Source organism: Somniosus microcephalus, chromosome 6, assembly GCF_052327205.1.
Source record: "Somniosus microcephalus isolate GS21.2 chromosome 6, FLI_Smic_1.0, whole genome shotgun sequence".
Taxonomy (NCBI): domain Eukaryota; kingdom Metazoa; phylum Chordata; class Chondrichthyes; order Squaliformes; family Somniosidae; genus Somniosus; species Somniosus microcephalus.
Window position 1 is genome coordinate 225,720,425 of NC_140992.1, and position 72,089 is coordinate 225,792,513.

Genomic DNA, 72,089 nt, shown 5'->3' on the forward strand with positions numbered 1-72,089 from the left:
CCACAGGGAGAGGTCCAGGCTGTGATTGTGGCCTGGATCCTCAAAAATGGAAAGAATTAATTTTAACATAAATGTTGTACCTGCATCTCCTGTGTATGGTCATCTGGGGGAGATTTTCTCTGTTCCCTGGAGAGGGAGCCCTAATACCCCCTCCAGATCTGACAGAGAGGCCGGATTTCCCAACAGCTTCAAACAGCAAGCACTCTAGTGGCACAGGTAGCTACTGGCCCCTTGCGAATGAGATATTCTCCCCTGACCCTGCACAGTCTGGTGGAGTTGGTGCTGGAAGACACCAGCCGATGGATCCTGGTGTAAGTGTTGGGATCGTGGCTCATGCAAATGCTGCCCATAATTTTTTTTTGAGGCTGTGCTGCTTATTATGAGCCTCATACCAAAACTTTGATACCATGATTTTGAAGAGGTTTCCTCTCCCATGGCAGTGGTCACCCATATAAAATGGCACATGACTATTTCAGCAGTTTAGGAGTTGGCTTCTTTAAGGTTTGTTCAACTGTTTGGAGATGGTTTGAATTTTCTTTAGGCTTGTTACCTAGCTGTATCTACATTTTCTTTGGTGCATTAATTTCGTTGCTTTTAAGGGCTGATATTTTTGCATCTCATGACTTTTATTTATAACTCCTTTTCAAACAAAATGGGAAGGATGGGAATTTCTTTGGGCATTCCAAGAGTGCTCCTAGATTTGGAGGAGGAAGAGTAGTTCATAAGGGAACAAGACAAATAGGTAAGACAACACACCAGGTGTTATGCACACACCCATTGTTAGCTCAGGAACAGATTTACAGCCCCAGACAGTCATTCCTTGATATGTCATAGGAGATCAATCTTTGGTGTTTGTGTGTCACAAGGAGGCTGTCACCGAGCTATGCCATCTCTTGGACGCCAACCTACATACAACTTCTATCATGGGAACAACTCTCCCTGTTAGTGGAAAGGGCACTACTGCAATAAACTTGGTGCTACTGGATCCTTCCAAGCCACCACCAGTACCATACGCCAAATAGTCAGCTGTCTACAGATGCATCAAGCAAGTGACTGAGGCTTTGTTTGCAACAGGCAACACATTATTAACTTTCCCTGTTAGCTCCACCAGACACAGAACATTTACTGAGTGGCACCAACTCCACTAACTGAAAGGGCTTCCATTCTATTGATGTTCAGCTGGTCTTAAACTACAGGAACCTCATCATGTTAGTCAATGCCAGATATTCTGAAAGTGGCCATGATGCCTTCATTCTGAGATGGTCTATCATTTCAAGATGTAAAGTTGTTGCAGCATGCATAATTGGTGCAAGACTAATATTTTCCAAAATATGGGTGGTCTTTACTTGGCACTTTCCCTAACACCAGAAAATGTCTTTTATATTTGCTCCCATGGAAAACGGTGTTCACGCTTTATCCCACCACTATCCAGGCAATTTTACACTATCCCTGATAGGAGGGAGTCTTTCCGTTCCAAATATCTGCACTCTTCTTTATTGCATCTCCTGTAGCAGGACCTCCAAGGAATCATTATAAGAACATAAGAACATAAGAAGTAGCAGCAGGAGTAGGCCATACGGCCCCTCGGGCCTGCTCCGCCATTCAATAGGATCATGGCTGATCCGAATCTAGACTCACGTCCACTTCCCTGCCCTCTCCCCGTAACCCCTAATTCCCTTATCTGCTAGGAAACTGTCTATCTCCATTTTAAATTTATTTAATGTTGCAGCTTCCACAGCTCTCTGGGGTAGCAAATTCTATAGATTTACTACCCTCTGAGTGAAGAAGTTTCTCCTCATCTCAGTTTTGAAAGCGCAGCCCCTTATTCTTAGATTATGCCCCCTAGTTCTAGTCTCACCCATCAGTGGAAACATCCTCCCCGCATCCACCCGATCAACCCCCATCACAATCTTATATGTTTCGATAAGATCGCCTCTCATTCTTCTGAACTCCAATGAGTAGAGTCCCAACCTACTCAACCTTTCCTCATACGTCAACCCCCTCATCTCCGGAATCAACCGAGTGAACCTTCTCTGAACCGCCTCGAGAGCAAGTATATCTTTTCTTAAATATGGAAACCAAAACTGCACGCAGTATTCCAGGTGTGGCCTCACCAATACCCTGTATAACTGCACCAAGACTTCCCTGTTTTTATACTCCATCCCCCTTGCAATAAAAGCCAAGATTCCATTGGCCTTCCTGATCACCTGCTGCACCTGCATACTAACTTTTTGTATTTCATGCACCAGGACCCCCAGATCCCTTTGTACTGTAGCACTTTGCAGTTTCTCTCCATTTAGATAATAACTTGCTCTTTGATTTTTTTCTGCCAAAGTGCATAACCTCACACTTTCCAACATTATATTGCATCTGCCAAATCTCTGCCCACTCACTTAGCCTGCCTATGTCCTTTTGCAGGTTTTTTATGTCCTCCTCACTCATTGCTTTCCCTCCCATCTTTGTATCGTCGGCAAACTTGGATATGTTGCACTCGGTCCCTTCCTCCAAATCGTTAATATAGATTGTAAAGAATTGGGGTCTCAGCACTGACCCCTGCGGAACACCACTAGTTACTGATTGCCAGCCCGAGAATGAACCATTTATCCCAACTCTTTGTTTTCTGTTAGATAGCCAATCTTCCACCCATGCCAGTATATTACCCCCAATCCCGTGATTTCTTATCTTGATCAGTAATCTTTTGTGTGGAACCTTGTCAAATGCCTTTTGGAAGTCCAAATACACTACATCCACTGGTTCCCCTTTATCCACCCTGTATGTTACATCCTCAAAGAATTCGAGCAAATTTGTCAAACATGACTTCCCCTTCATAAAACCATGCTGACTCTGTCCTATTAAATTATGTTTATCCAAATGCTCTGTTACTGTTTCCTTAATAATGGACTCCAACATTTTGCCAACCACAGATGTTAGGCTAACTGGTCTATAGTTTCCAGCTTTTTGTCTACTTCCCTTCTTAAATAAGGGTGTTACATTAGAAGTTTTCCAATCTGCCGGGACCTTTCCTGAGTCCAGGGAGTTCTGGAAAATAATCACCAATGCATCCACAATCCCTACCGCCACTTCTCTCAAGACCCTAGGATGTAGGCCATCAGGTCCGGGGGATTTATCCGCCTTAAGTCCCATTATTTTACTGAGTACCATCTCCTTAGTGATTTTAATCATCTTTAGCTCCTCCCCCCCCCCCATTGCCCCCTGTTTGTCCAGTGTTGGGATATTTTTAGTGTCCTCTACTGTAAAGACTGATACAAAATATTTGTTCAGCGTCTTTGCCATCTCCATGTTCCTCTAAGGGACCAACATTCACTTTAGCCACCCTTTTTCTTTTTATATAGCTGTAGAAACTCTTGCTATCTGTTTTTATATTTTTTGCTAGTTTACTTTCATAATCTATCTTCCCTTTCTTAATTAATCTTTTAGTTATTGTTTGCTGGCTTTTAAATGCTTCCCAATCTTCTATCCTCCCACTAGATTTGGTTACTTTATATGCCCTTGTTTTCAGTCGGATACTATCCTTTATTACTTTACTAAGCCACGGATGGCTGTCTTTTATTTTACTCCCCTTTTTCCTCAGTGGAATATATTTATCTTGAAAGATGTGAAATATCTCCTTGAATGTAGACCACTGCTCTTGTACCGTCTTACACTTTAATCTGTTTTCCCAGTCCACTTTAGTCAATTCTACTCTCATACCTTCATAGTCTCCTTTATTTAAGCTCAGTATGCTGGTTTGAGATCCATCTCTCTCACCCTCAAACTGAATTTGGAATTCAACCATATTATGGTCACTCATTCCAAGGGGATCCTTTACTAGGACATTTTTTATTAATCCTCTTTCATTACACAGGACCAGATCTAAGATTGCCTGCCCCCTGGTTGGTTCAGTTACATACTGCTCAAGGAACCCGTCCCTAATGCACTCTATGAACTCTTCCTCAAGGCTGCCATGCCCAATTTGATTAGTCCAGTCAATATGAAAGTTAAAATCCCCCATGATTATAGCTGTTCCCTTATTACAAGCCCCAACTATTTCCTGATTTATACTCCGACCAACAGAGTTGCAACTGTTAGGAGGCCTATAGACTATGCCCACTAATGACTTTTTCCCCTTCTTATTCCTTATCTCCACCCAAACTATTTCACTATCCTGATCCTTTGACCCAATATCATTTCTGACTATTGCAGTGATTCCATCCTTGGTTAACATAGCAACCCAACCTCCCTTTCCTTCCTGTCTGTCCTTCCTAATTGCCAAATACCCTTGTATGTTTAGTTCCCAGTCATGATTATCTTGCAGCCATGTTTCCGTAATGGCCACCAGATCATACCCATGTGTAGTTATTTGTACCGTCAACTCGTCAATTTTGTTACGAATGCTGCGTGCATTCAGATAAAGAACTTTCAAATATGTTTTCTGACAATTTATTCCTGCTTTTACCCCTTTTACTACTTTACCTTTATCATTATACATTCTGTCCCTTCCTGACACGCTCTGGTTTTTAATTCCCCCACTGCTACCTTGCTCTATTGCCTTCTCCACTGTCATTTTTATTTTTCGCTCTCTTAAAACCTGCCCCCCACTAACTAGTTTAAAGCCCTCTCTACAGCCCTAGTTATTCGATTCGCCAGGACTCTAGTCCCAGCACTGGCCAAGTGAAATTCGTCCCAACGGAACAGCTCTCTCCCGTCCCAGTACTAATGCCAGTGTCCCAGGAAGCAAAACCCGTTTCTCCCACACCAGGCTTTGAGCCACGTATTTAACTCTCTAATTTTATTTACCCTAGCCAAATTTGCACGTGGCTCAGGTAGTAATCCAGAGATTATTACCCTTGTGGTTCTGCTTTTTAATTTGGCCCCAAGCTGCTCAAACTCCCTCAGCAGAACCTCCTTCCTTGTCCTATCTATGTCGTTGGTACCAACATGGACCACGACAACTGGATCCTCCCCCTCCCACTCCAAGTTGCTCTCCAGCCCAGAGGAGATGTCCTTAACCCTGGCACCGGGCAGGCAACACAGCCTTCGGGACTCTCGCTCTCGGCTGCAAAGAACTCTATCTATCCCCCTAACGATACTATCCCCTACCACTACAACATTTCTTTTATCTCCCCCCACTTGAATGGCCCTCCGCTCCACGGTGCTGTGGCCGGGTTGCTCATCCTCCCCGCAGTCCCCGTTCCCATCCTCACAGGGAGTAAGAGCCTCAAACCTATTGGACAAGAGCAAGGGCTGCGGCTCCTCCAACACTCCAACAGTCCAAAGATGTGCGGGTTAGGTTGATTGGCTATGATAAATTGACCCTTAGTGTTAGGGGGATTAAATACGTGGGGTTACAGGGATAGGGTGGGATATGTGTTGGTGTAGGGGTTACGGGGATTGGGTGGGATATGTGTTGGTGCAGGCTCGATGGGCCGAAATGGCCTCTATCTGCACTGTGGGGTTTCTGTGATTTCTGTGACTACCTCCTGGATCCCCGTACCTGCCTCACTTCTAGTCACACCATCCTGACCCTGGCCACGGACTACATCTGAATTAATTAATCTAATTGGTGTGACTACCTCCTGATACACAGAGTCCAGGTAACTCTCTCCCTCCCTGATGTGTCTCAGTGTTTGAAGCTCGGACTCCAGCTCTTCAACATGGAGCCGGAATTCCTCGAGCAGCCAACACTTACTGCAAATGTGATCACCGTGAGCATCAATGGTGTCCACCAGCTCCCACATATTGCAGCAGCAACACATCACCTGTTCTCCCATTCTATGTAATTAATTAAATTTATTAATATTATTCTTAAATACCCTCTACCCCGATTCTAGATGATGAATATCGCACCTTAGAAACTATAAACCACAGAGTTTAAGCTTCAAAAGAGAGAAATACTCATCAACCAATCACTTACCCGCTTTCTGGTGACATCACACTTGGATTACTTTTTACCTCTCTCCTTCCCTCTGAGGTCCGAGACTGGTGATTGGTAGGCCTTACCTGGGTCTCTGAAGCCTTTTCAAGCTTCCCGCTTGCGCCTCCCGCCGACACCCGCGGTCTGAGGCCTTACCTGGGTCGCTGAAGCCTTTTCAAGCTTCCCAATCGCGCCTCCCACCGACACCCACGGTCTGAGGCCTTACCTGGTTCTCTGAAGCCTTTTTAAGCTTCCCGCTCGCGCCTCCCACCGACACCCGCGGTCTGAGGCCTTACCTGGGTCTCTGAAGCCTTTTCAAGCTTCCCGCTCGCGCCTCCCGCCGACACCCACGGTCTGAGGCCTTACCTGGGTCTCTGAAGCCTTTTCAAGCTTCCCGCCCGTGCCTCCCGCCGACACCCACGGTCTGAGGCCTTACCTGGATCTCTGAAGCCTTTTCAAGCTTCCCGCTCGCGCCTCCCGCCGACACCCGCGGTCTGAGGCCTTACCTGGGTCTCTGAAGCCTTTTCAAGCTTCCCACTCGCGCCTCCCACCGACACCCGCGGTCTGAGGCCTTACCTGGTTCGCTGAAGCCTTTTGAAGCTTCCCGCTCGCGCCTCCCACCGACACCCGCGGTCTGAGGCCTTACCTGGGTCTCTGAAGCCTTTTCAAGCTTCCCGCTCGCGCCTCCCGCCGACACCTGCGGTCTGAGGCCTTACCTGGATCTCTGAAGCCTTTTCAAGCTTCCCGCTCGTGCCTCCCGCCGACACCCACGGTCTGAGGCCTTACCTGGGTCTCTGAAGCCTTTTCAAGCTTCCCGCTCATGCCTCCCGCCGACACCCGCAGTTATCAAAGGGGAACGTTGTTACCAGGTTTCTGCTGCTCCCAATTTCCATTCACTGCTATGCTTTCAATTTCTCTCCTTTCATTGCAAGCGGTAGCCTCACTGAATTACCTGCCCCATGTAAACCAGTGCACTTCCTGTACTCTAGGAAATGACACAGAGAGCGTGCTAACATTAGCATAATGAGCTGTACTCACATTATCCAGGGAGGCCAGCTATCCCACTATTGGGAAGTGCATCCAACAGCATTTCCACCATAAATGTGAAATCAGCCCGTTACTGTCAGACGATCAGACTTTTGATGAATAAACTAGCTGATCATGTGGGATTTGAAACCTTCATTAATTCTTAAAGCTCATTTTATTCTTTGAAATACAACTTCAGCCACTTTCTCTTACTAATGATTTTACATTGGACGTGGAAACCGGTTCTGCAAACAGCAATCCAATTTCACCTGCCAAAGCCCAAGGACCGTGGTTTGGGAATGAAAGCAAACAGGAGCCTTCCCGGAGTAGAGGAAGGGAAGTGTAGAATGAAGGGCCAAGGAATGCATCACTGGGCCTGGGAAGTAGTGCACAATAACCATGGGGATTAAGGTTCCCAATTGTCCCGCTTTGGGCGGGATTCTACCGGAATGGGCGACTGGTCTCCCGATCACTGCTGCTGGTGACTCAGGAGAAACTGTCCCTGGATGCACGGTTCACACATGTGCAGTACCCCGGCTGTCGTGGCTGTTATTTCATAAATAAATAGACGTTTTCATTATGAACAGCTAGCTTGAGCTAGTCATTTATTCAGCCATGTGGACTAGTATACAGGCATCCATCTTGACTACTGCCTTGTGGGTAGCCCCCTACTAAACATACAGCTCCACCTAGTGTAACATTCTAGAATGACATGTTACTGATCATTACATCCCCCTTCCTTAGAGGTTAAACAAAATCAATATCAATCAATATCAATCAATCATAACGACATAAACATCTTCACAACAGTCAACACATTTTCAAAGCTTTACTTTATGAACTCTAAGCTTTTCATTCTTTTATTATAGCTTTCTTTGTACTCAAAGATTAAGTCTATCAGGCTTTTTTACTTCACGTGTGGGTCTTCTCAGCACAGGTAAGCCTGATGTATTTTCATGAGAGCCTGTATGTGTGTTTGTGTTAGATTGTTCTGGTGGTGAGTGACAAGATTCAGTTGCGGCATTGTCATCGATTTGCTCTTGGATAGTTTCTTGTGTTTTGAGGATGGAACGGTGGTTCCTCCTGAGAATCTGTCCTTCCTCAGTTCTAACAGTGTATGACCTTGGTCCTACTTCCGCAAGAACTGTAGCTTTCCTGTTCCATGCATCTGGATCCTCAATCCTGACAACATCATCCCTTGTCAATGGTTTCAGAGTTTTGGATGACTTGTCATAGTGTGATTTCTATTTCAGCTTTAACAGTTGACATCTCTGTCTCAGTTCCTTACTCTGCTTTTCTTTTGCATAGCAGGGTAGCGTGGTGCGCAACTTGCGACCCATTAGGAGTTCAGCAGGTGAAGAACCAGAGTCTAAAGGGGAGGCTCGGTAGCTCAGCAGGGCGAGATAAGGATTAGACTTGCTTTCTGTTGCTTTCTTCAGTTGCTGTTTGAGAACTTGAACACCTTTCTCTGCCTTACCATTCAACTGAGCATACAGAGGACTGGATGTGATGTGTTAAAAGTCACAATGTGCTGCAAACTGTTGCCACTCCTTACAGTTGAAGCATGGACCATTGTCGCTAACGGCAATCCTGGGAATTCCATGTCTGGCGAAGATGGATTTAACATGCATTATGACACTCACTACTTGTTGATGTGCTTGAGAGCAGTGCCATCTCAGGATAGTTAGAATAGTAGTCAATCACTAATAGATAGTCTTTACCATTCAAATGAAAAAGGTCCATACCAACCTTTTGCCATGGTGCTGTTGGTACGTCAACTACTATCATTGGTTCCTTTGCTTCTTTGTTTTGGTGTTTCTGACATGTCTCACATTTGCCTATCATGTTCTCAATGTCCTTACTTATGCCAGGCCAATAAACAGTGTCTCTTGCTCTCCTTTTGCATTTTTCAATTCCGAGGTGTCCCTCATGAATCCTTTTGAGCATGTCTTGATGTAGAGCCTGTGGAATGACTATTCTGTTCTGTTTTAGTAATAGTCCACTTGCGACACTTAACTCTGACCTGATGTGATAGTACTTTGTACAGGAACCTTTTGGCCAACCATGATGAATGTTCTCTATTACTGTTTGTAACACTGTATCTTTTACTGTTTCTTCTGCTATTTGCTTTGATTTTGGTCTGACACGGGCAGCGCAGCAGTGACCATACTCACATGAACATCCACGTCTTCCTCAGTAGAGCTCACATGACTCATTGTGGGTGCTCAGGATAGTGCATCTGCTAACACTATGTGTTTGCCTGGTGTGTAGATCAGTTCAAAGTCATATCTTTGCAGCTTCATCATGAGTCATTGAATCCTTGGAGACATCTCATTCAAGTTCTTTTTTATGATGGCAACCAGTGGGCATTGGTCTGTCTCAACTGTGAAGGTGGGAAGTCCATATATGTAGCCATGGAACTTTTCTAGTCAAACTACCAAGCCTAGACATTCCTTTTCAATCTGGGCGTATCGACACTCAGAATCAGTCATAGACCTGGAGGCATAGGCAACAGGCTTCCAATCTTCACCCTCTGCTTGTAGCAAGACCGCGCCTAGGCCATCTTTTGATGCATCCATTGACACTTTGATTCTCTTTGTTGGGTCAAAGAAGGTGAGTACAGGTGTGGTTGTCAGCACTGTTTTGAGGTTCATCCACTCTTGTTCATGTCTTTCTGTCCATGCGAACTCATGTGTTTTATGTAGCAGGTCTCGTAGACAGGCTGTCTTGGCTGACAATTTAGAAATGAACTTTCCAATGAAGTTTTTCATCCCCATGATGCATAGCACTCCTTTTTTATCAGTGGGTCGGGGCATGTTGAGTATGGCATTTACTTTTTCCATATCTGGCTCTATCCCTTTACCAGGTAGATTATCCCCTAGGAAAGTGACTTCCTGGACACCAAACTGACACTTGGCTTTGTTGAGCTTCAGTCCATTCCGGCGTATGCTCTGTAGCACTTTAGTCAGTCTCTCATTGTGTTCTTTCAGTGTGGAGCCCCAGATGATGATGTCATCAACATAGACTCGAACTCCTTCCAGACCTTCAATTATGTGTTCCATTGCTCTATGTAAGATTTCAGATGCAGATATTATCCCGAAAGGCATTCTGAGGAAACAATACCTGCCAAATGGTGTGTTGAAGGTACAGTATTTAGTGCTCTCTTCATCCAGTTTTAGTTGCCAAAATCCTGGTGAGGCATCGAGCTTTGTGAAGTATCTGGCACCTGACATTTCACTGGTGATTTCTTCTCGCTTGGGAATCTGGTAGTGTTCATGTTTTATGTTTGCATTTAAGTCCTTTGGATCCATGCATACTCTTAGATCATTGTTCTTTTTCATTACACATACCATGGAGTTAACCCAGTCTGTTGGCTCTTCGACTTTCCTGATGACTCCTAGTGTGGTCATTCTGTCCAGTTCTTTCTTGAGCCGGTTACGCAGGGGTGCTGGAACTCTCCGTGGAGCATGTACCACTGGCTGAGCATCCTCCTTTAGCTGGATCTTGTAAGTGAATGGTAGAACTCCAAATCCTTTGAACACATCCTGGAAATTACTCACTACAGAATCCACTGAGTCATCTGGTCTGCTTATGGCACAGTTTATACGGTAGACTCTCTTGACCAGTTCTAAGTCCTCACAAGCTTTGTCACCTAGCAGTGAATCAAGTCCTTCAGCCACAACAGAAAACATGAGATGATGCACTTTGTCTTTGACTGTCACTTTAAGTCTGCATACACCTAAGCTATCTATTTTCTGTCCATTATAGTTCTTCAGTAGTACTGACTTTTTCTGTATTTTGGGCTTTTCTTTCATATTTTTTATATCACTCATACTGATTAAGTTTGCTTTTGCCCCAGTGTCTAGTTTCAATGTAACTAATGCTCCATTTACCTGCAGTGGCATTATCCATTTGTCCTCTTTTACTGCATTAACTTTATGTTCAGCATTGTCCATTCCTGAGGGCTGCACATTTTCTGTATCCTTTTCGATATTGTCACATGACACCATTCCTACAAAAAATGCCTCACTTAAATCAGTGTCCTCAATTACATTGACTTGTTGCCCTTTCTTTGTTTTTACTTTTGAAAAGCATTGTTTGGCAAAGTGATTCTTTCCATTACATTTTGTGCACATTTTCCCAAACGCTGGGCATTGTCTTTACTGGTGTTTGTAACCACAGCGTTTACAATTAAAAGTTCCATCCTCCGATTGCTTTGCATTTCTGTTCTGCCCATGTTTCTTCCCCTTGTAGGACACAGCATTGACAGCAGCACAGTCACTCATTACAGTTGCATTATTATTAATTTCACTGAAAGTCTTTGCATGCTGTTGAGCTAGCTCACTGGCATGGCATATTTTCACAGCATCTTCCAATGTTAGTTCGGTTTCTCTCAACAGACGTTCCCTGACCTTTTTATCATGAATACCAAACACAATCTGGGCACGAATCATGGATGATTTCAGTTCAGAGAAATTACATGTCTGTGCTTTCAGTTTCAGATCGGTCACAAAGCTATCAAAAGTCTCATTTTGCTGCTGTGTCCGTGAACGGAACACATACCTCGCATCGGTCTCGTTCTTTTTGGGAGAACAATGTGTATCAAACTTCTTTAGCACATCGTCCATTTTTTCTCTGTCCTCCTCTTGATCAAATACAAATGTATTAAATACCTCTATTGCCTGCGGGCCTGCAACCATGAGCAGTAACGCTCTTTTCCTTGCGTCTGGCTTCATACCGAACCCGATGGCAGCAATGTAGAGTTCGAAATGTTGTTTGAAAGTCCGCCAATTGCAGTCGACATTCCCCGTGAGTTTCCAACCCTCCGGTGGCTTCAAATTCTCCATGTCGCATTTCACAATATTCAGCAGATATTACCAATCCTGGTACCATGTTACGTTCATTAATAAATAGACATTTTCATTATGAACAGCTAGCTTGAGCTAGTCATTTATTCAGCCATGTGGACTAGTATACAGGCATCCATCTTGACTACTGCCTTGTGGGTAGCCCCCTACTAAACATACAGCTCCACCTAGTGTACCATTCTAGAATTACATGTTACTGATCATTACAGTGGCTTGCAACCGAAACGCATTGTTTGAGCCCTGCTGGTCTCCCCATAATTCAGAACTCAGCACTTCATTTCCAGTTGTCAGGGTGTCGGCATCGGGGCAAATGAAAATCCCCTGGGAACTGTGCGAGTCCTGAGAAAGCAACTGGGGGCAGGGAGAGAGAAACACAAACTGGGGGAAGGGAGGGAGAGAGAAACACAAACTGGAGGAAGGGAGGGAGAGAGAAACACAAACTTGGGGAGGGGGAGAGCGAGAAACACAAACTGGGGGAGGGAGAGAGAAACACAAACTGGAGGAGGGAGAGAGAAACAAACTGGGGGAGGGGGAGAGAAAAACAAACTGGGGAGGGAGAGAGAAACACAAACTGGGGGAGGGAGAGAGAAACACAAACTGGGGGAGGGAGAGAAACACAAACTGGGGAAGCGAGAGAGAAACACAAACAGGGGGCGGGGGAGAGAGAGAAACACAAACTGGGGGAGGGAAGGAGAAAGAAACACAAACTGGGGGAGGGAGAGAAACAAACTGGTGGAGGGAGAGAGAAACAAACTGGGGAGGGAGAGAGAAACAAACTGGGGGAGGGAGAGAGAAACAAACTGGGGGAGGGAGAGAAACAAACTGGTGGAGGGAGAGAGAAACACAAACTGGGGGAGGGAGAGAGAAACAAACTGGGGGAGGGAGAGAGAAACACAAACTGGGGGAGGGAGAGAGAAACAAACTGGGGGAGGGAGAGAGAAACACAAATGGGGAGGGAGAGAGAAACAGAAACTGTGGCAGGGCGAGAGAGAGAAATAAACTAGGTTTGGGCGAGAGAGAGAACACAAACGGGGAGGGAGGGAGAGAGAAACACAAACTGGGGGAGGGAGCGAGAGAAACAAACTGGGGAGGGAGAGAGAAACACAAACTGGGGGAGGGAGGGAGAGAGAAACACAAACTGGGGGAGGGAGAGAGAAACACAAACTGGGGGAGGAAGCGAGAGAAACAAACTGGGGGAGGGAGAGAGAAACACAAACTGGGGGAGGGAGGGAGAGAGAAACACAAACTGGGGGAGGGAGAGAAACACAAACTGGGGGAGGGAGGGAAAGAGAAACACAATCTGGGGGAGGGAGGGATGGTGAGAGAAACACAAACTGGGGGAGGGAGGGAGAGAGAAACACAAACTGGGGGAGGGAGGGAGAGAGAAACACAAACTGGGGGAGGGAGGGATGGTGAGAGAAACATAAACTGGGGGAGGGAGGGAGAGAGAAACACAAACTGGGGGAGGGAGGGATGGCGAGAGAAACATAAACTGGGGGAGGGAGGGAAAGAGAAACACAAACTGGGGGAGGGAGGGAGAGAGAAACACAAATGGGGGAGGGAGGGAGAGAGAAACAAACTGGGGGAGGGAGGGATGGAGAGAGAAACACAAACTGGGGAGGGAGGGAGAAAGAAAGACAAACTGGGGGAGGGAGGGAGAGAGAAACAAACTGGGGGAGGGAGGGATGGAGAGAGAAACACAAACTGGGGGAGGGAGGGATGGAGAGAGAAACACAAACTGGGGGAGGGAGGGAGAGAAAAACATAAACTGGGGGAGGGAGGGATGGAGAGGGAAACACAAACTGGGGGAGGGAGGGAGAGAAAAACATAAACTGGGGGAGGGAGGGAGAGAGAAACAAACTGGGGAGGGAGGGATGGAGAGAGAAACACAAACTGGGGGAGGGAGGGAGAGAGAAACAAACTGGGGGAAGGAGGGATGGAGAGAGAAACACAAACTGGGGGAGGGAGGGAGAGAGAAACACAAACTGGGGGAGGGGGAGAGAGAGAAACACAAACTGGGGAGGGAGGGAGAGAGAAACACAAACTGGTGGAGGGAGAGAGAAACACAAACTGGGGGAGGGGGAGAGAAACACAATTGGGAGGGGGAGAGAGAGAAACACAAACTGGGGGAGGGAGATGTAATGATATCAGCAAATAGTGATGTTATTTGCCTGTTTGATTATGATCCCTTATCAGCATGTTTGCAGGTATTGATTACTTATGCCTGACCAGCAGAGGTCATGTGACCGAGACAAGCAAGGCAGTTTAGTTTAGTTTCAGTTTCGTTCTAGATGCATCACTAGCTTGATGGACTCCTGTAAATGCTGGTAAAGAGTTGAACAGACTTTAGATTAAAAGACATTCTCTTTCATAAATGTCTCATCATTGAACCCACAAAGAAATCAATACATGGTGTCAGAAGTGGCTGAAAGAGATGAAGAGAAAATATCTGAAGTTAAATCAGCTCTCCACAGATTAGCAAGCCAAAAGAGAACATCGTTGCTTACCATTGGAGAATAGCTAACGAAGTGAAAAAATGGAAGGTTTACACCCACCGGTGACGCTTCAGTTGACAGGTAATGTGGCTGAAAATTGGAGGAGATTCAAACAATGTGTAGAGTTGTATTTATCAGCAATCGGAGCTGACGAGAAAAGTGATAATAAGAAATCGTCAGTGTTCTTACATGTCATGGGTGATGAAGCGCTGGAGGTGTATAATAACTTCACATTCGCTGCTAATGGAGACAAAATGAAGCTGGATAAAATAATGGAACAGTTTGAGGCCTACTGCATACCTAAACGTAACGTGACGTTTGAGAGGCACAGATTTTTCACATGTGTACAGAAAACGGGTGAGACTATTGATCAGTATGTGACTGAACTGAGAAACCGAAGCAAATCGTGTGAATTTGGGGGACTGACAGACTCGCTGATAAAAGACAGACTGGTGTGTGGTATTCCAGATAATGGTCTAAGGGAAAGACTGCTAAGAGAGCAAGATCTAGACCTGGGAAAAGCCATAGCACTGTGTAAGGCTACAGAGACTGTGAAGTTGCAGGCAAAGGAGCTGTTCAGTGACAATAGCTGCAACGTGGATGCAGTGAGAATGAACGGACACAAGCCGGTTAACAAAAAGAGCGCCAATGTGAAAAAAGAGGCGTGGCCAGCAAACAAAAATGAAAGGGACAATCAAAAGTCATGTAGTCGATGCGGTACACAGCATCCACCAAAAAAGTGTCCAGCATATGGTAAAAAATGCAATAGTTGCAACAAAAACAACCATTATGCCCGTTGCTGCAAGAACCAAGTGCAACAAAGCAAGGTCCATGCAGTAGATGAAAGCGACATAGAGGAGTTCTATGTTGATGTTGTGTCTGAAAACAAAAAAGAAGAAAGAGACTGGATGTTGACACTAAAAGTGAATGACATACATATTCCATTTAAATTGGATACTGGAGCACAAGTTAATGTGATATCAGAGACTGATTTTAAGAAAATTAGACCCAGACCAAAGATACATGGAATCAAAGTGAAAGTGACAGGATGCTCAGGTACTGAAATACCAGTGAAAGGAAGATGCATTGTCAAAGTGACACACAAGGACAGAGAGCACACGTTAGCATTAATCGTGGTGCCAAAGGAGGTGCAAGCCATACTAGGTTTAAAAGCCTGTGAGAGACTGAACCTGGTAAAGAGAGTCCTCGTTGTGGAAAGTGAAGGAGAGACAGTCTATGATGAACTCATGAAAGAGTACAAAGACCTATTTAAGGGTCTAGGCTGCATTCCAGGAGAACACACGATCAGAGTAGATAAAAGTATGACACCGGTCATACATCCATGCAGAAAAGTTCTGTTTGCTCTTCAAAAGCAACTGAAGGCAGAGTTGGACAGGATGGAAAGCCTGAACGTGATTCAAAAGATAGATGAGCCAACTGAGTGGGTGAGTTCCCTCGTCGTAGTGGACAAAAAGAATGGAAAGCTCAGAATTTGCCTGGATCCAAGAGATCTAAACAGAGCAATAAAGAGAGAGCACTTCAAGCTTCCTACACGTGAGGAAATCATGGCACAGTTTGCAAATGCAAAATATTTCAGCAAGTTAGATGTGTGGTAAACCACTGTTACCGTTCACAACCGTTCACTATTGTTACACTGTTGTTATCACTGTTTACACTGTTGTTATCGCTACACAAGGTTACCTCTTGCCACGCACACTGCTATACCTGGGCTTACCTCAGCTGACTCCGCCCATGGCTCCGCCTGCTTGCCCAGGTATAAAGGTGACCGCTTGGCTAGTATTCTCCCTTGTTGGAACCGATCGCCCACGAGGGTGGGCTCTGTTATTTAGCCAATAAAAACCTATAGTTACTATCTTAACTCGTCGCTTTTCATGGAATGAATTGATAGGTATATCAAGATGCATCATCAGGATTTTGGCAGATGAAGCTGGATGAAGCAAGTTCAAGACTGTGCACGTTCAACAGTCCATTTGGCAGATACAGATTCCTAAGGTTACCATTTGGCATTGCCTCAGCTCCTGAAGTGTATCACAAGACTATCCATATGATCTATGAGCACCTGGAGGGAGTTGATACATCAATGGATGACATCATAGTATGGGGAACCATGAGAACTGAGCATGACGAGAGACTGAAAAAAGTGCTGGAAGCAACAAGGAAAACAAACCTGAAGCTGAATAGTGAGAAATGCCAGCTCAGGTGACAGAACTGACATTTGTGGGAGATATCCTTAGCAGTGAGGGCATCAGACCAGATCCCAGAAAGGTGTCCGCCATTGAGAATATGCCAAAGCCACAATGCAAAAAGGATGTGCAGAGGTTTAATGGAATGATCAATTACATGGGGAAATTCATATCCAACCTCTCAGAAAAGATGGCGCCACTGAGAAGACTAACTGAAAAGAACATAGAATGGGAATGGAATCATGAGCATGAGAAGTCATGGAGCGATCTAAAGAAACTGCTCACAGAGGAACCAGTTCTGAGGTTTTATGACCCAGCGAGACCCATCAAGATATCATCAGATGCATCACAGAGTGGGCTCGGTGCCGTTCTTCTGCAACAATATGACTACTGGCAACCTATTGCATATGCATCGCGCTCAATGACAGACGCGGAGACGCGATATGCTCAAATAGAAAAGGAGCTGCTCAGCATCACATACGCCTGTGAAAGATTTCACCAGTTTGTGGCAGGACAAGCAATCAGTGTAGAGACTGACCATAAGCCCTTGATTGCATTGTTCCAAAAGCCACTAAATAGCTGTCCACTTAGAATACAAAGAATGATGATCAGGCTGCAACGCTATTCACTGAATGTTGCGTACACACCAGGTAAGCTGATGTATACAGCAGACACGTTGTCCAGAGCTGTAGACCCAAGTGAGCCCGCAAACACCACAATGGATGAAAAAGTGAACGCCTACGTGGACATGATCACAAGTGCACTGCCCATAGCAGATGCAAAAATGGAGCTCATAAAGACTGAGACAAACAAAGATGAAACAATGAGACGACTGAGGAAAAGCATCTTGGATGGATGGCCCAACATGAAGCAAGACTGCTCACCTGACATGGCAGAGTACTGGAACTGCAGGGCGGAACTATCAGTGGTCGAAGACATCATCTACAAAGGAAGTAAAATAGTTATCCCAAAGAGTCTGAGAAAAGAGATGCTAAAAAGGATCCATGGAGGACATCTGGGAATCGAAAAGTGTAAGAAAAGAGCACGAGAGGTGATGTACTGGGCACGAATCAACCAAGATGTGACAAATGAGGTGTCAAACTGCACAATATGCCTGAAATATCGAGCAAGCAATCCGGTAGAACCACTAAAGCCACACCCAGCACCAGACAGGCCTTACCAGAAGGTAGGCGCTGACCTATTCATATGTCAAGGGAAGGACTATCTTGTAGTCACAGACTATTACTCCCTGTATCCAGAGGTTTGTAGACTGCACACCACCACTGCAGATGCTGTGATAACATGTATGAAAGCCATATTCTCCAGACATGGCATGGCAAGCGAGGTCTTCACAGACAACGGACCTCAGTTTTACAATGCAAGTTTCCGACACTTTGCCAAAGAGTGGGACTTTGTCCACACAACGTCAAGTCCTCACTTTCCACAGTCCAATGGACTAGTGGAAAAATCGGTCCAGACAGTGAAAAGACTGATGTACAAGGCAAAAGACAGTGGAACTGACTTCTACCAGAGCATGCTTGTATACCGCACAACGCCGCTCGAGTGTGGTAAGTCACAAGCCCAACTCCTTATGGGACGTCGGCTAAGGTCAAACCTACCCATCCCGGAGAACCTCCTGAAAACAAAAGAGGGGGAGAAAGTGAGGAAGTTCAAAGAACAGAAAGAAAAGCAAAAGTACTACTATGACAGAGGAACACAAAACCTACCTGAACTCCACACTGGTGACCAAGTAAGGTTCAAAGACAAAGCTAACACATGGACTCAGAAGGGAAGTGTCCTGAGTGAAGTTCAACCAAGATCATACACCATTCAGACAGATGAGGGTGCTGTTCTGAGAAGAAATCGTCGAGATCTTCTCATGGGACCAGCCACAGCAGGTCAAGAGACTGATACTGTTGAACAACCTGATCACACAGCTGAGAACCAATCATCTGAGGCAACAACTCAGATTCAAGGACAATCAATCAGAAAATCCTCAAGACACGTGAAGCCTCCTGAGAGACTCATTGAGCAAATTTAAGGACTATTGTTATAGAAGGAAGTAATGTTATCTTATTCTTTCTTCAAGTTCTAGTGTATTTACATATTTCATGTGAACACACAAAGCAAGGTTAAAAAACCTTGATCATGATAATGATAATGTAAGTTCATTAAGTGTTACAGTTAAAATGCAGATTAATACAAAGAAAACATGTTGTTAGTTAAAAGTAAAATACTTTTGTTTTAAGAAAAGGAGATGTAATGATATCAGCAAATAGTGATGTCATTTGCCTGTTTGATTATGATGCCTTATCAGCATGTTTGCAGGTATTGATTACTTATGCCTGACTAGCAGAGGTCATGTGACCGAGACAAGCAAGGGAGTTTAGTTTAGTTTCAGTTTTGTTCTAGATGCATCACTAGCTTGATGGACTCCTGTAAATGCTGGTAAAGAGTTGAACAGACTTTAGATTAAAAGACATTCTCTTTCATAAATGTCTCATCATTGAACCCACAAAGAAATCAATACAGGAGAGAGAGAGAAACACAAACTGGTGGAGGGAGGGAGAGAGAAACACAAACTGGGGGAGGGGGAGAGAAACACAAACTGGGGGAGGGAGGGAGAGAGAAACACAAACTGGGGGAGGGGGAGAGAGAGAAACACAAACTGGGGGAGGGGGAGAGAGAGAAACACAAACTGGGGGAGGGGGAGAGAAACACAAACTGGGGGAGGGGGAGGGGGAGACAGAGAAACACAAACTGGGGGAGGGAGAGAGAAACACAAACTGGGGGAGGGAGAGAGAGAGAAACACAAACTGGGGGAGGGGGAGAGAGAGAAACACAAACTGGGGGAGGGGGAGAGAGAGAAACACAAACTGGGGGAGGGAGAGAGAGAGAAGCACAAACTGGGGGAGGGGGAGAGAGAGAAACACAAACTGGTGGAGGGGGAGAGAAACACAAACTGGGGGAGGGAGGGAGAGAGAAACACAAACTGGGGGAGGGGGAGAGAGAGAAACACAAACTGGGGGAGGGAGGGAGAGAGAGAGGGAGAGAAACACAAACTGGGGGAGAATTCATACCGGCCTGTGACGTGTGTTGTATAATGTGTCTTATTACGGAAGTCAGGCAGCTTTGGTGCTTCTCTCGAAGAACTGAGCTGCACCTCCCTGAAGCTGGGCTTCATTGATGGGCTGTGGGAGTCAGTAAATTGAAATAGGTTTGGTTTTGGTTTTATTCATTATTTTTATAACTTGCTATGTATTGTAAAAAGTTATAAAAATGTGTGAAAACTTTAGTTAGAAGTTACTTATATTGATGTTTTTGTTGGATCAGTGGTATTTACTTGATGTTTCTCGTTGCGGTCGATACTGTAGATCCATCACTGAAGTAGTTTTTTATTTAAACACTACCTACCCTTAACTCTTTATTTTGTGTTCTGTCTTTGATTTATAAATTGTTATTCATCACACTGGAAAAGAAAACGTCAAATTTTTGAGGCTTGGTGACACTTAGACACTCAACGAAGGTAAATACAGTAACATTTGCAAACAGTGGGGAAATGTCACATGATCAAATGTCATGTGATTAAGCATCACCTGAGTGGCATCATGTGATTGAATGCTATATGATCAAATCTCCAGGAATATATCAAATCAGAGTTGGCATCCCTAATGGGAATGGATGGCAACAGACAAAAGGCTTCCAAAAAGAGTTCAGACTGATGAATAATAGGACAGATGTTTTAAACAATTCTTCTCTCTCTCTCTCTCTTCCAGTAGTATATAGTCTATTCCATATTTTAACAGCTAACAGCAGAGAAGATGCTCTTTATAATGCTGGTAAATGATCTGATGCACCACTGGAGCGACACTTGAATGGTGTATATGGTCATAAGTACCCCTTGACTGTTGTTACCGCCTTTAAACGCAATGTCAAACAACTTTTAAAAATATGTAGAATATAAAGGTTTACATTTGTATATCACTTTATCACATCTCTCTCAAACACCTCAAAGAGCTTCACATAAAATAAACCAGTAAGTGATTTTATCTCGTGGAACATTAACTGTAGCTCCAGTAAGTTCCTGTTACTGCCAGTCAAGTAGGTGATCGTAACTGTGCTGTGCTCATATTAAGCTACAGTCCACTATGATTTTGTTTTCCTCAGAAAAAATTGATGAAAAATCATAAAAATAAGTTTACAAAAGCAAAATATTGCGGATGCAAGAAATCTGAAATAAAAACAGAAAATGCTGGAAATACTCAGCAGGTCAGGCAGCATCTGTGCAGAGAGAAACAGAGTTAACGTTTCAGGTCGTTGACCAAGAGTCCTGACCTGCTGAGTATTTCCAGCATTTTCTGTTTTTATTATAAAAATAAGTTTGTTGCTGTTTTCAGGTGACTGTTGCTGTTTGCAGAGGTTATGGTAACATTGGCCAGTTATTGGAAAAATCACTGAACACTTCCATTTGAGCAATTTGACAAGAAAAGGACAATGATGTGTATAGTTGAATGAAGAGCTTAGTAAAATTAAATGAGGATATACATCTTGACCTGGAAAATGAGCAAAAGCTGACTAACAGTGTAATGTATACAACATTGAAGGGACTACTTTGTTTTGCGGATGTACATCCTTAGCTGCGAGTGTATATAACAGACGCGTATCGATTTGTACAGTCAGTGCCGAAGTTCCAGTTACCCAGTAAAGATCACTTGAAGTTACTCTCAGTCTCTGCTACTTTATTATTTTATGTAGTTGTGTATAGCGGTACAAACACAACAAATTGGCGACGAGAATTACGAACCTACGTCTTCCTATTCTGGCATCGCATCCAGAGGACACTGAAATTTGGAAGAAAGGAGCGAGAAGGTAGAGAAAACGGAGCACGCTTGCTAAGCTAGGCAGGGGATACGTAAGTCAAGTGAAAAGTGCACAGGACTTGCATGACGCTAGCTAACTAGAAAAGAAAGAAAAACGGGTTTGGAAAAAAAAAATGCGATGATTGGCACGATTGCAGCATTTGATAGCAGCATTGAAGACTGGGCAACTTACATTGAAAGAGTGGAGTTGTACTGTGAGGCTAACGGAGTGGAGGTAGAAAAGAAAGCCACTGTTTTGCTGACTGTTATGGGTGCAAAGACATATGGGCTGCTACGTAGTTTATTAACCCCTGAAAAGCCAGCAAACAAAACATTCAAACAAATAGTGGACACACTCCAAGACCATTTAAGCCCCAGACCACTGCTCATAGCCGAAAGATTTAAATTCCATAAACGGAACCAGAGCAAAAATGAAAGCATTTCTGAATATTTGGCAAAGTTGCGCAAATTATCAGAACATTGCCAATTTGGAGTGGGCTTATCAGACGCATTGAGAGACAGATTTGTGTGTGGCATGCAAAATGAAAGCACACAAAAGAAGCTCTTGTCTGAAAAAGATCTCACCTTGGAGAAAGCTCTAAGTATTGCAATTTCAATGGAAGCAGCAGCACGTGGCGCTTTAGAAATTCAACAAAAATCCCTGGAATATTCCACTAACAAAATGTCACTGAAACAAGAAAAGAAGGGCTATCGCTGTGGTAAAATGTCACATGACCACAATGACTGTTGGTTTAAAGACAAAGATTGCAGACAATGTGGCAAACGAGGGTGCATTGAAAGGGTCTGCAAAGCAAAGAAGCAGAAAACTGATACAAAGGCACACCAAGTGACTGAAAACAAGAAACCTTTCAAAGATAGATACAAGAAGGTACACTACGTGACTGGAGACAGTTCAGATAAAGAAAAAAGTGACACAAACTCAGAGGAAGAGGATCTGGCTTGTCTAAAACTACACAGTGTGAAAGAAACAGAGGATCACAGAATAATATGGGTTACTCCAGAAGTGTCAGGAGTTAGGCTGAAAATGGAGTTGGACACAGGCTCAGCTTTAACAGTGATCTCTGTACATGACTACAAACGACTGTTTTCACACATACCGCTAAGGCCAATTAAAGTACTGTTAAAGACATACACAGGACAAAGAGTGTGCCCCAAAGGTAAAATAAAAGTGACAGTGACATATAAAGGAAAAAAAATACCGCAATTGAACCTCTATGTAGTGGAAAATGGAGGACCACCATTGCTGGGATGCGAATGGCTCAGGAAAATACAGTTGGATTGGCACACCATCCAAGCACTGTTTGTGTCAGCAAAGGAGGACAGCAACGCCACTCCTGAGAGACTGTCACAAATACTCTCTGACTGTCAGGAACTGTTCAAGAAGGGAATAGGAACACTTAAGGGCATGAAAGCAAAAATTAAGATTGAGGAGAACGCAAATCCAAAGTTCCACAAGGTCAGACCAGTGCCTTATGCAATTCGCCCTTCAGTAGAAGCAGAGCTGGAGAAATTGGAGCAATTAGGGGTCCTGTCCAAGGTGGATTGAAGTGAATGGGCCACACCTATAGTTCCAGTGATGAAGAAAACCTCCAGCACAAAACCAGGAAAGCCAAGAAACGTGCGCATCTGTGGAGACTTTAAAGTGACTGTTAACCCAGTCCTCCACACAGTACAGTACCCATTGCCTCGCATTGAGGACATCTTTGCTTCCCTGTCAAGAGGGGAACGTTTCAAAAAGATTGACTTGGCCCAGGCCTATCTCCAAATGGAAATTGATGATGCATCAAAGAAGTACCTGACAATAACTACGCACAAAGGCCTTTACCAGTACAATCGTCTGGTATTCGGAATAGCATCAGCTCCTGCAATCTGGCAAAGGGCAATGGACCAAGTCCTGCAGGGGATCCCAGGTACTCAGTGTTATCTTGATGACATCATCATTACTGGCAAGAATGACAACGACCACCTTTCCAACCTTGAACAGGTGCTCATCAGGTTACGGGAGTATGGGCTCCGAGCGAACCGAGACAAGTGTGAATTTTTCAAAAAGGAAATCTCATACTGTGGACATGTGATTGACAAGGACGGTTTACACAAGTCTCCAGACAAGATTGAAGCTGTGATTAATGCACCAACACCTGAAAATGTGCCTCAGTTGAGATCATATCTTGGACTGGTGAACTACTATCACAAGTTCTTGCCCAACCTATCCACAGTGTTACATCCACTAAATGCACTGCTACAGACAGGGTCACAATGGAAGTGGAGTGACAGCTGTGAACAAGCTTTTCAAGAGAGTAAAAGACTCATTACTTCAGAAGAGGTGCTAGCTCACTTTGACCCATCCTTACCTATTCGACTGGCATGTGATGCTTCACCCTATGGCATTGGTGCCGTGTTGTCACATAAGTTCCCAGATGGCTCAGAGAGACGAATAGCCTTTGCTTCAAGATCATTGACGACAACTGAACGCAGTTATGCACAGATTGACTAAGAGGCCCTCAGCCTTGTGTGGGGAGTCAAGAAATTCAACCACTACTTGTATGGTCAACAGTTTACACTGTTAACTGACCACCAGCCTCTCGTTTCAATCTTCAACCCAAGGAAGGGTGTTCCAGTGATGACGGCACAACGGTTGCAGCGATGGTCACTCTTCCTAGGGGCTCACCTGTATGATATTGAATACAAGGGGACCAAGCAACATGGCAACGCCGATGGTTTGTCACGTTTACCACTGCCGACCTCAGAGAGAACTACAACAGTTGACTCAGCAGAGGTATTTCACACAACAATAGTTGAGCAGCTACCAGTGACAAACTCCCTCATTGAAAGAGAAACACGCAATGACCCTACATTGTCAAAAGTTTATGACATCACTGTGAAGGGATGACCAGCGCATGGTGACTCATTGTCTCCAGCATTCTCAGCTAGGAGGGAGCAGTTATCAGTGTGTCGGGGAACACTGGTGTGTGGCTCACGAGTTGTGATTCCTCCCAAGCTTCGTAACCGAGTGCTAGATGAACTGCATGAAGGCCACTTAGGTACGGTAAAGATGAAAAGCCTTGCCCGTGGATACGTGTGGTGGCCGGGAATTGACAAACAGATCGAGGACCTGACAAAGAGCTGCTCAGGATGTCAAAAGGTCCAGAACGCACCACCACAAGCCCCTCTCCATCCATGGGAATGGCCCTCATCACCATGGCAACGTGTGCACATCGACTTTGCTGGACCGTTCATGGAATCCATGTTCTTGATTGCAGTCGATGCACATTCCAAATGGCCCGAGGTCATTAAAATGAAATTAACCACATCTGAAAAGACCATTTCAGTTCTGAGGACCATGTTTGCTAGAAATGGACTACCAGAACAAATCTGCACAGACAATGGACGACAATTTGTCTCTGGCGAATTCCAAAGGTTCACGAGGAAAAATGGAATCAAGCACTACACATCTGCCCCGTACCATCCAGCTACAAATGGCTTGGCAGAAAGATTCGTACAGACTTTCAAGAAGGCCATCAAAGCAATGTACAGTGAGAATCTACCACTGCAACACAAGATAGACAAATTCCTCTTTGCTTATTGGAACGCAGTACACGCAGCCACTAATCAGACTCCAGCGATGATGTTTCTGAACAGGAACCTGAGATCTCGCATGGACCTTCTTAAACCGAATGTACGTCGTGATGTAGAGAACAAACAGTTCAAACATTTGAATGCTAAGCCAACAAGAAGCTTCAGTGTGACAGTCAGTTCTTGCTCATGATTTCCGGATGGAAAAGTGGCAACCAGGTACAATATGCACAAGAGAGGGACCACTGATGTATACTGTGGATGTGGGAAAGAACGTTTTGAGACGTCATGTGGACCAAATTCTGGACGTTCAGGTGGAAAACACCCCTATACCTCGCCCAGACTCACCTGACATAGAAACAGACACCCCTGATTCATTAGCATCAGCACCAGCCTCATCCTCAGCTGAGAGCTCTCTACCTGTGCTGATAGCTCATCTGATGCAACTGTACCTGTACAGTCTTATTCCCCAAAGCAAAAGAGTCTGGAGAGACGTTACCCAGAGAGGCAGAGGAGGCCTCCCCAGAGACTTGACTTGTAAAAGGGCTGTTGACAAAATAAAATGTTATGTTGGAATTTGAATTTTGTTACTGTAAAGACAGGCTCTGTATGTTAATTATAGAAATTTTGCGTTAATATACTATTAAACTAAAGGGGGAAGAAGTGTAATGTATACAACATTGAAGGGACTACTTTGTTTTGCGGATGTACATCCTTAGTTGCTAGCGTATATAACAGACGTGTATCGATTTGTACAGTCAGTGCCGAAGTTCCAGTTACCCAGTAAAGATCACTTGAAGTTACTCCCAGTCTCTGCTACTTTATTATTTTATGTAGTTGTGTATAGCAGTATAAACACAACAAACAGGTTCAAATATTAACCCGACGGCCTCAATAACAGCCTAAGCATAGGCCTACGACTGAGGGCAATGGGGCATTGGGTTGTCATAATGTAAGCTGCTGGTGTACCCAACATTTCATCACTTGTATAGCAGAAGCAAACATTGCAGGGATTTTCCCTCATTTCCTGCAGGGAAATTGCGGCTGTTATGAATATTTATTAGTACGCAGCATTTGTAATAAGATGAGTTGACGACACAAATAGAAATAAATGGGTATGATATGATAGCCATTACAGAGACATGGTTGCAAGGTGACCAAGGCTGGGAACTGAATATTCAGGGGTATTTGACATTTTGGAAGGATAAGCAGAAAGGAAAAGGAGGTGGGGTAGCTCTGTTAATAAAGGATGACATCACTGCAGTGGTGAGGAATGATATTGGCTCAGAAGCTCAAGATATAGAATCAGTTTGGGTGGAGATAAGAAATAATAAGGGTAAGAAGTCACTGGTGGGAGTAATATATAGGCCCCCTAACAGTAGCTATACTGTAGGACAGAGTATAAATCAAGAAATAATGGGGGCTTGTAAGAAAGGTACTGCAATAATCATGGGCGATTTTAATTATCATATAGATTGGACAAATCAAATTGGCAAGGGTAGCTTTGAGGATGAGTTCATAGAGTATATTTGGGATGGTTTCTTAGAGCAATATGTTAAGGAACCAACCAGGGAGCAAGCTATTTTAGATCTGGTAATGTGTAATGAGACATGATTAATTAATAATCTCATAATAAAGGATCCCCTAGGAAAGAGTGATCATAGCATGGTAGAATTTCATATTCCTTTGAGGGTGAGAAACTTGGGTCTGAAACTAGTGTCCTGAACTTAAATAAAGGCAATTACAAAGGTATGAGGACAGAGTTGGCTAAAGTGGACTGGGAAAATAGATTAAAGGGTAAGATGGTAAATCAGCAGTGGCAGACATTTAAGGAGATATTTCATAAATCTCAGCAAAGGTGTATTCCAGTGAGAAAGAAAGGCTCTATGAGAAGGATGCACCATTCCTGGCTAACTAAGGAAGCTAAGGATGGTATCAAATTGAAAGAAAAGGCATACAATGTTGCGAAGATTAATGGTAGGCCAGACAATTGTGAATTTTTTAGAAACCAGCAAAGGATGACTGAAAAATTATAAAGAGGGAGAAGATAGAGTATAAGAGTAAACTAGCAAATAATATAAAAACAGACAGTAAGGGCTTCTACAGGTATATAAAAAGGAAGAGAGTAGCTAAAGTAAACATTGGTCCCTTAGAGAATGAGACTGGGGAATTAATAATGGGAAATAGAGAAATGGTAGAGACTCTAAACAATTAATTTGGATCGGTCTTCATGGTAGAAGACACTAAAAACATCCCAATAATAATAGATAATCAAGGGGCTATAGGGAGGGAGGAACTTAAAACAATCTCTATCACTAGAGAAAAGTACTAGGCAAACTAATGGGGCTAAAGGCCAACAAGTCCCCTGGACCTGATGGCCTGCATCCTAGGGTCTTAAAAGAAGTGGCTGCAGAGATAGTGGATGCGTTGGTTGTAATCTACTAAAATTCCCTGGATTCTGGAGAGGTCCCAGTGGATTGGAAAACCGCAAATGTAATGCCACTATTCAAGAAAGGAGGGAGACAGAAAGCAGGAAACTATAGGCCAGTTAGCATAACATCTATCATTGGGAAAATGCTGGAATCCATTATTAAGGAGGTAATAGCAGGACATTTAGAAAATCATAAGACAATCAAGCAGAGTCAACATGGTTTTATGAAAGGGCAATCGTGTTTGACAAAATTGCTAGCGTTCTTTAAGGATGTAACAAACAGGGTGGATAAAGGGGAACCAGTGGATATGGTGTATTTGGATTTCCAGGAGGCATTCGATAAGGTGCCATATAAAAGGTTACTGCACAAGATAAGAGCGCATGTGGTTGGGGGACTGGCTAACTAACAGAAAACAGAGAGTCGGGATAAATGGGTAATTTTCCGGTTGGCAACCAGTAACCAATGGGGTGCCACAGGGATCAGTGCTGGGGCCTCAACTATTTACAATCTATATTAATGACTTGGATGAAGGGACCGAGTGTACATTAGCCAAATTTGCTGATGATACAAAGATAGGTGGGTTAGCAAGTTGTGAGGAGGACACAAATGGGGTCAATTTTCTGGCAGCTGTCGGGCGGCTTTTCATGCGGCCGGGGGCCGAAAATCGCCAAAAAAGCAGGTCGGGACCCCCCCCGCCTGATTCCCCGCCCCATCCGACTTTCGGACCGCCGTTTCTCCGCGACCCGCTTCAGTCCCGGCCACCGCTGGTGAGACTGGTCGTCGGCACACTAATGACCAATAATTACCTTGTTAAAGTAGATTTTCCGGGGCCGCTGTGACTTTGGGGCTTTCCCCACATCAAACACGCCTGCGGGGAACCCCACTGATGAGACCTGGCGTGAAGCTTGCCGGCTTGCTTGCTGTCAGCTGCAGGTCAATCGGAGAAGCTGCGATTTAAAGGGACAGCACTTGTATGTTGAAGGACCTTGTTGTTGCAGGCTTGGGGCTACTTCTTCAAGGCTTAGGCACAGCTGTGGAAGGTTGGAGCCTCACACACTTCTCCAATGCGATCTCCTGGGAAGCCCTTCTCGCCACCCTCACTCAGCGCTTCCTCAGCGGAGGCATCTACGAGAAGCATGGGACGCCTTTTTTTCCTTCCCTTCTTGCCATTAGAGGATCTCCAGCAGCAGGAGCGGCAGCAGCAGAACCAGGAACAGCAAGATCAGCAACAGGAGCACCAGGCTGCTGCTCACTCACCTGAAGCTACACAGGCCAGAAGGGGCCAGTGCTTGGAAGTAGCTTGAGAGCACCTTGCTGTGCTTTAGGGGGCCATGGGGACCCATTTCTGCACTGGCAGTCCCACTCAGAAGGACTTCCATGAAGATCTGGTTTCTCTGTTCAACAGATGGCCAACGCTCCTCAAGAAATGTCATTCTCTTATGAGCACTCACCATTTTTTCCGTACCCTGGCGCATTATCTCCTCCATGGAGGTTGCCAACCTTTCCATGGTGATGCGTTCATGCGCCAATGACTCCACAAAGGCTCTGCTCATGGTCGCTATGGACTCCTCCATTCGCTCCACACTCGCAGCGACCCTGGAGACAAAACCTGCCAGAGACTCCTGCATCTGTGCATGGAGATCCATCACCTCTTCTCTTGTGGATAGACCCAGAGGCAGAGGGTCGACATGCAGCGCAGCTGAGCTGAGCTGGCAGAGTCCTGTGCCCTCTGACGAGGACTCTCCACTGCTGTCCCTGTCTCCAGAATCTGCTGAGGCTCACTTGTGAGCTGTGAAACACCAGGTGACAACACTACTCTATGTCCCGAAGGTCCCCCCGAGGTGTGAGTGTCTGCGCTGGTGCTGGATGCGCTTACTTAAGCTGACACTGCGCCCTCACAGGTTGGAGCTTCCTCTGAGGAGTCTGGCTGCACAGCCTCTTCCTCCTCCAGTGAGGACAGGGGCTCTGGATGGTACTGTGGGGGAGTAAAGGAAGGAGTTAGAGATGTAATGCCAAGGTTCTTCTGGTGACTCCCAGCGAGTTGGCATCTGCTGACACCTGCATCCATGCAGCATTGGTCTCAGTGGGAGGCCTCTTCCTCCCTGACCTAGGGAAGAGGACCTTCCTGTGGGCCCTAACCCCATCCAATAATGCCTGCAGTGAAGCCTCGTCGAATTTGGAGGCAGCTCGGGGCCTGGCACTGGCCACAGCTGCTGCAGGCTCCTCTGCCATCCTGTATAGTTCGTTTGGAAGCCTTCAGAGGATGCAGTGCTTGCTATGGACCTTGAAAGCACCACAAATGATGACATCATACTGTGGGGGTTTCTGACTCGAATTGGACAATTAGCAAGGCTTCCCACATGCTGGGAATTAATTGGCCACTTGAGGGAAAATTGCGTGGAGCTGGCTGACACTTTTTTATGTGTGTCAGGAACCCCACATTCGGGGAATCCCGACCATTTCCCACACAAGCTGAAAATCGGGGCCTTATATTCAGGCTGTTTTTGGGCAGTCAGCTTTTAAAAAAATAAAGCTATGGGTTTCAGCTATTGCTAATTTTTTAGGTTGACATGCATGTTCTCACCTTATTTTACTAAGTGCTTCATTCAGTTCTTCAGCACTTCGTAACCCTTTCCTCATCACCAGTTTTGCTAGTTTTCCAGGTTAGCGTATATGGTAGAACTCAAGCGCAGATTGATCTAGTAAATCAGGACAGGCCACGAAGCTCAAGAATTCTACTAGAGGGAATTGAAAATGAGAAAGCGCTAGCCTTTTTCCTCATTTCCAGGTAGCCTACATTTTAAAAGCGAACTTCAGCATCAGTGGGTCATGGCTGCACATATGGTCCAACAAATGTGACATTGGTGAGATAATGATGCCTCACAGCACAACAGGGCACAACCTTTCTAGTGAACTTGAGTGAAAAGGTGGAAGAACCAGATGAAACAATAAGATCATAGATTCCAGCTTTGGGGCTAACAGAACATATGCTTCCCTTTTAAACATAATAAATTATGCAAAATATTGCAATAGATTTAACTTGGCCTCTTTTACTATTGTAATGTGGGTGGGAATCTCACCTGATTGGGAATTGCTGGCTACAGTCGGAGCTTGGCGTGGCACTGAGGAGGTGGGAGGGTTAGGAACCAGGAGTGTCATTCAGGTGCAGATTGAGGTGTGTGAATGGGGGGGGGGGAAGAAGTGGGGGTGGTTGAGGGAAGAATGTGTCGGTATGAACTGGAGGTAGGGAGGAGCGACAAGTGCAAACTTGAACTTGGGGCCGGGGGGTGGGGGGTGCAGGGTGTTGAAGAGGAGCTCCAGCTTCTTCTGGAGGAGGGAGGAGATGAATGTCAGCTTGGGGTGGGGCTGGGGGGGATGGTAGTAAAAAGGGAAAAGAGTGCTATTATAAACTAAGGGAATGGGAGAAGAGCGTCAGTTTGAATTGAGGGGAGAGTGGGAGGAATACCAGCTTCAATTGGAGAGAGAAGAGGGAGTAGCATGACAGCATGAAGTAAGGGCTGAAGAAGGGTGCTAATGTGGATGAGGGGGAGGAGGGAGAAGAATTTCAACATTAAATGGGATGTGAGGAGTGACACTCTGAATTGGAGGAAATGAGAAGAGTGCCTATGTTATTATGACAACCCTATGAACAATTGGAAAAGAAATTATCAGATTTAGCAACAGATCGTACTAAGAACATAAGAAACAACAGCAGGAGTAGGTCAATCGGCCCCTCGAGCCTGCTCCTCCATTCAATAAGATCATGGCTGATCCAATCTTGTCCTCAACACCACTTTCTTGCTGTCTCCCCATACCCCTTGACTCCCTTGTAGTTCAAATGTCTGTCAATCTCCGCCTTGAATATATTCAGTGACACCGCCTCCACAGATCTGCGGGGTAGAGAATTCCAAAGATTCATGATCCTCTGAGAAATTTCTTCTCATCTCCGTCTTAAATGGGCGACCCCTTATTCTGAAACTATAGAAAAATAGAAACATAGAAGATAGAAGCAGGAGTAGGCCATCCGGCCCCTTGAGCCTGTTCCACCATTTAATGAGATCATGACTGATCATCCAAATTCAGTACCCTGTCCTTGCTTTCTCGCCATATCCCTTGATCCCTTTAGCCTTAAGAAATATATCTAACTCCTTCTTGAATATATTTAATGAATTGGCCTCAACGGCCTTCTGTGGTAGAGAATTCCACAGGTTCACCACTCTCTGGGTGAAGAAATTCCTCCTCATCTCAGTCCTAAATGGCTTACCCCTTATCCTTAGACTGTGACCCCTGGTTCTGGACGCCCCCACTATCGGGAACATCCTTCCTGCATCTAGTCTGTCGAGTCCTATTAGAATTTTATAAATTTCAATAAGATCCCCTCTCATTCTTCTAAACTCTAGTGAATACAAGCCCAATCAACCCAATCTCTATTCCTGCCATCGCAGGTATCAGTCTGGTGAATCTTCGCTGCACTCCCTCCATGGCAAGAACATCCTTCCTCAGATAAGGCGACCAAAACTGCACACAATACTCAAGGTGTGGTCTCACCAAGGCCCTGTACAACTGCAGCAAGACATCCTTGCTCCTGTACTCAAATCCTCTCGCTATGAAGGCCAACATACCATTTGCCTTCTTAACCGCCTGCTGCACCTGCATGCTTACCTTCAGCGACTGGTGCACAAGGACACCCAGGTCTCGTTGCACATCTCCTTTTCCCAATCTATTGCCGTTCAGATATAATCTGCCTTCCTGTTTTCACCACCAAAGTGGATAACCTCACATTTATCCACATTATACTGCATCTGCCATGCATCTGCCCAATCACCCAACCTGTCCAAATCATACTGGAGTTTCTCTGCATCCTCCACACAGCACACATGCCCACCCAACTTTGTGTCATCTGCAAACTTGGAGATATTACATCTAGTTCCTTCATCTAGATCATTAATATATCTTGTGAATAACTGGGGTCCTAGCACTGATCCCTGCGGTACCCCACTAGTCACTGCCTGCCACTCGGAAAAAGAACCGTTTATTCCAACTCTTTGCTTCCTGTCTGCCAACCAGTTCTCTATCCAATTCAGTACCTTACCCCCAATCCCATGTGCTTTAACTTTGCATGCTAATCTCTTATGCGGGACCTTATCGAAAGCCTTCTGAAAGTCCAAATACACCACATCCACTGGTTCTCCCTTATCTATGCCCCCTAGTTCTAGATACCCCCACTAGGGGAACCATCCTCTCAGCATCCACCCTGTCAATCCCCCTCAGAATCTTTTATGTTTCAATAAGATCACCTCTCATTCTTCTAAACTCCGATGAGTATAGGTCCAACCTGCTCAACCTTTCATCATACGTCAACCCCTTCATCCCAGGAATCAACCAAGTGAACCTTCTCTGTACTGTCTCCAATGCAAGTGTATCCTTCCTTAAATATGGAGACCACAACTGTACGCAGTACTCCAGGTGCGGCCTCTCCAGCGCCCTATAAAGTTGCATCAAAACTTCCCTACTTTTATACTCCATACCCCTTGCAATAAAGGCCAACATTCCATTAACCTTCCTAATTACTTGCTGTACCTGCATGCTAACTTTTTGTGTTTCATGTACTAGGACCCCCAGATCCCTTTGTACCGCAGCATTTTGTAGTCTCACTCCATTTAAGTAATAATTTGCTTTTTCATTCTTCCTTCCAAAGTGGATAACCTCACATTTTCCCACATTGTACTCCATCTGCCAAATTTTTGCCCTAAGTCTTTATGATGTGTGAAAATGAGGAGTTGCACAGAAATGTCTGAGCATCAGCAGAGGAAGTCTGAGTGAGCTATGGCTGCAGATGTGGGACCCAGTCTTGCCATAATTTGAACTGCAAGTAAACCCTTTTGACTGATGCGATATGCAAAAGCAAAATACACAGCAGTGCTGGATTTAGAAATGATTGAAGAGGGATGTGAATTTTGAAAGCACAACATTTATTTTGTAAGAGAGTGGGGGGGTGGTGGTTGGGGGGGTGGCGGTGGGTGGTCGGCAGTATATACTCTCAGGGGATTTTGATTTTAATACCTGATTTGGTAACTTTTCCTGCATTTTGGAGCTTACAGCAATTGAGTGTAAGTCTCTGATTTAAAAAAAAATTAAATAAAACTCATCACTGCTACAAACCTATTCCCTATTTTCAAATCCTGGAAATTTTGTAAGTGCAGTGACTGGAATGCTCAAGTAAAAGTAGTTACAGGAAACGTTGTGCTATCCGGCACCGACGGGACCGAGCTGTTGCCGTTCCCTCAAAACTGTTGGACACACCAGCATTAATGTTGAAGCTTTTCATCTCCGTATCTGACAACAAACACTGTTGCTTAGCAACAGCTTCTAAACAGTCGACCCGTACCTTGGAAGCGTCTCTGTAGCTTAGCAACAGCTTCAAAGAGACTTTCCAGAGCCTGACTGTTGGAAAAAAAAGCCACGAAAAGAAAAAAAACCTAACAAAACGGCTCCTGATTTTTGCCGGTGGCTCAAGCTTGCCGGACACTTAGCCTCCGGATAACACAAAGTTTCCTGTAATTTGTTTGCATCAACAAATATCTTCTTTATCTTGAAAAAGCAGCTGTCACTAGTCTTGAAGAAAATAAATATTTGCCTAAGACAACCGCTAGACACATCTCAGAAAGTTCCTTTTGAGAAAAATGAAAAAAAATAAAAGCTGCATTTTAGCAATTTATTTGTTTCAGGACAGACGCTAAATAAACAAACCTGCAATTGTGCCTCAACAAAAGCAACCATTTCAGTTCTTTCTGCCTCAGATTCCTGTGCAGCCAACAGTGGGAGAAAGTCAGGTCTGATTGGTTCTGACAGCCGGCAGTCCCACCCTCCAACTGATCTGATGGTTCAAGTGCTCTTTAGTTTGGCCCTCCAATCTGGTTCTGACAGACTCCAGTTTGCCTCCTGGCTGAGCTCGTTAGTTGTATACTGACAACCTCCAATCCCAGTGAAACACTGACGAGCTGGCACATGGGTTGAAATGCTGCACGTCATCTTAACGTGTTGATGGTTGGCATGTATGTTACATGATCAGACGACTCCACTTATTTATAATGGGACATCTGCTGCTTACAGTCACATCAGTGTTTAAAAATCTCCAGCCACTTCAAACCTGGTGAGTTAGGCAAAGTTGCATTCTGTCATCAGCCTTTCATTGCTGCTTGTTACCTGGAAGGCCCTAGCCAAGAAATGAGTTGGCCTCAAAAGAAATAAAATCTCCTTTCCAAGCAGTGGAGGGTTTGGAGTAATGCAAGTTCTCTCTCTGCATGAGTTGTCAAAACTTTGTCATCAGCAATGCCTTGTCTGCTATATCTGGAAGAGCTTTGCATCTTGTCATAGAGATTGTGCTACAAAGTTTTGACTGACAAGCTATGTAGGGCAGGATTAGTAAGACCTAGACTGTGATGCTAGACTTTACATACTTTGTCAGCAAACATTCTCAGCAAATCGGGCAAGGACAACATATAAGTGACAACATATTTCCTTTCATTTACCATCACTTCTCACTGTGGTGCCTGTTTCAATGGTGATAGATCTTGTTCAGTAACAACTCAATACTGCCAGCTTTTAGAATCAAGCTCTTAATCCAATTCTATCTGGTTCTGTGATGAAGTTTGTCCTGCTATCATTTTGTCTATACTTGACATCTTTTTATGTCCCTTTCTTTGAGGAAGAAAATAGGGTCCTAAAAAGGAAAGGAGTCATTTTACAAATAGAATTGAAAATGCATCAAAAGGACTCACTCGGAGACCCACAATATATACAGGAGTGTCCTTGGTGCATGCTGTTACATTCTGGAACTGTTAGGTTTCATTGATATATATTACAGTACAGGTTTTATAGCTGGTTATTATGAAAAAGTTATATTTATAAAATAGTTTTTTTTTAAATTCTCCAATGGGTTATTCAATATCAAAGTGGACAAAAATGCAGAAATGAGTACTTGCATTGGTTACCAATGTAAAGGCAACTTGTTTTTAGACATTAAAGAACCCACAAAAGAGCATTCAGAATTTGTATAAATTTGTGATTTGCCAGGGTCTGCTGGAAAAGTGGTTTTCCCAAACATAAATTCTCATTAGTGTAGTATGTCGCTGACCCAGAATATGAAGAAATAAAGCATTATTAAATAGTGAATTGTAGGTTACTAATTAAGTTGTGTTGGCACTAGTTCTGGGAGTCATGCATAATTTAAGCAGTAGCTAAATGAACTTCATTTGGGTTTTGCTTTGTTTAGGACTTGTACAGTTTGGAAAACTTCATGAATAATTAAAGTTTTGAATTCAGGAATAAAGCTGTAAAAGTTAAATTTGTCTTTAGATCTTCCTAATAGATATTATAGTTGTTTAAATATTGCTATGATAAAGAGTTGCTTCAGAAATGGAAGACATCATAATGTTTGAAAGCATTTCAGAACTGTCGTTGTCAGAGAAAGCAAAATTTCTGTGTGCACAAAATATTTCTTATTTGATCAGAAAACAACGGGTTCGAATATTTTTACTGCTTCTGTCCTTGCTTGTTATTTTTGTTCTTTAAACTGTGTTTATGTTTGTGATTTTCATTCTTTAAACAAAGTTTGTTATGAGTGAACTTTCAGTAGCTTTGGCATAATCCTGGCTTATTAGTTAATTGCTTTCTGTATAATGAATGTGGAATTTTAAACATGATATGAAATAGCATTGGACAAGAGGTCAGGATACAATAGACTTGCCTCCACATGAAACAATGAAAATGCTGTTCACTTTGGGGCAGCATGATACATTAAATTATGAACTATGTAATTTTTGCAGCCACCTGACAGATTAGTTCTGAAGCGGGCACTCTGTCTTGTGACAAATAGAGCATGGTGTTAAATGGCAGTGTCCAGTGGAGGCATGAAAACCTTCCCATTCATAGACTTGTCCTGGTCTACATGGAATTCAGGGATTCTGAATGCTTCTCTGAGGTTTGTTTTTAGGAAACAAGGAATTTGTTGTTTTGTATCCGGGTGCACAATGCTCCTTGATAATTGAGTCCATTGACTTTATAGATAAGTGGCATCTTCTGATCATACAACATTCTTGCCATCCATCAGTATGTTAAGCTGACAGTCAGTATTTTGACACATATGTCAGCTTGTCCACATTTCCTAAAATACATAAATAAATGGCTCACAGCAGGCTCATCTATTTAGTTGCCTTCCATTTTTTTGTACTATTTTTCCCTCCAATTTTCTGACCTGTTATACTGAAAACACCAATTTGTGCTTGGGTATGATTCCACAAGCACCAGCTCCTTCTGGTACCTCACCCAAGTAACCAGTCTTCACGTGCGAGTTTGGTTGGCAAGTGCTAATGATGATTAGACTATGAAGGTACGACTCAGAGCCTGATTCTCACTCAACATCCATATATGCTCTTTCTTGCATTCACTAAATAGCATCGTGAGTGGTCAATTTCCCCTTCCCTTCTTACCCAAGAATGCTGAGGCCAAGTAGAAATGCTACAACTGTTCCCCTGGCTGAGATCACCTAACTTAGTACAGATGAAGGCCAGAAGCTGGGATCATTGTGGTCTATGGGTCTCAATTCTATGCTAGGCAGGGCAGTTGCCAATTGTGCCACTGGGAAAGCTGAATTACTTTACTTTTAAACTTTTTACTCCTTTAAAACAGCTACTACAGTTTTAAACAATTTTTTTTACTTTATCTATGATTTGTCTGTCACGTTTTTGATTATGCTTTTATAAAATCCAGAAAATATTTAGCATTAACAAACGATCTTTTGCAATCAGTTCTATCAAAAGAGTTCTATTGCTGAGCTCAAAAAGTTGAGGATCACAACATTGAAAAAAAAGGCTGCTTTTCTTTTGCAGCCATCTGAACAACAGCTATTCAAATTACCTGTCTGTGGTGATTATTTCCTATGTTTAATAAGAAGTATTGTGATTGGTGAATGGGGTGGTTGTTCTCTGTGTTAGTAAGAAGTATTGTAATTGGTTGTTTGTTTCTACCTTGAGATATATGCTGTAAACTCATTGGTAGTGGATGTCAGGTGATTTGTGGTGGCCATCTTAAATTCAGTTCTCTCCAGTCATGGTTGGAGACTGGTGTTGAAAGGTGTGCTACTGGATTTTTTAAGTTAATAAAGCCTAGATTAGAAAGGCAAATCTATTCTTTATTTCAATTTATTAACTTTTTATCAGAATGAAGCGATATCTTCAACCGGAACAATTCAATGCTGACCCTAATTCTGCAGGAGTGGATGATAAATGGAAACATTGGTATTGTACATTTACAAACTTTTTGGGTGTGTTGGAACAAGAGTCTCTGAATAAGCTGAATATGCTGATCAACTACATTGCTCCGGATGTGTATAAGTATATTTTGGACTGTAAAACTTACGAATTGGCTATTTCTACATTGGAGAAGATTTTTGTTAAACCAAAGAATGAGGTATTTGCACGTTACCTTCTATCTGCCCGTAGGCAGCAGGTGGGAGAATCTTTGGATACTTATTTACAAGCACTTCGGCACCTTAGTGCTAACTGTAATTATAAAGCCGTGACGGCCGAAGAATATAAGGAAGAATCGGTACGGGATGCTTTTATTAATGGACTACTGTCTAGATCAATTCGTCAGCGGTTGTTAGAAAATAAGACTTTGGATCTCAAGAGTGCTTTTGAGCAAGCTTCTACATTGGATACGGCTCAGAGAAGTTCGGATTCTTATGCTCTTTCTAATCGGCCTGCGACTGTGGTTTCAGCAGTTCCGGACGAAAAGGAATTAGGTGGACTTAATGGGAGTGGTTTACTAGATTCTGAAACATTTTCTACTTCGGCGGCTGTTGCCTCTAGGATTCAGAAGTGTTATTTTTGTGGGAACGTCCGGCATCCTCATTTGAAGTGTCCTGCCCGGGAGGCTGTGTGTAGTAAATGCGGCAAGAGAGGTCATTATGCACGTGTTTGTAAATCATTAGGTTCAATTACCTCCTCTTCTGCGACTATTCAACCTGTAGAGAGGGCATTTATTGCATCAATTTCTGCTGCATTTGTTCATGGCCTAAACAAAGCTATAGTTATGGCCCAAGTTAATGGCATAGAAGTGAAGGCTCTCATAGATACGGGCAGTACCGAGAGTTATATAAGTCTTCAGTTTGCGAAGGAAAAGTGTTTGAAAATCTTGCCTGTTACTTATCAGGTGTGTATGGCTCAGACGACCCTTACTTCACAAGTAGCTGGTTGTTGCCTTGTGAAATTGATTCTTCTAGGTAATACGTATACTGATGTACGCCTATCTGTTTTGCCTAATCTTTGTGCGGAAATTTTGATTGGTCATGATGTGCTTAAATTACACGAGTCTCTCAGTCTTTCGTTTGGAGGGACTAAGCCACCCTTATCCATTTGTGGATTAACTTCTTTATCCATTTCTCCATTATCACTTTTTTCCAATTTGATGCCGGATTGTAAGCCAATTGCTACCAAGTCAAGAAGGTATAGCAGTCAGGATAGAGAATTTATTAATTCTGAAGTCCAACGTCTTTTATTGGAAGGAATCATTGAACCTAGTTGTTCACCTTGGCGGGCTCAGGTAGTTGTCACCACTAACGAGAGGCATAAGAAACGAATGGTGATAGACTACTCTCAAACTATTAATAGGTATACTCAATTAGATGCGTACCCTTTGCCTAAGATTAATGAGCTTATCAACAAAGTATCTCAGTATAAGTTTTTTAGCACTATTGATTTAAAGAGTGCTTATCAGATTCCTATTGTAAAGAGGGATCAACCATATACAGCCTTTGAGGCTGGTGGAAAGCTGTATCAGTTTTGCCGAATACCATTTGGTGTTACTAATGGTGTTGCTTGTTTTCAATGGACAATGGATGCTTTTATAAGTGTTAACTCTCTCTCTGACACCTTTTCATATTTAGATGATATCACGGTGTGTGGTAAATCAAGGGTGGAGCATGATTCTAATTTAGAAAGATTCCTTCAAGCTGCGGAAAAAGTTGGTTTAACTTTTAATAAAGAGAAGTGTATCTTTTCGACTACTGAGGTAAATCTACTGGGGTATATTATCTCGGGAAATAAGATTAAACCAGATCCAGAACGTCTGCGACCATTGATCGATTTACCTTATCCTACTAATTCTAAGGCTTTGCAACGAGTTGTTGGACTGTTTTCTTACTATTCTAATTGGATTGCAAACTTTTCACAGAAGATCTGGCCCCTTATACGGGTTACGACATATCCTCTATCATGGGAGGCCAGGACATGTTTTGATAAATTTAAAAAGGATATCCTAGGAGCAGTTGTGCATTCTATTGATGAGCAGGTTCCCTTTGTAATTGAGACGGATGCTTCTGATTTTGCAATTGGGGCTACTCTGAATCAAAATGGAAGACCTGTGGCCTTTTTCTCACGTACTTTGAACAATAGTGAAAAAAGACATTCTTCAATAGAGAAAGAGGCATATGCAATAGTAGAAGCACTGTGTAAATGGAGACATTATTTATCGGGGTGACATTTCACGTTGGTAACCGATCAAAAATCTGTGTCCTTTATGTTTGATGTTAAACATTTTGGAAAGATCAAAAATGATAAAATAATGAGGTGGAGGATTGAGTTGGCATGTTACCATTTTGATATAGTTTATCGTCCGGGGAAGGATAATGTTGCTGCTGATGCACTGTCGAGGGCTTATTGTTCTGTGATTCACGGAGATACGCTTATTAATCTTCACAATGCCTTATGTCATCCTGGGGTTACGAGGATGATACACTTCATACGCAGTAAGAATTTGCCCTTTTCAGTTGAAGACGTCAAGCGGATGACTTCATCATGTTCTATCTGTGCTTGGTGTAAACCGAATTTTTTTAAGCCTCAACGAGCTCATCTTATAAAGGCTACTTCTCCTTTTGAACGTCTGAGCATTGATTTTAAGGGGCCTCTTCCTTCAACGACTCAAAATCGATACATATTTACTGTTGTGGATGAGTTTTCAAGGTTTCCTTTTGCTTTTCCTTGCACAGATGTATCAGCTGCTACAGTTATCAAATGTCTGACTCAACTTTTTGTCATCTTTGGGATGCCTGCGTATATCCATTTGGATCAGGGAAGTTCTTTTATGTCTTCCCAGTTGAAGGAATACCTTCAGAGTCGGGGAATTTCTACTAGTAGAACTACCCCGTATAACCCCCAGGGTAATGGACAGTGCGAACGATACAATGGGGTGATCTGGAAGGCAGTTATGTTGGCTTTGACATCCCGGAACCTTAAGAATACACAGTGGGAAATGGTACTGCCTGATGCCCTGCATTCCATTAGATCATTGCTTTCAACGGCTACTAATGTGACCCCCCATGAAAGGCTCTTTAATTATCTGCGGAGATCTACCACTGGATATTCGGTACCTTCATGGCTTACTATGCAGGGACCTGTGCTGCTTCGACGCCATGTTAGATTGTCAAAATATGATCCTTTAGTGGAGGACGTGGAGCTGTTGGAGGCAAATTCCCAATATGCTCATATTCGATTCCAAGATAGGAAAGAAAGTACTGTTTCAATTAAAGACTTGGCTCCTTGTGGTGGCCAGCCCTCTTCCGAGGATACTAATAATAGTCATGATTCAGATAATGTGGATGTTGTTATAGATACTACGAATATTTCCAATCCTATTGCAGATAATTATACTTCTATTAGTCAGCCTTTGATGGATGTTCATGACCGTCCTAGTTTACTTCCTGATGGGATTTCCAATCCGGAAACCGTTGATAATCGGGATATGGATAGCCTTCCTGCAGAAGATACTTCGGTGTCTCCGGGTGTGGGAGGGCAAGGAATTTCACCAAGGTTAAGAAGGTCGACACGAACAAGATATCCGGTCAACAGATTGAAAATGGACTTTTAAATTGATAGTAATGTTTTAAAATTGTTGAAATATTATATTTGTATTTTAGTTGTAAATAAATTAATTATAAATTGTAAAGGTTATTTTAGGTTGGAGCATGTTTTAAAAGGAGGGGTGAATGTGGTGATTATTTCCTATGTTTAATAAGAAGTATTGTGATTGGTGAATGGGGTGGTTGTTCTCTGTGTTAGTAAGAAGTATTGTAATTGGTTGTTTGTTTCTACCTTGAGATATATGCTGTAAACTCATTGGTAGTGGATGTCAGGTGATTTGTGGTGGCCATCTTAAATTTAGTTCTCTCCAGTCATGGTTGGAGACTGGTGTTGAAAGATGTGCTACTGGATTTTTAAAGTTAATAAAGCCTAGATTAGAAAGGCAAATCTATTCTTTATTTCACTGTCCTAACAACATTTCTGACATTTTTGTGTCCTAATAAAGCAAGTGTCCTATGCTCTAGTAATAAAGGCCAATGTATAATGATATTTTGTGCATTTTTTTAGCTGCTCCCATACTTTAGTAAGTATCAGTACTCCATATCAGTTTGTGTACACAATTTGAAGACATTCTTTTAATTGAATATTTGCCATTTTGCCTGCCAGATCCAGACTGCACAAGCTAGGAGTCTGCAAGATGGAAGTTGTAAGCAGGGGCTGAGTTGTCTAGTGCTGTTATATGTAAAGCTGTTTTTAACCTTAAAGTTATTCCTTTATCATCCTTGGATTATGATGAACCCTGAAACATGTTTAAGTAAGAAAATTACATGATGTCAGAAGTGGCTGGGTGAAATGTGAGCGACAAATGAACGGTCATTGGTCAGACCTCGGGGAAGGGAAAAGAGATGAGGGTTAGGATGTTGCTGTGATGGCAGGTTATTTTCTGTGTAATTCCAGACAAAGTCTAGATGTTCTCTCGCTGATGTGATGGGAGTAAGTGAAGGAGTGGGGCATGAAAAAAGGAGGCAGACGCCTTATCTGGGAGCAGGCCTCCAGAATACCTATTGTCTCTGCCCAAAATGTTGAGCCAACCCTCTTCATAAAGGGTGAGAGTCTGGAGGTGATGGGGTGGGGGGAGGGGGGCTGTTCCTGTGCAGTTTTTCTCCCCTGTTATCAATCTTGGCAGTCTTCTTCTGCAAGAAGAGTAGAAAGATGTAAATGATTATCATGGCAAAAGACCTTTCAACATCACCTGCTGATCATAGTATGTATGATGACAGCAACAGGTATGATATTGTTGCATTAGATGGGAAGAGTTTTTAAGGGGAGCAGCTTTTCAGAGTTCCAGAAAAAGCAGAGAGGAAATACAAAAAATATACAGTAAAGTTTTCCTTCTGTTTAATGGACAATACTGGAAAGCTTCCAAGGAATTGACAGATTGGGATAGGTGAGGTTTTGGGTCATGAATGGGATTTCCTACTTTAGCACACTTGGTGAAATCACTGAATTTAATTCTGCTCTGCAACCAGGTGCTGCAGTATATGCTGTTGGCATTGGTTTGGTTGGCGACCTCTTGCAAACTCTCTTCTCCAACTCTCCATAAGACACTGTGCCAATCCAAGGGATATAGGATGTTCCTCTTGTCCTGAACCCAGTCCAATAATATCTCCAAGGCCCTGTCTGCGAACTACGGTATACTCTCCTTTGGCTAGGAACCGTGCATTGCCTCTTTAAGCTACTGCTGGTCGGTAGGACCAGTAGCAGCACTCTGCACTTCCCTCTCTCTAATGGGAGAGCTGTCTATTCTAGGTGCTTTTTGTGATTGTAGCTTCTTGCAATATGCTAATTAGTTTTACCTGAGATAGGTGAGTGCTAATCCTGCTCTGCCTATGTCCCGGTGGGTTTTACATTCTATAATGAAAATTGACCCCATTCTTTCTTATTTGCTTGACTTGCAGCTGCTTTATCCACATAAAGGTTCTCGCATGATTTTTCTTTAATAGCTTGCACTTTGCCTGTTCTGCAATTTGAAGTATTTTACATAATAGCTTTTTTTTGCCACATTGCATGCTTTCCCAAAGGCTGGGCAACTTTTGGGTCAATGCTGTGCTTACTCTCTCCAGTCGCTTTGATGGGGCTTGTATCAGATTTTTCATTTCTTTTTTTCCTACTCTCTTTCTTCAGTACTGCCTGAAAGGTTCAGTTTCCCTCACTACACAGCTCTTGATCTTTTATCAGTACAATTGCCCTATAAATTGGTTTAGCAATATTGAACATCAGACCCTGCTCCCTCAGCAGCCTTCCTCAGAGAATGACGTGGTACTCCACAAATTTATTCTGTTGCTATTATTTCTATGAGTTTCTCACATTAATGTGACACTGTGATTCTTAATTCAGTTACATGTTGATCAATTCTTTCTCACATTTTCTGCATGTGTGAGAAATCTGTGCCTTTCATATGCCACATTTCATTTAGAATTGCAGTATCTCTGAGTTATTCATTATTACACCCAGTTACCATTCTTTCCTTCCTCAGTGTGGAAATTATTATAAACATCTAGAGTTCCTTCTTCAATCACACATAAGGAAATGGATGCTTTCGCCTTCTCAACATTTGCCTCTACTGTTGCTAGATAAGCCTTCAAACATTAAACCTTTTCCTCTGAGATTTTCAGTCATCTGAAAACTAAATGAAATTGTTGGCAAAATTTGCTTATGCACACACAGGCACAGGGTTGTGCACATTTGCAGAGTTTTTGCACATGCTCAGGGTTTGAGCACTTGTGCATGTGACTGTAATTGAAACACTTGTATGGACGATGCAAATGTGTGCCTGTGCACAGAGGCTGAATGCTTGTGTGTTGCAAAAACACAGGAAGCCCTGTGCTGACTCGTGAGTGGCTGGGACCCGGTGGCAGACTGGTAAGGGAGGTAAAATTCTTCCGTGTTCAGTGTTACTTTTGAACTCTTTTGGTCCTACAATTCATAAAAAAAGAAGTGGCCTCTGTCCCTAGTGAGGAACCACATCGGTTGCAATCAAAAAAATATTATAAAGTTAGTAACAACTACTTTTATTTACTGTGATCTTTCCAGAATAAATTGTTTTTGGCTTCAAAGACCGAAGCTCAGTACACTCCAAAATGCCAGGAAATGCACCAAAATAATGTCAGAAATCAAAGTTTCTTGGGAGAGCATGCCCCCATACCCCTACAAAGGAAATTAACCTTTCAGCTTCAATCCTCAAATGTCCCGTCACATATTTCTTGCTCTACCATGGCAGAAATGCTGCCCTGCAATGCAAGTGATGGATATATTGAATTGACCTGCAGCTTAAGCTCCTGTCCCACTGCATTCTGAACATAACTATATGTTTTCACTTCATAGACAAGGCCTTTAGGTTTCAGTTTTCACAGAAAACGGGACCAAATTGTGGAATATGAATCCAAAACTTCGGGGAATATCCTGCAATCCCACGTAATAAAACTTATTCAGTTATCATAAAGCAGTGTCTCTGATCATAGGCTGACATTCAGTGCTGTTTTTTGAATTTTTAGTTGTTATTTGAGTTGTCTGCTTTTTTGAAGCTGTTCATCAACTTTTCAGTGGGTTCTTGGTTTCCACACATGGCAGGACTGTTAATGCCGGGGAGCAAGAGAAACATCAATTGAACGACTCATTAATCAGACTTTGTCAGATTGCTCTTTTGCTGGCAACTTTTGCTCCCCAGGAGTCTCCTCGGCATCCTCCAGCTTGTGTAGATCTTCTCCCTTATAATTCTGAAGGCCCTTCTCCCCATGGCAATTCCACATGTAGTCCTCATTGCACAGCAAGATTACACAGCAAACCAAGATGATGTGTGGCATTTCATCTGGCCTGTACTGGAGGAAGTCCTCACACCTGTGGAGACACTGGAATTTTTACAGAAGAATGGACGCCATTGCACCTCTGTTCAGCAGGTGTATGTGAATGTAGCACAGGTGTAATAAGCCAAGCCTCCAGTAGCTAGCCTAGGTCTCCAAGGAGCCAACTTTATACTTGTGCAGGGACAGACAGTTAGGGAATGGATGACTGACATAAGATAAAGCAATTGTAACACCTGCTGGGAGCATAGGCAATGACCTATGTTATCTAGTGCCAGTAGTCACTGACTAGCTGCACATTGATGGAATGGAATTTGCCGCGATTTGTGAAGGCATCATGAGCTGGAACACCCTGCACTTTGGGAAATCCAGCAACCTTTACAAAATGCAGAGCTCACCCCCATTTCCAGATGGTTCATGGGAAAACTGCTGGTGCTTAGTTTTGCAAACAAGGTATCGGTCACCTGCTTGATACTTGTATGGACTGCAGATTGACTGATGTTACTGATATCCCCTGTGGGAAGGTGCTGGAGACAAAATAGTTAAGGGCTGTAGTGACCTTTACTGCAACAGACAGTGCTGTGCTTGTTCAGGACGTTGGCTGTAGGTCATCTTACAGTTGTCTACCTTCTGGCTCTTTGGAGAAGCATAGCCTCTAATACACTGCAGGAATGTTTGGCACAGCTTGTACACTCAATTGAGAGGGTAAGAGTGAGTCTGAGCAGTCCGCCTACCGTGTCCTGTCCCTAGAGCAGCATCCTTTTTAGCCCTCTCCTCATCCTCCTCTTTTTCCACCAAGGAAGCCAAATATATTGGAGCTCCATAGTGCAAAGGGTTAGGCTACTTGCAACAATGGGCCCACTAAAATTCCTCAAGGAAATCTCCTTCATATACAGAGTTCCTCTAATTATTACCAGATCATTTACTTCAACCAAATAAAACAATTTGAAAAAGTATCTTGGGTCGGTTGCTGGGATTTACATTCTTCCCATTTGAAGAAACTGCCTGCCCTCAACTACTGCTCATAGTTTGTGGGTGAGAATGTGAGCACAGTCAATGCAAAATCACGTTGACATCCTTTGGTCGTTTTGGCCGCATTCAGAACAAAGCTTCTACTCCTGGCCCCAAAACCCGTCAGAGAATAGAATGCCGCACAAACTGCTTTTCCTCCACAAGGATAATTTACATTGTAGCCCATTACTGCTGACTTGAGTTTAGTTATTCAAGTATAGAGTTCATTTCAAAAAAATCAGTTTTCTTAAACACTGGGGCCTAGAAATTCAGTATAGCCACTTTTGGGGCGGTAAAGTCAGGCGGGCGCTAAAGTTAGCGCCTGCCGGAAAGTGGAGGCCACTTCGCCGACATTCAATAGCTTTGGCCAAGGAGTTTGGGCGAGCGCTGAAACTGGCGTTGCACCCCTATCTTTAGGCGCTAAGCCGGCGGTGCAGAGTGATAATGCCGAGGCCGGGCGCAGCGCAGGTGCGGTCATGTTTTGATTGACAGCAGACACCCTGACGCCGGCCAGCTCTTAAAGGGGGAAGGGTCGACTTGGTCTGCTGCCACGCCCTGGATAGTGGAGCCCTCCAGCTAGGCCTGAACACTGCTGCTGGACCCAAATAGCGCCTGAAGCCATGCAGAAGGCCCGTGAACGAGCGCAGCGCTTCTCAGAGCATGCTTTGAGGGTGCTGCTTAGGGGTTTGGAGAAGAAAAGAGATATCTTGTGCCCAGACAGTGGCAAGAAGGCTCCCAAGAGGCTGTACAGGAGAGCCTGGAGGGAAATCGCCCAGAGGGTCACAGCCAACAGCGATGTCCCCAGGACTGGTGACCAATGCCGCAAGAAGTTCAACGACCACACTCGGTTGGTCAGGGTGAGTACCCTTTCCAGTGTCCTCCTCATCCTTGCATGTGCACCTCACATTACGGGCAAAGGGACATCAAAGGCCTAATGGCCAGCCCTCCTCCAGCAGCTATGGCACTGGCATGATCATCAGTAGCACTTTCTGCACTTGACACACTGGCCAAGCTATTCGACCATGGGAGGCAGTGCACACAACAACAGGGCACCACATTGGCCAAGCTATTCGACCATGGGAGGCAGTGCACACAACAACAGGGCACCACACTGTACTTAGAGGCCGTCCTTTCTCTTGCAGGCCAAGCTGGCGCAGAATCTGCAGAGCCGGACTGTCACCGGGGGAGGCCGTGTCCAGTTCCAGGAGCTCAGTGACCTGGAGGAGCGCGTGGCTCGACTCATGCGTGCCCGGGTGATTGGCCCCGTTGCTATTGGAGATGCCGACCCTGTGCTGGGCCCCAATGGTAAGGACATGACCGTTTGGACCTCTCTCGTTCCCCTTGCGCTTCAGATCTACATCCTTTGCCACTGTCCCACCAATGCGCATAATGCCACCACTCATGCCTCCCTCGCTGACGCCCTGTCCTCACTCTAAAGCTACTCTTGCGCCTTCCTGCTTTCAGCTGGTGAGGAGGAGGTCCCTGAAGCTGCGAGTGTCAGTCCCTCGGAAGAGGAGGACGACGAGGACCAAGAGGAAGGCGCCACATCGGGGGAACCCTCATCCGCGCCAGGGGATGGCAATGGAGGGGACATGTCTTGCTTGGAGGAGAGCCAGGGGGAAGTGTTGCAGGGGGGTGTAGCTCCTGTGCCCCGTGGCGTCCAGCCACGCGGGAAGGGTCGGGCAGCACGGCTGCCTTCTCCCCAGAGGGGGGAAGTGTTGCAGGGGAGGGCAGTTGCTGGGCCCAGTGGCGTCCAGCCATGCGGGAAGGGTCGGCCAGCTCGGCGGCCTTCTCCCCAGAGGGAGAGTCCGGCCTCCAGTCCGGAGACGGTCCTCGCCCAGGAGGTGCGCCTCCTTGATCAAATGTCCGCGGATTCGGAGCGGCGCCACACCGAGTTCATGGGGGTTGTGGGACAGTTGCCTCAGGCCATTGAGTCCCTGGCTCATAGTGTGGCCGATTTCGGGGACTCACAGGCCAGGGGTGTCGAGCAACTCGCGGCAGCACAGGACGCGAGTCGAGAGTTCATGAGTGGTGCTGTGCAGACACTGGCTGGTCTGATGCGGGCACAGACCAGGGCAGTACGGGCACTCACTTCTGCCACACTCGCTGTGTCACGGACGCATCGCCAGGGCACCCGCCGCGCTGCTGCAGCACAGCGGTCTGGCCTTCACCAGATTGCTGCGCTTGCTGCAGTGCCAGCCCGGACGAGTGCCAGTGTCTCTGGCGACCAGCGAGCGCCTGGCATCAGCCAGCTTGCCCCCATTGCTGCAGCCACCACTGCCACTCCCCCAGCAAAGCTGCGATGAGCTGCTGGAGAGACTGATGCTGCCCAACCACAGCTGCAGCAGTCAGCAGCCGGCCCCTCCAGGGCCGGACCTCGTCTAGGCCGACCCCCAAGGGCATCTGCCGTCACGCTTTGTGCCCCTCAGGAGCCTTCCCCCAGCCTTGCAACACCCACAGGGCCCAGGTTGAGGCGGAGCAGCAGGTCGGGCAGGGGCAGGAGAAGCCTGCACAAGGACTCGCCCTCTCGGCACACCAAGTAGAGTGTGTTGCCAAATGTTTTTTTATATGGGGGTGTTTGTGTTCTGTATGGGGGGGGTTTATTTTGGTAAGGCCGAAGATGATGGCAAATGTTTTTTTAGATGGGGGTGTTTGTGTTCTGTATGGGGGGGTTTGTCTTGGTAAGGCCGAGGATGAAGGCCAATTGGATGGACAAGTTTTGTTATTCCTCCCCAGGTTAGCACTGTTGCCTCACAGCGCCAGGGACCCGGGTTCGAATCTGGCCTCGGGTGACTGTCTGTGTGGAGTTTGCACATTCTCCCTGTGTTTGCGTGGGTTTCCTCCGGGTGCTCCAGTTTCCTCCCACAGTCCAAAGATGTGCGGGTTAGGTTGATTGGCTATGATAAATTGACCCTTAGTGTTAGGGGGATTAAATACGTGGGGTTACGGGGATAGGGTGGGATATGTGTTGGTGCAGGCTCGATGGGCCGAAATGGCCTCGATCTGCACTGTGGGGTTTCTGTGAACTGTGAAGGTTGTGGGAGTGAGATATGTTTTTGACTGTTTTTTGGGGGTCTTGTCTGTTTTTGTGTTTCATGTGGGAAGGGCCCTGAGTTTGTTAAATAAAGCTTTTTATTTATTCGGCTTGTCCATGTGTCATCTTTCAAGTGGTTGTTGCGTTAACCGGCTGAGGGCTTGCGGAGCGGCTGCATTCAGGTGCGTTCATTGCCACAAGCCATTCCCTGACAGGGGGCCTAGAAGTGTCGTTCAATAAGCCGCCGGCGGACGGCCCTTGGACCTTGTGTCTCCCTCCTGGGCTGGTACTCCTCCTCCTCCTCCTCCTCCTCCTCATGCTCCTCCTGCTCCTCCTCCTGAGGTGGTGGTCCAACGTGAGGTGGCAGTGCCTGAGTCCTGCGGATAGCCAGGTTGTGCAGCATGCAGCAAACGACGACGAACTGGGAGACTCTATCTGGCGAATACTGTAGAGATCCGCCGGAACGATCCAGGCAGCGGAACCGTTGCTTGAGGACGCCAATCGTTTGCTCTATGATGTTCCTTGTGGCTTGATGGCTTTCGTTGTATGCCTCCTCAGCAGGGGTCCTGGGCGCGCGGAGCGGGGTCATGAGCCATGTACACAAAGTGTAGCCCTTGTCCCCGATAAGCCATCCCCTTGGGGGAGGCTGTGCCTGGAACATGTCAGCCACAATAGTCTGGCGCAGGATAAATGCATCGTGGCTGCTTCCTGGAAAGTGGGCATTGACAGCTAGGATGCGCTGCCTGTGGTCACACACCAGCTGTACATTGAGGGAATGGTAGCCCTTCCGGTTGCGGTAATCCTCGGCATTGTCGATAGGTGCCCGCATAGCCACATGCGTGCAGTCAATGGCGCCCTGCACCATGGGGAAGTCGGCGATCCTGGCAAATCCGACTGCACGCTGCTCCTGCCTCTCTAGGGTCATGGGGAAGGAGATGAATTGGTGTCTCCTTGCGAAAAGGGCATCGGTGACCTGCCGGATGCAGTGATGCATGGCGAACTGGGAGATGTTTGCTATGTCCCCAGCAGCGGCTTGGAAGGAGCCGCTTGCATGAAAGCTCAGAGCCACCGTGACCTTCACTTCCACCGACAGAGACGTCCTGCACATCAGCTGTGGACGCAGATCTCTGTGAAGCAGCTGGCAGATCTCTGCAACCACCTCCCTTCTGAAGCGCAGCCTCTTCACACAATGCGCGGCAGTCATGGTGAGATAGGACACCTGCTGCCGGTATTCCCTGAGTGGGTAAGGCCTATGTTGCCGACGCCTGATGGCCCCTCTGCGTCTAGGCATGGCTGCCCCTCTCACACAGCGTCTGCGAGCCCTTCGCACATAATGCTGGAACTGAGGGTTGGAACCCCATGCAGCCCCCATAATATACTTGCAAACAGTCAAATCACAATGAGTCAAATTTCCAAGCTCTGGCCAGAAGCCAAAAATACCTCTCCTATGTTGTCCCAAATCAGTAAGGTCTGTTCCTTGGTCTCTGTCCAGAAATCCAAAGCACTAAAGTCATTGCAGCAAAATGGCTGGCCTTTATACCTCAGTCTAAGTGCCCTTTAATTAGCGCTCCCCGAGGCCTGCAGGGCCTCTGCTGCGTTCCACTTCACAGTTCTTAACAGCGCCATGCCCACATTGGGCGGGCGCCACTGAAGTTCCGGTTTGGGGCGCACAAACGGCGTTGCACGACGAAATGACGTCATAAGGTGCGCGCGCAGCTGAGCGCACGCAAACACTTTGCGCCGGCGCAAAATGTCAACTGAAGTTGGGCGTAGGCGCAGATCGCTCTGCGCCCGGGCGCAAAGTGCCTAGCGCTCGAAATCTACTCCTCTTATGGCGCTAACGGCTGGCGAACGCAACTGAATTTCTAGGCCAGGTAATTTGCAGTCAGCAAAGGTGTTCGCAGCTGCCCCTGAAGAAAGCTGCCCCTGTGGCAAGAACTTTGCCCTTTTCGATGTTTAATTGATTGCAACTCTATAGTGGGAATTCCTAGTGCGATGCTGCTGTGACGTCAAAAAGCTGTCTAAACAGCCAATCACATTGCAGAATTCTCATAAACAGGGAACCAGGAAATGAGAAGCTGCTTTTACCCGGACTTTTAAAAAAATGTTACAGAGAGCAAAACAAAAATTGGGGCTCTCACATGAGGATAAGGTAGAAGCTGAAATGAATCATGAACAAAGTTTAACATTTTTTAAAAATAATTTTTAAATATTAATGGAGAAATTTGACATTCCACAAAATTAAAATTAGTTTTTCAGGGCCATAACGTTTATTTAGCAGTCAATACGCTGTTACAACCCCAGTTACACCTAATCCAACAAGGTCTAACATTTAATGGGGTATTTAACAGCGGTATTTACGTGGAAAAGCCCAAGTATTTGTCAGTTTCACTGATTTCACTGATTGTTGGCTATTGGTGGGTGGGGGGGTGGGGGGTGGGGAGGGCACAGCACAGCCAGTGTCGGCGCAGTGAATTATTGACCACAATTTCAGGATTTCCGTGTTTAGATGAGCACACGCTAAATCCTGAAGTTGCGGTCAGTTTCAAAGGGGTAATAACGGCGAACGCTGTTAGTTTACCGTTATTGCCCACTGCAAATTCCAGCCCAATGTTGTGGGGCTTCTTTCAGGTCTGGCTAAGAAAGATGAAATAGCTAAGGGTGAGCCAAACACATGCATTTAAAATTCCTATAATGTGATAAATGCTGTTTTATGTTCTGATAGTTCAAGGTGATGATGTCACACTCCCCTGCAGTTGCTATGGTTGCACTTGTGTACTCTGCTTTTATAAAGTAGGTCCTTTAATGTTAAGGATTTTATTTTTGTTTGAAGACTTTATTGTAGTATATTCAGCTTCCTAAGTAAAAGGCTGCCTATCATTGTTCAGTTATTATCCGTTCCTAATATGTGAAGCCAAGTTTACTGCAAGCACCAACCCACATTTGTATGAAAATTACAGACTGCAAGTGTGAAGTTCTGGCTACCTCAATGTAATTGAACTTTATTGCTTGCAGGAGCTCTTATGAAACACTTGCCCTGTTTCCTATTTGACATACAGTATTTTTACTTTCTACCCCCAATCATTTATTAACCTATGAAAGTAGTTTGTATGGTAATGGACATATCACAAATCATTACTTATTAAAGGTCAAATAGTACTTTTAATAGCCATACATCATTATAATATTTGAAAGAGTATTAAAAAATTCAATAACTGCACTAGTTCACTATCTTACCCAAATAACTTTGTTCACATTTTTGAGGAAATTAAAATTTCCCATTTGCTTGTTTTGAATTTGAAATGACTTGGAGAGATATGTTAGTGGGAAATGCTTCAAAAGTCTCTCTATCCAGCACTGTGATGCCTATATTATTAGAGTGTTCCCATGGGGTCTATGTTTATTGAACAAATAACATTAACTAATAATTCTACTGGAATCACATCCAGTAGGAAATGGAAAGGTTTCCCAGTTCTGACGAAGGGTCATCGACTTGAAATGTTAACTGTTTTTCTCTCCACAGATGTTGCCTGACCTGCTGAGTGTTTCCAGCATTTTCTGTTTTTATTTCAGATTTCCAGCATCCGCAGTATTTTGCTCCAGTTGGAAATGTTACTTCTAGGTCTTCGGTTACAGAAGTTGGTTTAGAGTCATAGGGAAAGAGACTAATTGGATTGCTCTTTCAAAGAGCTGACACAGGCATGATGGGCCGAATGCTGTCCTTTCACTTCTGAGCCTGGCTTTGAATCTTGTCCAGAATGATAGTCTCTCCTCTCCATCGCTATAAGGATCTTGTGAGGCGAGAATGTGTAGTCTCAACACAGTTCCTGGTGAATGCAGCCCACAATGCAATATTGTCCCTGTGCTGGGCTCTGCCATTGTTGAGGATGGAGATGTGCACAGACACTCCCCCTCCATTAGTTGCTTAATTTCCACCACCATTCACAACTGGATGTGACAGATCTGCAGAGCTTTGACCTGACCAGTTGGTTGTCGGATCGTTTAGCTCTGTCTATGGCATGCTGCTTTGACATAAAAGTCTATTATTTATTCACAGTACATGACCATAGAATTGGCACTGATGAAGTTTTACTTTCTCTATCATAGAAGGTTCTTCACATTATCTTATCTCCTCTTCAGCCACACACTTCTGTTTCACAATGCTTATACAAGGTCATATAGCACACTTTTTTAAGCTTTCAGACATTAGGGAATTTGTAAGATACTTTCATTGTGCTCATTGCAAATTTTAGTTGAATTCTGCATTAAAATAACTCATACTATGAGAGAAAAGCATTGTAAAACAGAAGTGTATAGTGAAGGTAATAAAACAAAAGTAAAACCTTAGAACTATTCAGAAAAGATAAAGAAGGTACTATACCAGTAATACCAGTGATAATGATGGATTTATACTTAAAATGTCAACCCATCTTTTTGCTTTGCAAATGATGACAGACCTGCAGTATATTTCCTGTTTTTATTTCTACTTGTAGCATTTGTGGGTTTTTTTTATCGCTAGACCGTCAGTAATTGGAGCACTGAATAAGAGTTCCAATACCTTCACATCACTTCTATGAACATTGTTTTACAAATTTTACAGAATTTTCACAGTAGATTAAACTTCAGCCAACCTGAAGTACCTTTTTTCTCCAGAAGCATTTTGATTCATTTTGAATGCCACGTCTTTCATCCAGAAAGCCCATCCTTACTTGAAAAAGGCAGCATTTGAAAGTTAGGGCTGCAGTCACTGCATGTGACTGCAGTGCAATGGATTCAGCCATCTGCTTTCCTTAGATTTCAGATGAGAATAAAAGTATCTATCTTACTTTAACAAACTACAGTATTGCAATGCATTTTTAGCCTTTTGTTTTGCTTGCAATGTCATTGATCTATAGACCAAATGCCAGAGTTCCATCAAAGCAACAAACTTTGATTGCACTAGCTGTCTCAGCCCATTGGAGCTAATCTGTTATATCACAGCCTTCTAGAAATGTCACAACAGAAAAAAAAAGTACAAACCAGCATATGTCAGCCTTCCTGTCAGATGAACAGTGGCTCTGAATCAGGGTCACACTGGCACTCTTCATCCATCATGCTTGACTGGTACACAAGGCCTGTTTGAGGGCAAAAATAGGATGAAAGCCCCTTTAAGCCATTGCTAACAACGGCATCAGCTGGTGGCATTATTGAACGGATTAATATGGTCCAGTTGATTTGCACTGCTCTTTAGGATGCCTTTGGAACCTGTTTGCTGCACTGATAGGACAGTGGTCCAAAATTAGAATTACAAAAAGCCAGCTTTGCCAGATACAGTAATCACATTCTCTTTTTTTCATAAATAAACATTAATTACAGCCTAAGCATTTTGAGGAAGAAATAATATATTCTACTGGTGAGTCCTGCCTCATTCATCATTTCCATAATATTGAGGGGGGAGGACTGGTTTGATCCAAATAATAAACTGCTGCAGAAAACAATCAATTTACCACTACTTACAATCTGCAACATGGAGGATAGTGGATAGCTGGGAGTCACAAGGTTGTAATTTAATCAAGGTATTCAGATGATGCATACATTGTGGGGCTGAAGCTCATGCAGTTTATAAATGTCATCTGAAGCCCATGTTTAGATTATAGTCTTGAACATTACTGCCTGCTGCTTGGTAGTTTTTAGTAATTGTATTTAATCTGGATTTTTTAAAACTAATTTAGAGTTATCTTTTCATCTCTGATACTTGACAGTGATGATCCCAAAAGGGTAGGAATGCCTTCCAACACCTACAATAGGATATTAGTGGTATTTAATCAATTGTTGATAAGCTGACTTTATGATATTCAGTACGCATCATATTCAGGCTAATTAATTGGGTGAAAATATGTTTATTGTATAACTTCATTAAGGGTGCAGTAGTATTCTTAAGCAATGGCCTGGATTTTGAGGTGGTAATGATGGTGAACTGTCAGCATTCGCCATCATTACCCCTCTGTAACTTCCGAATTTAGCAACTGCGCAGATAAACGTGGAAATCCTGAAGTTGCAGTTAGTCATTCACTGCTCCACCACAGGATGTGCTGTGGAACTCCCCATAGCCAGTAATCAGTAAAATCAGTTGAACTTACGAAAACTTAAGCTTTTCCAATCTAATTGCGGTGTTAAACACCCCATTAAAAGTTAAGCCTTGTTGGAATAGGTGTAACTAGGGTTTTAATGGCATATTGACTGCTGAATAACCGTTCTGGCCCTGAAAAACTAATTTTATATTTGTGGAATGTCAAATTTCTCTAATATAATAGAAAATTATTAGATTTTTAAAATTTGTTTATGATATTTCAGCTTCAACCTTAATCCCATGTGTATATCCCAATCTTTATTTGGCTCTTTGTAAAATTTTTAAAAAGTGAATTGAATCAGTGCTTTTTATTTCCTGGTTTGCTGTCTGTGAGAATTCTTCGATGTGATTGGCTGCTTAGACAGCTTGATGATGCCACTGCTGCATCACATTGGGGATGCCCTATTGACAGTGCTACAATCAATTTAACGTTGAGAAACCTAAAGTTTTCACCACAGAGATCGCAAGATGTTTGTGGGCAGCTTACTTCGTGGTCAGCCATGATCGCCGTCACTTCACCGCTGACCGCAAATTCCAGGCCAAGGTTTTGATAAATGATTGTAGGTTCCAATAATCATTGCTGTGGAGAATTAAGTTACAAACTGATTATTATTATTACTGTTTGAAACTGGTTAACTTCTCCATTTAAATACAGGCAAAGAAATTGTGGACAAAAGCATTAAGCATTGGTATGCTAATCTTTGTACACCAGAATTTCAAGGTCAATGTGTGTTAATGTAAGCAGCCATTCTGTCTGGTTAATTTGTCTCTGGTTTCTACCTCTGCACCATCTCCAAACTCATCTCATCCACGAGACCTATGTCCTGCTCCCTCAACCCCATTCTGACTAAACTTCCTTGTTGGCCCCATGTTCCCACTCCTCGGGTACTATCCCCCTCCTCAAAACATCCACCCTTGACCTCACTGTCTTCGTTAACTACCATCCCTTCTCCAATTTCCTTTTCACTTTGGTAGGAAAAACAGAAAGGTAGAGTATTATTTAAATGGTGATAGATTGGGAAATGCTGATGTACAAAGGGACCTGGGTGTCCTTGTACACCAGTTACTGAAAGCAAGCATGCAGGTGCAGCAAGCAGTTAGGAAGGCAAATGGCAAGTTGGCCTTCATTGCAAGAGGATTTGAGTACAGGAGCAAGGATGTCTTACTACAGTTGTTCAGTGCCTTGGTGAGACCACACCTGGAATACTGTGTGCAGTTTTGGTCTCCTTACCTAAGAAAGGATATACTTGCCATAGAGGGAGTGCAGTGAATGTTCACCAGACTGATTTCTGGGATGGCAGGACTGTCGTATGAGGAGAGGTTAGGTCGACTAGGCCTGTATTCATTAGAGTTTAGAAGAATGAGAGGGGATCTCATTGAAATGCATAAAATTCTGACAGGTCTAGACAGACTGGATGCAGGGAGGATGTTTCCCCTGGCTGGGGGGTCTAGAACGAGGGGTCACAGTCTCAGGATACAGGGTAGGACATTTAGGATTGAGATGAGGAGAAATTTCTTCACTCAGAGGTTGGTGAACCTGTGGAATTTTCTACCACAGAAGGCTGTGGAGGCCAAGTCACTGAATATATTTAAGAAGGAGATAGATAGATTTCTAGACACAAAAGGCATCAAGGGGTATGAGGAGAGAGCAGGAATATGGAATTGAGATAGAGGATCAGCCATGATCATATTGAATGGTGGAGCAGGCACGATGGGCCGAATGGCCTACTCCTTTTCTATTTTTCTATGTTTCCAAGGTTTCTCCAATTCAAGCTGGTATTCCTCCCACTCTCCCCTCAATTCAAACTGATGCTGTTGAGTTGACAGTGAATTATTGAATACTGCTGTATGTAAAGCTATTTTCAGCCATAGTAAATCTAGTTGTTTTCCCTCTTTGATTCGATAGCTGATTATTGGGAGCCCTAACAACAATATATTGTAAGAACAGCACAAATACTAAAACTAATACAGAACTAACCTCCATGTGTCTCAATATGCCAATCGGAGTAAAAGTAACTACTGTATACTCATAGAAACATAGAAACATAGAAGATAGGAGCAGGAGTAGGCCATTCGGCCCCTCGAGCCTGCTCCGCCATTCAATGAGATCATGGCTGATCATCCAAATTCAGTACCCTGTCCCTGCCTTCTCTCCATATCCCTTGATCCCTTTAGCCTTAAGAAATATATCCAACTCCTTCTTGAATATATTTAATGAATTGGCCTCTACTGCCTTCTTTGGCAGAGAATTCCACAGGTTCACCACTCTCTAGGTGAAGAAATTCCTCCTCATCTCTGTCCTAAATGGCTTACCCCTTTATCCTTAGTCTGTAACCCCTGGTTCTGGACTCCCCGACCATCGGGAACATCCTTCCAGCATCTAGTCTGTCTAGTCCTGTTAGAATTTTATAAGTTTCGATGAGATCCCCTCTCATTCTTCTAAACTCCAGCGAGTACAAGCCCAATCGATCCAATCTATCCTCATACGTCATTCCTGCCATCCCAGGTATCAGCCTGGTGAATCTTCGCTGCACTCCTTCCATGGCAAGAACATCCTTCCTCAGATAAGGTGACCAAAACTGCACACAATATTCAAGATGTGGTCTCACCAAGGCCCTGTACAACTGCAGCAAGACATCCTTGTTCCTGTACTCAAACCCTCTCGCTACGAAGGTCAACATACCATTTGTCTTCTTAACCGCCTGCTGCACCTGCATGCTTACTTTCAGCGACTGGTGCACAAGGACGCTCAGGTCTCGTTGCACTTCCCCTTCTCCCAATCTATTGCCATTCAGATAATAATCTGCCTTCCTGTTTTTGACACCAAAGTGGATAACCTCGCATTTATCCACATTATATTGCATCTGCCATGCTTCTGCCCAATCACCCAACCTGTCCAAATCATACTGGAGTTTCTCAGCATCCTCCTCACAGCACACACGCCCACCCAGCTTTGTGTCGTCTGCAAACTTGGAGATATTACATCTAGTTCCCTCGTCCAGATCATTAATATATATTGTGAATAGCTGGGGTCCAAGGACCGATCCCTGCGGTACCCCACTAGTCACTGCCTGCCACTCGGAAAAAGAGCCGTTTATTCCAACTCTTTGCTTTCTGTCTGCCAACCAGTTCTCTATCCAAGTCAATACCTTGCCCCCAATCCCATGTGCCTTAATTTTACACGCTAATCTCTTATGTGGGACCTTATCGAAAGCCTTTTGAAAATCCAAATACACCACATCCACTGGTTCTCCCTTATCTATTTTACCAGTTACATCCTCAAAAAATTCCATTAGATTAGTCAAGCACGATTTACCTTTCGTAAATCCATGTTGACTTTGTCCGATCCGGTCACTTTTTTCCAAGTGCTCTGCTATTACATCCTTTATAATGGACTCTAGCATTTTCCCCACTACCGATGTCAGGCTTACCGGTCTGTAATTCCCCGTTTTCTCTCTACCACCCTTTTTGAACAGTGGGGTAACATTAGCTACCCGCCAATCCATGGGTACTGTTCCAGAGTCTATCGAATTTTGGAAGATGACCAGCAATGCATTTACTATTTCTGGGGCCACTTCCTTAAGTACCCTAGGATGTAGATTATCAGGCCCTGGGGATTTATCGGTCCTCAATCCCATCAATTTCCCTAACACCATTTCCCTACAAATACTGATTTCTATCAGTCCCTCCCTTTCATTAGACCCTATGTCCCTCGCTGCATTCTAAACTAAAACCTGGTGTGAACTTCAATGTGGTGACTTTCTAGACAGTATAAAGTTATAGAATGGGGCTGCATTAGAACAAGATGTGTAATAGATTGGAACAGCAGAGACAAAATACAGCAATTTATTTATTTACCCACCAGGAATCAAGCCACTTCCATAGCTGACTGTATTTGAGTTAAATAATGCACCATCATACAATCTTAGCCTTTCGCTAATCCAGCAACGTTACATTTATGTCAAACACTAGCCCAAATATCCCTTGTCCAGTGCTCTGGTTTTAAAGTTTTCCCTCATGTGGTACAAGCAGATCAGTAGCAGTGTAAGGGTTAACTATTAAATTATAGAATTCTGCTACCATAGAGTCCCAACTCTCAGTCCATTTTGATTTCCTGTTCAGGTTCTCCCAGTATTACTTTTGAGCTAAAGCCAGCTTCCTGTGGCCTTGGCAGAATGGTTTTTAAGAGAAAATACACGACATGCAATTGATTCACAATAGGAGTTTTCTTATGTTTTTCAGCAATGACCTTCTTAACACCTGCTCTGCCTTGGTTGACAAGGAAGGAAGCCAAATTTGGTGGCATACATCTTGTCTCACAATCCTTCTTAAATAAACCCTTGGAGAAGTGCCTTATAAGGAAGCCCAGCCAGGATCAGGGGCCACATCAATACCATAATAATGAAATGCACTGGAAAGTGGCAAATAAAAGTACAATGGTTTATCTAAATTGGGATCTGTGGTACTTTCTAACATTAGACTGGGAGGCAGTACTTGTTTGTAATTGCACAAAGTAGCACACAATTTAAATTATGCTCTTAGATAAAATTGTTTGGGTCTGAACTCCACTCTACAGTTTCTGAATTTACTTTTCTGGGTTAAGTTAATATATTTATATTCAAAATGTGTTTTAAAAAATTAAGGAACGTTCAGACTTATTTCTTCATTGTAGATTTATGCCTGTTCCTTGTAAATAATTGCATGTGTTAAAGATTTCTCCATGGATAGGCACTGAGGAAAGGGTTAATACCGGTAACAAATTTGAATTTTTAACCTAGGCGGGTATTTTCTATTACCTCTTAAAACCGTAAAAACTCTTCCTGGAAGTATTTTGGTATTATTTACATCAGAAACATGAACGCAACAGCTGAAAGAAAAGAGTGGGACGTCTGGCCCAGCAGCAAAATCATAATCATAATCATAATCAACTTTATTGTCATTGTTAGTGCACAAGTGCAGTACAACAAAATGTAGGCTTGCGGCTCCCGAGAGTGTACATTTAGATTAAGACATTTAAACATTCAACACACATTTGGCTTGTAATACATTAACATAAACATAATCATGATAAAGTGCATTGGCAGATGTGCAGGCTTTAGAGTTTATTTGTGGAGTTCAGTAGGATGACAGCCCTGGGAAAGAAGCTGTTCCTAAATCTGGTCGTACGGGTGCGAATGCATCTGTAGTGTCTCCCAGATGGCAGGAGGGCGAACAGACTGTGGCTGGGGTGGGTAGGGTCTTTGATGATGGCCCGTGACCTCCGTAAACAGCGTTTCTGGTATATGTGCTCTATGGTCGGTAGCCGGGTGCCGGTAATGCGTTGGGCAGTTTTGGCTACCCGCTGCAGGGCTTTCCGGTCATAGTAGCTACAGCTGCCATACCATACTGTGATACAGTTCGTCAGGATGCTCCTTATTGTGCAGTGGTAAAAGTTAGAGAGGATCAGGGGTGACAGGTTACATCCCTTCAGCCTCCTTAGGAAATATAGGCGCTGCTGGGCCTTCTTCATCAGAGAGGAGGTATTGAGGGACCAGGAGAGGTCTTCCGTGATGTGGACTCCGAGGAACTTAAACCTGGTGTTGGGAAAATAAATTAAAGTACATTCTTTCAGTCTCACCATTCCAGCTCCATTTTCTTAATGGATAGCGGAGATATGATGAAACTTACTCAACCAAAGCAAGAAGCCCTGGGCCTTAAAATCACAATATTTGGTTAGGAGCCCAGCACTAAGCACTTAAACTGCAAAGCCATCCTGTTGATAATAATTTAGTCAAACAATTTAGTTTCTCCAAATTTATCCTTATATACCTCAATTTGCTATTGGTCACTATTGCCAAGGAGCAACCTAGACTCATGGCATAGGACAGGTTGTTGAAGGAACCTTGAACTGTGACTATTCAATGACCAGTTAATGAGGCAGACCACAGACAGAAATCTGGGACTATGACAGGATTAGTAATGTGCATTCACTAATGAAGAATGTCCCTAATTAAAATGCTAAAATTTCTGAATTAGCGCTCCCACATGGGAATTCAGACCTACAGCTTTGTATGGCCTGTGCAATTTACCATACATTCTTAAAATCTACCTGATATACCTATCAATTCGTCCAATAAAAGCGACGAGTTAGGAACGTAACTAAAGGTTTTTATTGACTAAATAACAGAGCCCACCCTCGTGGGTGATCGGGTCCAACAAGGAGGAATACCAGCCAGTCGACTACCTTTATACCTGGGCAGGTAGGTGGAGCCATGGGCGGAGTCGGAGGTGGTCAGCCCAGGTATAACAGCGCGACAAGAGGCGACCTCGTATCGTGATACAACAGTGATAACGGTGATAACAATACAACAGTGATAACTATAGTGTAACGATAAAAGTGGTTTACCACATTCACCCCTTGTTTAGATTTGAGTCCGGCGGGGTGAAGTGTACTACCAGTTCTGGTATGTCAGTCTGTCCGGAGGCCTCGTAAGCCTCTCCGATCGTCGCAGCGGCGGTGCTGCATTATCCGGTGTTAGTGCTGGTGTCTGCGTGGTCGGCGAAGGCTCGTGGGGTTCCGGCATGCCGTCTACCTGGGCTGGAATTGGGGGGGTGGTGGGGGGGGGTAAAGGTGGTGTCTCCGGAGTGCCCGAGGGTGCGAGGTCTCGTAAGGAGACAGTGTCCTCCCGCCTGTCTGGGTAAGCCACGTAGGCGTACTGGGGGTTGGCGTGCAGGAGGTTCACCCTTTCGACCAGGGGGTCTGTTTTATGGGCCCTCACGTGCTTTCGCAGCAAGACGGGCCCCGGAGAGGTCAGCCAGGTTGGTAGAGTGGTTCCCGTAGTCGACTTCCTGGGGAAAACAAACATTCGTTCATGGGGGGTGGCGTTAACGGCAGTGCAAAGTAGTGACCGGATGGAGTGCAGCGCTGTCGGGAGGACTTCCTGCCAGCGGGAGGTTGGGAGGCCCTTAGACTTTAAGGCTAAGAGGACGGCCTTCCATACCGTCGCGTTCTCTCTTTCCACCTGGCCGTTCCCTTGGGGGTTGTAGCTGGTGGTCCTACTTGCTGCAATACCTCTCGCTAGTAGGAACTGACGGAGTTCCTCGCTCATGAAAGAGGAGCCCCGGTCACTATGTATATAGTTTGGGAACCCGAACAAGGCGAAGAGGTCGTTCAGGCATTTAATGACCGTGGTACTGGTCATGTCTGGGCAGGGGAAGGCAAAGGGGAAACGGGAGTACTCATCAACAATGTTGAGGAAGTACACATTACGGTCAGAGGACGGGAGGGGCCCCTTAAAGTCGATGCTCAGGCGCTCGAAGGGGCGGGTGGCCTTGATCAGGCTTGCTCTGTCCGGCCTAAAGAAGTGCGGTTTGCACTCGGCGCAGGTCTGGCAGTTCCTGGTTATGGTCCTGACCTCCTCGATGGAGTAAGGCAGGTTGCGGGCCTTAATGAAGTGGTAAAGTCTGGTGACCCCGGGGTGGCAGAGGTCGTTGTGGAGGGTCTGAAGTCTATCACTTTGCGCGCTGGTGCATGTAATTCGTGACAGAGCATCGGGGGGTTCGTTCAGCTTACCTGGCCGGTACAAGATATCATAATCGTAGGTGGAGAGCTCGATTCTCCACCTCAAGATCTTGTCATTCTTGATTTTGCCCCTCAGCTTGTTATTAAACATAAAAGCGACCGAACGTTGGTCGGTAAGGAGGGTAAATCGTTTGCCTGCCAGGTAGTGCCTCCAGCGTCGTACCGCCTCCACAATCGCCTGGGCCTCCTTCTCGATCGACGAGTGTCGGATCTCAGGGCCCTGTAGGGTCCTTGAGAAGAAGGCCACCGGTCTCCCCTCCTGGTTAAGGGTGGCGGCTAGGGCGAAGTCGGATGCATCGCTCTCGACTTGGAAGGGGATGGACTCATCCACTGCGTGCATAGTGGCCTTGGCAATGTCTCCCTTAATGAGGGAGAAGGCTGCGCACGCTTCCTCCGTAAGGGGGAAGGATGTGGACTTCATGAGGGGTCTGGCTTTGTCCGCATAATTGGGCACCCATTGGGCATAGTAGGCGAAGAGCCCCAGGGTTCTCTTAAGTGCCTTAGGGCAGTGGGGGAGGGGTAGCTCCATGAGGGGGCGCATTCTTTCGGGGTCGGGGCCGATGAGTCCGTTCTCTACTACACAGCCAAGGATGGCAAGGCGCGAGGTGTTAAACACACATTTCTCCTTATTGTAGGTGAGGTTCAGCCGTTGGGCTGTACGGAGGAATTTCTCCAGATTCACGTCGTGGTCCTGCCGGTCGCGGCCGCAGATGGTGACGTTATCTAGGTAGGGGAATGTGGCCTGCAGTCCGTTCTGGTCAACCATCCGGTCCATCTCCCTTTGGAAGACCGAGACCCCGTTGGTGACACCGAAGGGGACCCTAAGGAAGTGGTATAGGCGCCCATTCGCCTCGAAGGCGGTGTACTGGCGGTCCTCGGGGTGGATAGGGAGTTGGTGGTAGGCCGACTTAAGGTCGATGGTCGAGAATACGCGGTATTGTGCAATCTGATTGACCATGTCAGATATGCGGGGAAGGGGGTATGCGTCCAGCTGGGTGTATCTGTTTATGGTCTGGCTGTAGTCGATGACCAGGCGATTTTTATCGCCGGTCTTAACGACCACGACCTGGGCACGCCAGGGGCTGTTGCTCCCCTCGATGATGCCCTCCTTCAGGAGACGCTGCACCTCAGAGCTAATGAAAGCTCTGTCCCCAGCGCTGTACCGCCTGCTCTTGGTAGCGACGGGTTTGCAGTCGGGGGTGAGGTTAGCGAACAGGGAAGGTGGCGGCACCTTGAGGGTGGATAGGCTGCAGGTGTTACGCGGTGGGCGGTTTAACCTTCGCTGGTTGTCGACTGTGAGTGGGGGGAGGGGTCCACCGTATGCTAGGGTTACACTTTGGAGGTGGGATTGGAAGTCCAGCCCTAGTAGGACGGCAGCGCAGAGCTGGGGGAGGATGAGGAGTTTAAAGTTTTTATACTCTGTACCCTTAACCGACAAGGTCACAGCACAGTAGCCGCTAATGTCCGTGGCGTGGGACCTCGATGCCATCGAGATTCGGTTGCGCGTTGGCAGGACAGGGAGGGAGTAGTGGCTCACCGTGTCTGGGTGGATGAAGCTCTCCGTGCTTCCGCTGTCGAACAGGCAGGTCGTGGCGTGGCCGTTTACTTTGATGTCCATCATCGACTTGGACAGGTGGTGTGGGCGGGCTTGATCCAGAGTGACGGAGGCTAGCGTGTAGGTAAGCGAGTCGTTGTCGTCTGCGGGTGAGGCGGTCGTCGGGTCCGGGGGCCCGGTGGCAGTCGGGCGTGGTGGGTAAAATGGCGTCTCCCACGAGGTAGGACAAAATGGCGGAGAAGATGGCTGCCCCCATAACTCACATGAGGCACTATTGGGGTCGGTTGCCTTGATCAAAGATGGCCACCCCCATGACTCACGTGTGGGGATACTGGCCTCAGTTGCCGTGAAAGAAGATGGCCGCCCCCACAGTTCGCATGAGGCACTGCTGGCCTCTGAAGATCCGCTCCTGCAGGCCTTAGAGAAATGGCCTTTCTTCCTGCAGGTTGTGCAGGTAGAGTTCCTGGCTGGGCAGCGCGACCTCGGGTGCTATACCTATCAATTCGTCCAATAAAAGCGACGAGTTAGGAACGTAACTAAAGGTTTTTATTGACTAAATAACAGAGCCCACCCTCGTGGGTGATCGGGTCCAACAAGGAGGAATACCAGCCAGTCGACTACCTTTATACCTGGGCAGGTAGGTGGAGCCATGGGCGGAGTCGGAGGTGGTCAGCCCAGGTATAACAGCGCGACAAGAGGCGACCTCGTATCGTGATACAACAGTGATAACGGTGATAACAATACAACAGTGATAACTATAGTGTAACGATAAAAGTGGTTTACCACACTACCTACAAGCTAAAAAAGTTATTGCATCTGTAGAAAATGTGCAGTTTTAATCCATTGTCTTTAGCTTGTTGAAACTGAAACTTGAGAATAACTACTCTTTGTCTTATTAAGCTACAATTTTTAATATCGGTGGAATGACAAATGTAAATACCAAGAGACTGATTTTTCAAAAATGTTTTTCCTTGTGCAATCACCCAAAATTGTTATATTTAATACATTCATGATAGTTTGGAGATTAGTTAGGGGAGTGCAGTACATTAACATTTAATTGGATTTGCTGTACATTGATGTAACAGGGCTTTCTTTAGGCCACTACCATTACCTACAGTGAAAAAGAACATACAGCAAAACTTGTAAAAAAAACTGCAAACATAAACATTTTTAAATAAGATCTTTAGTGGGCCCCTGGAATTATAATATATGTTATGTGAATTAATTATAAGCAGTAAAGAAGGCTGCAATTTGTTGAGTTTTTATCTGACAGTAGTAGCTACCACCAGGTTTCAGCTCTCTCCAGGGCTGGTGATACTGAGCTACTGCCTGCAGTAGAGACATGTTGTGCGAGTCTGCAGCACAATTGAATCACCATGTGACTGTCTATCAGCAATGGTGATAAATGTCACTGGAGGCCGGCTTCAACTGCTTTTTTATTAACTTTTATTAACTATTCCATTGGAAATGTTCGGAATCTCATGCTTAATTGTGTTCAATTAGGGTGGAGGGGGCCGCGGGAAAGAAATGTTAATAGTTGATACCTTTTCCCCACTTATCACATGCTGACAGCCGCTGATCTAATCACCGTGCAAGAACTGGTGTCTGCCAGTAGTAGTTACATCCTCTTCTTCTTAGGCAGTCCCTCGGAACTGAGGATGACTTGCTTCCACATTAAAAATGAGTTTGCAGGTGACTGATGAGCCCAATGTGGGACCTACAACCTCTGTCACAGGTGGGGCAGATTGTGGTTGAAGGGGTGGGTGGGTGGGGTGCTTGGGTTGACGTGCGCTCCTTGCGCTGCCTGCACTTGGCTTCCGCTTGCTCCCGGCGAAGAGACTCGAGGTGTTCGGCGCCTTCTCGGATGCTTCTCCCCCCCAGGTGTCGGTGGAGATGTTGCATTTTTTCAAGGAGGCTTTGAGGGTGTCCTTGAAGCATTTCCTCTGCCCACCTGGGGCTCTCTTGCCGTGCCAGAGCTCCGAGTAGAGCGCTTGTTTTGGGAGTCTCGTATCAGGCATGTGGACAATGTGACTCGTCCATCGGAGTTGATTGAGTGTGGTCAAAGCTTTGATGCTGGGGATGTTGGCCTGAGCAAGAACACTGACATTGGTGCACCTATCCTGCCAATGGATTTGCAGGATCTTGCGGAGGCAGCGTTGGTGGTACCTCTCCAGTGTTTTGAGGTGCCTGCTGTACATGGTCCATGTCTCTGAGGCATACAGCAGGGCGGGTATCACTGCTGCTCTGTAGACAATGAGCCTAGTGCCGTGTTTGAGGTCCTGGTCTTCAAACACTCTCTTCCTCAAGCGACCGAAGGCTGCACTGGCACAATGAAGGCGGTGTTGGACTTCGTCATCGACGTCTGCCCTTGTTGACAGTCGGCTCCTGAGGTAGGGAAAGTGGTCCACATTGTCCAGGGCCTTGTCGTGGATTTTGATAATCGGGGGACAGTACTGTGTGGTGGGGGCAGGTTGGTAGAGGACCTTTGCCTTACGGATGTTTAGTGTAAGGTCCATGCTCTCGTACGCTTCGGTGAAGGTGTTGACAATGGTTTGAAGTTCAATCTCCGAGTGAGCGCAGACGCAAGCATCGTCTGCATACTGTAATTTGACAACAGAGGATGGGAGGACCTTGGATCTGGACTGGAGGCGATGGAGGTTGAACAATTTCCCGTTTGTTCTGTAAATTAGCTCCACTCTAGTGGGGACCTTACTGAGGGTGAGATGGAGCATTGCAGCAAGGAAGATCGAGAAGAGCGTTGGTGCGATGACACAGCCTTGTTTGACCCCGGTTCGTACGTGAATTGGGTCTGTGGTGGAACCGTTGGTCAGGATCACTGCTTGCATGTCGTCGTGAAGCAGGCGGAGGATGGTGACAAACTTTTGAGGGCAGACGAATTTGAGGAGGACACTCCATAATCCCTCATGGTTGACAGAGTCGAAGGCCTTTGTGAGATCAAAGAAGGCCATGTACAGCGGTTGGTGCTGTTCCCTGCATTTCTGTTGTAATTGTCGTGTGGTGAAGATCATGTCCATTGTGCCCCTTCGTGGGCGGAATCCACATTGCGACTCTGGGAGGAGCTCTTCGGCCACTGGGAGAAGGCAATTGAGGAGGATTCTTGCGATGACTTTCCCTGCGGCAGACAGCAGGGAAACTCCTCTGTAATTACCGCAATCAGACTTGTCACCTTTCTTGAAGATGGTCACAATTACGGCGTCTCCGAGATCCCCTGGCATGCTCTCCTCCTTCCAGATAAGAGAAATTAGTTCATGAATTCGCAGCAGTAGTGCTTCTCCGCCATACTTTAGTGCCTCGGCAGGGATTCCATCTGCTCCTGAGGCCTTGTTGTTCTTTAGTTGTTGGATGGCCTTTTCAACCTCATGCCAGGCTGGGGTTGTGCTGAGATGGTGGCAGGTAGCATGCTGTGGGATGGAGTTGACACTCGCATCGAAGACAGAGTCGCGGTTAAGGAGATCTTCGAAGTGCTCCTTCCAGCGGGCACTGACTGCCTCTCTGTCCTTGATGAGTACCTCTCCGTTCTTGGCCCGCAGTGGGGTAGGGCCTTGGGTGATTGGGCCATAGATGGTCTTGACTGCGCTAAAGAATCCACGCACGTCGTGGTTGTCGGCTAGCTGCTGGATCTCCTGCGCTTTCTCCACCCACCATCTGTTCTTTAGGTCACGAGTTTTTTGTTGGACCTTGGCCTTCAGGCTTCTGTAGAGCTGCTTTCTTGCTCTCGAGTTCTGTTGCTGTTTCCAGATCAGGAATGCCTTGTGCTTGTGGCTTATTAGCTCCTGGATCTCCTGGTCATTCTCGTCAAACCAGTCTTGGTGTTTCCTGGTCGAGTGACCGAGCGTCTCTTCACAGGTGCTGATTATGGAGGCCTTGAGTGCAGACCAGGCGCTGTGGGCACTCTGTGTCTCTGCATCACTGGGAGTTATCAGGTTGTTCATCAAAGACCCTACCCACCCCAGCCACAGTCTGTTCACCCTCCTGCCATCTGGGAGACGCTACAGATGCATTCGCACCCGAACGACCAGATTTAGGAACAGCTTCTTTCCCAGGGCTGTCATCCTACTGAACTCCACAAATAAACTCTAAAGCCTGCACATCTGCCAATGCACTTTATTATGTTTATGTTAATGTATTACAAGCCAAATGAATGTAGAATGTTTAAATGTCTTAATCTAAATGTACACTCTCGGGAGCCGCAAGCCTACATTTCGTTGTACTGCACTTGTGCACTAACAATGACAATAAAGTTGATTGATTGATTGATTGATTGATTGAGTGAGGCGCAGGCTGAATAGGGCTTTCTTAGCAGGGTCTTTGAGTGCTCCAGCATTAATTTTCCTGTGGCATTGTTTCTGTTGCTGCCGCTGTTTTGTGGCTACATTGATGGAGATGACAGGGTGAAGTAGGCAGTGGTCTGTCCAGCAGTCATCAGCTCCTGTCATGGCGTGGATGATGCGGATGTCCTTGCGGTCCCGCGCTCGAACGATGATGTAGTCCAGCAGATGCCAGTGCTTGGAGCAAGGGTGCTGCCATGAAGCCTTGTACTTGTCTCTCTGACGGAACAAGGTGTTAGTTATGACAAGGCCATGTTCTAAGCATTTCGACAGGAGGAGGGTACCGTTGGAGTTGGCTTTGCCTACCCCCTCTCTACAGTAGTCGTTACATAATCACATGGTGGTTACCATGGGGAAGTGGGGCTGTGGGGAGAGCAACAAAAATTGAGTTTAAGCTATTGCTGCCTGTTGAACAAAATTTAGATAAATGTGATTTTCCTTCCATGTGATACCTTTTTGCAAGGCTGAATTAACTATAAGAAATATCACACCAGAAGGAACCCTGTGGGATGTTATTGCCCCAGGATGGCACTGGTGGAAGCTGTGAAGGTGGGGATAATACAAACATGCGAAAATACGAAATTGATGGGCAAGAAAAGGCCAGCTGGTCCATCAAGCCTGCCCCACACCATGATGGCCGGAGCATCATGACTAAACACTTCTTCCCTCCCTCCCCTCTCCCGCTCACCCCCTCCGCAGCCATGGAAGAGGCAAAAAAAAAGAGAAAAAACACAGAGCCAATAATGGAAAAAATACTCTGGGAAATTCCTCTCCAACCCCATCAGGTGATCCAAACCAGTCCAGGAGATCACACGGACCAAGTGTTATGATGTGATCCCTGCTTCAGTCAAGAATTAGGCCAGTTCCCTGTTGAAGTCAGCTCCCACCACGCCAACGTATTCCAGAGGTTCACTACTGTAATGTTTGCATATTGATTTATCATTGGCCTGCAGGCATCTGTAAGGAATACCTATTATATTCACATGTGATCACATGCTGAGTTGTCATTGGCCTGCAGGCATCTGTAAGGACTGCTATTGTTTAGAAGACCCAGGGGTCCTGACTCCATCTTGTCCACACAGTGCTATATGAGAAAGTTCACAGACCTGATGCTTCATCAAAAGAGTTTAAACTGTAATACTCCGTTGTCCTGCAATTTATTATTTTTGTACAAAGTGTGCAAAACAAGACATGGTGTCAGAACAGGGATTTGAAATGGACATCGTTGGAGCTCCCTTACCTCGAATGAATTGGGAGTCTTTGAACTTAAATAGAGAATGGTGCAAGTTCAAGCAACACGTGGCGTTAATGTTCTCGGGTCCGTTGAAAAGCAAAGGGGAGGAAGAAAGATGCAGCTACCTATTCCTGTGGATCGAAGAAAAAGGGAGAGACATTTTTAACACATGGGCCTAGAAATTCAGTTGGTTGCGCCAGCAGTTAGCGCCTTAAGAGAAGTGAATTTCGGGCGCTATGCATGTAGCGCCCAGGCGCAGCGCAGTTTGCACCTCGCCCCAAATTAAGTTGACCCTTAGCGCCGGCGCAAAGTTTAGCGCCCGCCCGGCTGCGCGCGCAGAAAATGACTTCACATCGTCGTGCAATGCCCTTTGCGCGCCCCGATTCCAAACTTCAGTCAGACCGCCCCATTGTGCGGCTGGCGGCCAGAGCATTTGTAAAATGGAACGCAACACAGCCGACGCGGGCCCCGGGGAGCGCAAATTATAGGGCACGTACCCTGCAGTATAAAGGGCAGCCATTTTGCAGCAAACACTCTTGTGCAATGGATTTCTGGACACACAACAAGGAGGAGAGCTAACTGGTTTCGTGCAGCAATAGCTCAGGTATTTTTGGACTCAGGCCAAAGCGCTGCAAGTGCCCTGTTGGAAATTTGACTGTTTGCCAGCATTTGATGGGGGTTGCATGGGGTGCCAACGCGGAGTTTCAGCGCCATGTGCGTAGGGCTCGCAGACGCGGGGTCAGAGGGGCAGCCCTGGCTAGAGGCAGAGGGGGCAACAGGCGTCGGCAACATAGGCCTTACCCAGTCAGGGTATACCGCCAGCAGCGCTCCTACCTCACCATGAGTGGCGCGCGATGTGTAAGAAGGCTGAGATTCTGAAAGGAGGTGGTTGCAGAGATCTGCCACCTGCTTCGCAGAGATCTGCGTCCAAAGCTCAGGTGCAGGACGTCTCTGTTGGTGGAAGTGAAGGTGACGGTGGCATTGAGCTTCTATGCCACCGGCTCCTTCCAATCCGCTGTTGGGGACATAGCTAACATATCCCAGTTCGGCGTGCATCGCTGCATCCGCCAGGTGACCGATGCCCTTTTCAGAGGGAGACGCCAATTCATCTCCTTCCCCATGGCCCTGGAGAGTCAGCATCAGCGTGCAGTGGGATTTGCAAGACTCGCGGCCTTCCCCTTGGTGCAGGGCGCCATTGACTGTACGCATGTGGCTTTGCGGGCACCTCTGGAGCATGGCGAGCAGTATCGCAACCGGAAGGGCTACCATTCTCTCAATGTGCAGCTGATGTGTGACCACAAGCAGCGCATCCTGGCTGTCAATGCCTGCTTTCCAGGCAGCTGCCACGATGCCTTTATCCTGCGGCAGAGTACTGTGCATGACATGTTCGAGGCACAGCCTCCCCCAAGAGGATGGCTACTCGGGGACAAAGGCTATCCTTTGTGTACCTGGCTCATGACCCCGCTCCGCGCGCCCAGGACCGCTGCTGAAGAGGCATACAACGAGAGCCATCAAAGGAGCAGAAACATCATTAAGCAAACTATTGGGGTCCTCAAGCAGCGGTTCCGCTGCCTTGATCGTTCCGGCGGATCTCTGCAGTATTCGCCGCACCGGGTCTCCCAATTTGTCGTAGTTTGCTGCATGCTACACAACCTGGCTCTCCGCAGGATTCAGGCACTGCCACCTGACGTTGGATCACCACCTCAGGAGGAGGAGCAGGAGGAGCAGGAGGAGGAGGAGGAGGAGGAGTACGTTCCCAGGAGGGAGCGACAAGGTCCAAGGGCCGTCCGTCGCCAGCTTATTGAACGTAACTTCTAAGCCCCCTGTCAGGGAATGCCTTGTGGCCATGAAGCAAGATGAATGCAGCCGCTCCGCAAGCCCTCAGCCGGCGAAGGCAACAACGACTAACAAGAACAACCATGGACACTGTCTGAATAAAGATAAATTTATATTTGACAAAAACGAAACCCCTTCCCACATGAATCCCAAAAACAATCAACGGCCCCCACAAAAAGTGCAACAAACGACTCACTCCCACAACCTGGGGAGGAGTAACTCCACATTTGAACAAACCAGGCCTCAACCTCGGCCTTAACGCAAAAAACATACCCATAAACAAAACAAC